This window comes from Carya illinoinensis, chromosome 9 (assembly GCF_018687715.1).
Source record: "Carya illinoinensis cultivar Pawnee chromosome 9, C.illinoinensisPawnee_v1, whole genome shotgun sequence".
Taxonomy (NCBI): domain Eukaryota; kingdom Viridiplantae; phylum Streptophyta; class Magnoliopsida; order Fagales; family Juglandaceae; genus Carya; species Carya illinoinensis.
Genome location: NC_056760.1, coordinates 990193 through 1061325, shown reverse-complemented (window position 1 = coordinate 1061325; position 71133 = coordinate 990193). Strand labels below are relative to the sequence as shown.

The window sequence follows — 71133 nt, the reverse complement described above, 5'->3', positions numbered from 1 at the left end:
TCGTTTTGAAATGCGTCCTTGATTTCTATTTAGTTTGGGCCTTAACAAAATCGGCTGAAAATTAAAGTGGGTTGAAAACCAAATCTGGGCTGGCCCAACTTAGATTTCAAAAATATGAGCTAATATGACTATCCGTGGGCTGGCTATAGAAGCCTGGTCCTAATAAGTTAAGGGCATTATGCTTTACTTTTGTGCTTAATTGAGGTTAATATATATAAATACCCCTAATCTCTTGAAATCTTTATTAAAAACATGCATGAGTACTACTCTTAAGGTCATAATTATAAACCTTGCTACCAAGCACATCCGAGTAGCTAGCTAGCTAGGCGCAAACAAAAGCTAGAAACTCGAGGCTATGGAAGACAACTGCCTAGATTTGATGGGATTTAACGATTCAAACAAGGGAACTTTAGCAAAGAAAAAGAGATTCTTCTTTAATTAGTACTGAAATCAAATCCTGATCTAACTTTCTTATGTTTAATGATTAAGCTTTATTGGGGTGACAACTCACTCCCACATACCGATAAGACAACTTTTAATCTCCATGAGTACTACTCAACCAAAAAAGGGATATTGGCTTGGTTGGCAATCGCAGCTCTTGCCGGATGTTTTCCGGCCAGCAATCGAGTCCTTGTTTGACTAATCTTTCTGATCCCACTCGATCCTCCTAGTGCCACCAAATTATATAAGGCCTTTGATCTCTGAAAACCCTACCTAGCTCTTCCATCTCATCACACAAATCCTTCTTTCATGCTGTAATTATTGAGCAATCCCTATCGTTAGGTTTCATGATAATCTGCATGGGGTCCAAAGCCATCATGCGACATCCATCGGACCCACAATAATGGATCTCAATGAATCGGAATTTCTTAGCACTTCCACATGTATGGTGACAACCATTTATCAGCTGCAATTTTGAATATAGATCATGCCAATTACTTTCATTGGATGCATCAACTTTATTTTACTAAGCTAATATTCTCTTTTGTGGGACCCTTCGTATGACCTTTGCAGAAATCAATTAAATGCAGGGCGGTATTAACACCTTTCTGGCATGCCACTTTTGCTGAGATAATGTTCTATATATATTTTTTGTTTCTTATTATATATATCATGACCATCAATATTAGATGTAACCTGCAGCCCGGTAAGTACTGATCACCATCGATCGACTGCGGGATTCAAAAAAATCCAAGCTAGTTAATATTTAACAAAAGAAAATTAGGGTTTTCCTATTAATTGGTTTATAACTAGCACAAATGAAATTATATTAATCTTAATTAACTAAAACCAAATTTTTATTTCTTTTTGCAAAAGTGCTATGATATGATATGATCATACACATATATGATCTTGTGGTCTGTTTGCTGGTTTGCAAGTAATCATAATAATTGGTAAGTGCAGAACTCATTGGCAATGACGGAGCCCAATTTTAAGTGAGTGGAGGCAATTGCTCCTAGCCATTTAAATTTTATAAACTTGCGATGATTGGTTAAGATTTTTGTCAAGTTGTTAAGCTGTCCCCATTAGATCAGATTATTCCCACTGAAGCTTTATGAAAAGGTAGTACTGGACATTGTTTACAGAAAGTTCAAACTTTCGTAGAGTAGTAGTGATGCTCGATCGCTAAAGGAGTGATCGATGTTTTCTTTTCTTTTTGAGCTAGTTAATTATGGAGTAGGGTTTCAAAATGAAATGTTGAAAACAGATGCAATCAGTACTAGTACTCACAATACCTTTAAAAAGTTAGGTCGATCGATTCAAAATATTCTTGAGAAATTATGCATGTAATGTCCAGATTCAAAAATGGAAACAACGAATGACGTACTCCATAAAATTAAGCAACGAATCATTACTTTAAATACCTTAATTGATGAGCAGGCCAGGGAATGAGTACAAGATTATTATGCCCTCTTTCGATCAAAAGGATATTATATATATAGTTTATTCACAAACTTTAAATCAATGAGAAGAAATGAACTTATATTAGTCATGATTTATGTCTTAGAAAGTACTACAATGTTGTTAACTTACAGAACCCGACGGACGCTTCTTTGTAACATCTGCCAATGGATTGCATGACTTAAAAAGATTCTCCAAATTACTATGATCCAACGGATCAAAAGGAGTAGTGGAAATCCAAGGCTCATTTGCTTCTTATCTAGTTTTAAAAAATGACACTGCATCCTTCTTGTCGCCGTTAAAGTTGTCGCATCAAATGATAATCTTGACGATCAAGAATTTCAAAACGTCTTATATAATATTCCTTGGGCGGGTCAGCATGAGTTAGAGAGAAAAAAACTTTGACAGGATGCGCGCGATTCAGACTGCCAGACAAACAAGACAGGTCTACAAAAAAATATATCATGAACGCGTAGTCCTCGACACCCCATTGATCGAAAGCCATAATTGAGTATACTTAAAATAGATATACATTCTGCCGACGAAATTTTATAAGGCTCTCAACTTCGATCATGTTATCGTAAGAAACAGTAGTTTGACTTTCGCATACAGCAGCTATGTGATCTAGTTCAGAATCCCCCAAGGATCACTCCTAAATCTATGGATCTCAAAAAAGGTTTCCAATGGATCCTACACCTGCTAATAATTAAGCAAAGAAAAAACAGCGTTAATCCATGGTCTTATCAAACTCTCAAGACATTAGGCTCAGAAATTGAAAAACAGTACTATATATTCTCGTAAGAACACGGACTGCCCTTATTTGTTATCCAAGCTGCTAGGCGCTTGCTACATTAACCATCCTCAACCGACGGAGTGGAAAATATCACAACTTATAGCGAACATACATTTAATATTTATATTACTTCTGCAGTTCAAATTATGGCTCGCACAAAAAGTACTGCAACGAATGGCAATAGTAGTACAGTACTCGGCCAATTGACTACTACTAATGCACTTATCTTACCCTTTTTATATACTTCCTCCTCAATCGATCCCTAAGACGTACATGACTGAGGAGAACATATATATATATATATATGTATTACATACATTTAGGTTGCCAAGGAAAAACAACTACCAATTATGGAACGTGCCTTAGAGTTGATCCACCATGTAAAGCTGAGGAGAACAACACAACGCCACAAAACAGTAAAAACTGTTAGCATTGCGTTAATTAAGAAAACAATATAATCAATTAACCTTATCCCTGAACTACCCAGTAAATTATCGATTAGTGGATCTTTTAAAGTCGTTATAAAGCGTAGGAACTTCTCACTTTTAGATTATATTGTGGAATCTCAATCATCTCACTCATGTACTCATGAATCAAGGTATTACGCCGGCCTTGGTCTAAAATCCAACTTCATTTGCACATATTCAAGAAAAAAAACATGACTATTCTAAAAATATATAATAGTTACACTCATCTAGAATTAAATAACCAAATCTATGGAATGTTAAAGAGAAAAAAGATAGCACAATTACAATGTCTTTATAGTTAATTTATACTTTTAGGGCTCGACTCCTTTCCCATTTAGCACTATCAAGCTGAATGATCCACACTTCAAAAAGAGAAGGGAAAGTGTCCTCTCTCTCTCTCCCCTCCCCCCCGCGAAAAGTCATCATCTATTCATCCATCACCGATCTTATTCGTTCATCGTATTACCCAAAGGAGTCGATGGGTGGCACAGCTAAAAGAGGTCGGACCCACATGCCCATATTTTGTCAAGACAAGGGCCCCATATATGCAGCTTTCTCCGTCCATCCAAAACCCCGCATGAGACTTTCATTTTCACCTCTCGAGAATTCTTGATGTTGCCATGTCAAGAACCTGCCTGCCCTGACTGACAAGGTCTTAGCATAAGGCTTTTACAGCCTGCAGTACCTGATCAGCGTGGTCTATGCATGGGCCACTCGTGCACCCTTTTTCCCCTTGTTAGCTGCAATGCGTTTGCATGGATGGAACGTTCTGCTACTAATTCAAAAGCAAGCTATCAGATCTGAGCTAGGCTCCAATGCTTCTGAATCTGCGTAAGTCAGAGACTCGGAGACGGACTGAGATTCTACTGTAGACCCTGCCTAGCTAGCGTCCTTTTCCTTAATAATTTCAACTTTTCTAATTTAATCGGCCCATAAAATATCGTAGCTAGGAGTACTACTTATGGTGAATGCGTATCGCCCTCCCCCGATTTACCCGTATTTTCCCATTTTGACTGCAAAACTCATATAGATATACATCGATCTCATGCAAACAAGGATCATGCATATAAAATGAAGTTTTAGTAGTAAGCTTATCATTAAGAGAGGAAAACCGTTTCCACTTCTCAGTACACAAGGAAACCTCCACACAGCTAGCGCCCCCTGGCCTTGATCAGGTGATGGGCATTGAGCCAAGAAATTATGCAGATGATAAAATGGACACCCTTTATATGGATCTTATAAATCTGCTAAGTTGTTGTAGACTTGACTCAGGCCACTCATTTTGAGAATTAAGCAGATATTCTCCTAATGGAAGACCTGAGCCCTGACGCTTCTATAGACAAATAGAAAATAGGCACAGGCCAGGCCAAGCACTGGATTGTCCGTCCCCGCAACATGCAGAAGAATAAAACCAATGCATAAATAACTTGAGGTATATATAAGTGCATATTGAAGAAGCCCGTATATATACATAATGAAGGAAGATTAAAAGCCCAAGCGAGAGGACAGTAAATTGACAGAAAATAAACTGACAAGCGATTTTCTTTTCCCATTTCTCCTTCCTGGCCTTTCTTTGTCCAAACGTTTTCTTTTTCCTGTTGGCATTGAAAGTTTTACAACCATAAAAAGTCGCTCCCAAATATTGAACCATAAACGCCCTCCATAAAAATAGATAAGATTATGAGATATTACTTGATTTTTAAGACAAACCAAAGAGATCTTTATGACTGGACATGATATGTTTGTTACTTTCATGTCGATATGAAGCATTTGATTTATGCTCTCGTGAGAAAGTTTGAACAAGAAAAGCATCCTTTGCAATCATGTAATTTTCTTTCCTAGTCGAAACTGATCAGATGAGTGATAATGTAATTTATAGACCCGGGACGACAAGTTGGCAATGTCTGGAAAGAATGACGCGTAGAAAAGCAAAATAAACTTTTTGCATTTTTGGGCTTCGCAGATCTTATATACAGTTCAAAAAAGGAAATTACGTTAGAAAAGTTCAAGCAGCATTTTAAAGCTTTAACCTTCTTAATTATATAATTACTACGATCGAACTCGATCTCGCAAGCTGGAAATGATCGAATAATTGAAAACGGCGTGAAAGCCATTGCAGTCGTAAATAATGGCAAATGGCCGGGGTATGTAGTACATGCATTAAATGGCGGTGGTGTTGTTCAACATGCATCACCATCAGCTGCTTGAAATCACATGGGGCTTCGTATTCACGTTGAAATTGCAACTAATGGACCCGAAATCAGAGGGGTCCACCTTCACAGATCAGGAGGTACCAATCAATTACAAACCTATATATATAATAGATAAAAAAATATAGTTGTAAGTATAATTATGTATTAATTTGTGTATCAATATAATGTGATTGGTCAAAAAGTAAATTTGATTGAAAATAATATTAATTTAAATTTTAAGTATGAATAAATCAATATTGATACATAAATTAGTGCACGACTGTACTTATATATAGCAAAACTCTTTATAAATACCTATTTCAATAGAAAAACTAAGTTTCAAATAAAATATATAAAAGTAATTTTATAAATTAATGTATTTTTTTTTATGTAATTCATAAATTATAAAATTATTTTTATTATAAAATAAATTTAATAAATCAGATAAAATCATAATTTTTTTTACTTTATTATTATTTTTTAGTATAGATGGCAGTACTCCGCTTTGCATGCATCTACTTTAATTTTTTGGCAGTGTCCCGGTAGTCTCCTAGCTCTAGTGCAGGTATGTGTCGGAGTCCAAGGCCAATTATTGGAGAATAATTAAGGTTCGATATGATAAGTGACAATTTTAAAGTAAAAATTTTGAGTTTTAAAATATTATATTTTAATATTATTATTATGTGATTAAAAAAAATTTTAAAAATTAAATTATTTATTATATTTTATATAAAAATTTAAAAAAATTATAATAATGAGATTAAATTTTAATGACTAAACCGAACCTAAGTAACATTCTTAAAATTTTTATTTTCAATCTATTATAAAAAGAGGGATCCCACTACAAAAGAAGGGCAATATCTTAGCAACTCTGTAAATAAAGACTCTCTACAACTCTCGTGGGGCTCTCTCTCTGTCTAGAAAGAAAACATCATCTTCCATCTCTCTCCAACCATATTTCCTTCATTAAATTGAAAGCTACAAGAGGTTATAAAATATTGTAAAACCATTAAATACATAAATTTCACTCTCAAACGATCCATAGATGTAGAACCATATAATTAAATTTTTGTGTCTCTCTCTTTATATATAGTTTATGTTTTATTTACTAATTAATCATTTAATGGATGAACATTTGAACACCATATCAACGCCCAAATCATCATGGTAGGTCATTCAATATTACTGTTGGACTCCAATCTCATTGGAAAAATGCATCAACAAACATGATGCTCTTATTCTATCAAGAGATATACATCATGTTTAAATTAATTTGTATTAATGATGTATTATTTGTGGTAAGATGAAACTAGCTAATAATTTCTTTAGACATTAAGCCTGACCCATCAATGATATATAACATAGAACTAATAAGACAGCGGTAGCTTTAACCCAAATACGATTTAAGCTCGTTCGGGCTACTCGGGTAGCTAAAGGATTTTGGTCCAATTCGAGGCTTCAACCCAAGTACGGCCTCCCATGTAGAAGTTATGTAGCTTTTGGAATTACAAGGACTAGGTTAATTCCTTGAGAACCGCTTCTAAGCGGTCTGTCTGCTTTTCTCCAAATAACAGCCCTCCACTCACATTTTGCCACATCAGAAATTACACCAAATTCAATCTACACTCGTTCACATGGAATAGATAATGGCAACAATAGGAAAGCTGAAGAGTGGAAACCCGCTGCACGAATTTCTCCATTTTTATGCTTTCAGTTTCACGCCGAGCATCCACCTCCACCGCCAACATCCACCAGTCCACCACCACTAGCCCGACCCTAATTTCGCCCAACTAGTCCATTGATTTTGCCCAGGCCGTTGAGTTCTATAGCCTACAACTGCAACTCCATGATTTAGCTCTGTGCCACATTTTCTTGTAAAAATCCCTGCAATCATGCATAACAAAATTAAGAGAGAAAACACAGTTAGTTCTTTCTTGAACTTGTAGCCACATTGGAGTTTATTTTGGGTTCATTAACATGGATTTGGTGGAAAAAAGAGTTTTTTTTTTTTCTTGGCATTACCGTCTCTAATGGGTATTTTTAGTTTATTGTATTATTTTAATATTTGGATTTTTTGTTGTTTGGATGAAGGCGTTACTTTGTACTGGCCCAAAGATGAAGTGATTGGAGGAATGTTAGTGTAAGTTGGGACTCAAGGTACTTGATGAATAATTTGAAGCAAAATTTAGTACCGAATGAGAGTTGAAGAAGAAATAGTTTTTGGGTATTTTCTTGTTCATCAAATTATTGTGTTTCCTGAAAAGATTTTCAAATCTCGAATAGAGAGTAGGGGAAAGGGTGGGGAAGCCGAAGAGAAAAGGGGGAGATGAAGGGGATGGCTACGGATACGGGTTGATTTGAAGCTACTGAGTAATGCATCCTCATCATTATCAGGCATATTCTCATGCCCATTAATTGAAACTGCTAGAGAATTTTCCTGCAAGATGACAGGCCTCAAGTATTAATCAACAAAATTTGATTTTAGTTTGAGGGCAACAAAAAATACAAACCTTATTAGGGAAAACCAAGGTAGGTGTGAAACGGCAAAGGGGAGGTTCCGTGCAGTGCATCCACAACATTGTTGTGGTAGACAGCCTACGTGTCAGTACATTATTGATGGGCTGTTATTTGGGTATCACAAGCCCGACCGGTTTGCAGGATTTCTCTAATTCCTTTCAATTAGAGCCAGTTGTTTGATAGAATATTTTTAGGTTAGGATGATTGAGTATTGATGTTGGAGTCCGTATTTTTTGTTATCAGACGGTGACTATCGGCCAAGAACACCTAGATTTATATATTAAAATAATCAGTTAATTTTTCGATCACTGCCCAGCTTGGAAATGATTATCCGTCGCAAAAATTTTAACGATTACTATTTATAAATTATATTTAAAATGTTCACATTGGAATCCCTTGAAGTGATTATAAACTGCAAGATTTTCTTAGACATGATATATATCTCATTCATAACTTCACATACCGTAAAGTACCCCACACATTAAAAATGGGTATTTATAATCAATTTTTTGTAATTAATAATTATTTCGTTAGAAATAATTGATTGTAAATAAATATTTTTCTTGTAGTGACATTACTCTTTAATATATATATTTATATAAGGGACGGTACGTACCTCCAATTTTAATAATAACTCTCTTTTATGGCAAAAGAATATCTTTTATACTTGTTGTATAGAAGAGCTTTGGGGGTTACTCTTTAATATATATCATGATCATGTGTATATATAATTGATATATGATATATGTATATATTTATATAAATGGTTATTACGTTAAACAATATAAATTAAATATTATTTACGTAAACCATAAACGTTGGGTGTTAGCATTGTTAATAACGTGTTTCGTATGCATTTGAGCCGGACTACTCGAGAGCTCGGGTCTTCACATACCTACACACAAAATCACTCTCAACTCCAGCAGCCTGGTGGGTCGCCGGATGGAGCCTCCAATCCTTAAGTTAATCTCATTTAGAGGAAAACTCTTAGAAGATGGGGAGTATCATCCAGTTTACCTTCAAGGGGGATACTTATATTTGTCTCAGGGCAGCTCCATATCTTGCCTTCTCAAGTGGCCTCTGTCAGAGTCACATAAATGCAACTTAGCTTAAGGGGGGTTAGATCGTGTTGTCCCATCAAGGTGACGTGCTGCTTCTTCCCTAACGATAAGGGTGTTGAGCGCTTTTTGGGTCCCGGCCCGTCGACTTAATCCGCATTCTCTTGAACTCTACATGCATTTATGTGACTTGAAGTTTGATAGATTTGAGTCTGACCTTGGACCAGATGGCATCCCTACCTGGGCGGGGCCGAACTCTTGGAGGGAAATTTTCCCCTAACAAGCATTGTTTGTCATGTTTGAGAATTAGCTAGGCTGTTGTGTTAAATTTTTTATATAAGCGGTAATTTTATATATAAGGTATTATATATAATAGAAATTTTGAATTCGAAAGTATCTTGCATTCCGCTTCAATTAAAAAGTTTTAAGTAATAGTAGACTCACATGTTAAGGATAAGTCTGATCTGCGTGTGAGAGAATTTGCATGTTAAGATATATATATACACACATATTATAATAATCTTTTCATTAATTTAAATTTTTAGACTGAAACAAGTAATTATGATTTCACGTATAGAAAGTATATACTACTGGGTTGAAATTAATATGTAATTCTTGGCTAGCATGCACAAAATCTTGGCCATTTTCAGTCTTTTATTTTTATTTTTTAATTATAAGTTAACCTGGTATTCCAATCACGGTCATATGAACAGTATTTCGTGGAGATTTTGCGTTAGGTACAATATCTCGAATAGTTAAATCTCTTCTTTGGATTTAAATTTTCAAAAAGGTTGCAGGAAAAAATTTGTCTTACATCCCATGTAGATTTGGACCGAAGGATTTAACAAAAAATAAAAGAACTCAAGCTGGCCTGGCGATGGGAGATTTCCACCGCACAGCCCCACCTAGCGCATGGGGACCGGAGTATCTCCCGACATTTAATTTTTTTTTTTTTTCTTGGAGGGAATAAAAGCAATTTCAAGTGTTTTTTAAGTAATGTTGTCTATGTTTTTAAATAATAAAATTAAGAAATAAAAGGGTTGTTTTTGACATAAAAAATTAAATTGGTATCTCAAAAATCTGAAAATTCAAAATGACCGATTGCGTTTCTAACAATATTATTTTTTAATATTATTATTATTTTAAAATTTAAAAAATTTAAATTATTTATTATATTTTACGTTAAAATTTAAAAAAATTATAATGATTAGGTTAAATGAATTAATATTGATTAAGGAACCAAACTTAATTTTTACCTTTTTCAAGAGATCATAATGGCTGATATTATTAACGTGACACATTTACTTTAATTGATTTTTGCATCACAAATGTATATTATATCAACAAAATGTTAAAATTAAGAACTGCATTTATTATTTCCTGAAAGCCATAATTCGGTAGCAGATCGATTCGGCCGGTACTGTAAGAACAACAGCGTCGAAGAATTGGCAATCAATTGTTGGTTCTCTTTGTAGGCACGGAGGAGTCTCTCTACGAGTGTCACAGACACACTGACAGAGAGAGAGAGGGAGAGAGAGACGACGGTCAAAAGACCGGATCCCGGGAACTATACACGCGCTAGAAAGCGCAGATGGCTGTACTCTGTACCCATTCGTCGTCTCGCCTGTGACCACGTGTCTCTCATTCATTAGCTCTGATTACAATTACTATTACTACTACGTGTTTGTTCACTTTCCTTCGCTCGTAATCCGACTTGTCCAAACACACCCAGACCCAACCTCTACGTGCACAGAAGGAGGAGACCCGTTTCAAATGAATGACAGACAGAGTTTACAAATTACACACATTTTGACACGGACATGGGACCATTGTTCTGTACATAAATCGAGCTTTTTCGTGGACGACACGATCCGAGTCTGCCGCTCATCTCTCTCTCTCTCTCAACACCTTTTTATCTTTCTGCTCGGCCTTCTTTCTATTTCCCTTTTTCATATTTCAAATCCTATGGAAATGGAGGATCAGTATGGCATGCCCGATCTCAGGCAACTCATGAACGGCAGGTCGTCCCATTTCCCGTCCATCCCACAGCCACAAGAGCTCTTCTCTAGCCACCATCGAAACCTCTCCCCCAGCAACCACTACGACATGATTATGGTGGGTCGTCAAGTAGGGGCAGAAATGTTGCCCCGTGGCCTTCACGAGTTTCGCTCTGATTCTCATGCTTCTACTGCACCTGCCACTACCCCCACCGTTACTGTCACCACTTCTACTTCTACTCCTTCGCTTAGCGGGTTTGAAGCCGAGACTGCAGGTTGCTTAGGTGGCGATGGCGGCACTGGAAGATGGCCCAGACAAGAGACTCTCACTCTTCTTGAGATCAGATCTCGCCTTGATCCAAAGTTCAAAGAGGCTAATCAGAAGGGACCCTTGTGGGATGAAGTTTCCAGGTATATTACATATGAGCCCTAATCCTCCTTTTATTTTTCTGTTTTCTTCGTTAATCATTAAAACTTCCTCTCTCTCTCTCTCTCTCTCTCTCTCTCTCTCTCTCTCTCTCTCTCTCTCTCTCTCTCTCTCTCTCTCTCTCTCTCTGTGTGGCAACAATTTTAAATTTTCTATTGTTGATGATGATGATGAAGGATGCATGGAATGGTTTGCCCATGTCACTAGGAAATATTAATGGAGAAGAATGATTGCTATTAGTATTTTTGGCGGTTGCATTTGAGTACTTTGGAAGTGATATATGGCTTTGTTAACGGGTTTTGAGTTGGAAAATGACTGACTAGGAGGTTCAGTTCGAGACCCCGGCAGTTATAATTTTCATCTTAGTTTATTAAAAAAAAATTAGAGGCTGATCGTCTGTGTGGTTCTTCAACCGACTCGTTATTTGTTTGAAAATGTGTAACCTTCTTAAGTGAAAGTTTTGCTGGTTTTTGTGAAAATGGTGGCCGACGCCTGGGACACTAAACCACCCAATACTAAAATTGCATCCTTATATCTCTTTTTTTTTTAATCTTTCTACACATCATTGTTTAGATATTTGAATAATCATGTGTTTAATTAATGGATTATTTGTAATTATTCAGCAAGGAAAGCATATGAGATTGCGTAGCACCATCACTTAACATCGTTTGCACAGGAACTTTTACGAGATGTTCTTTTTAAAAAAATATATATATGTAATCTAGGGTTCCTCCCTATCGTTGTGTAAAACCTTCAGCCTTCATATCCATGCAGTTCTATGTTTTTTTTTTTTTTTTTTTTTCTCCTTTAAACTCTTCTCTTGGCAGGATTATGTCCGAGGAGCATGGGTACCAAAGAAGTGGGAAGAAATGCAGGGAGAAGTTTGAGAATTTGTACAAATATTACAAAAAAACAAAGGAAGGCAAGGCAGGAAGACAAGATGGAAAGCACTACAGGTTCTTTCGCCAACTCGAAGCTCTCTATGGAGAAACTAACAATACGACTTCGGTCCCAGAACCTCATTTTGCTGGACACGGCCTTCGGTTCCAAACCACAAGCCAGACCGCAGCTCAAGCAAATCAAGAGGCTTTTCAATCTCAAAAGCATTGTGATAGCCTTAGCCTCTCTAATTCCTCTGAGTACGATACTTCTTCCTCCAATGACAATGATCTCAGCACCGCAGGTCTGGGGGAGAACGAATCGGTGGAGAAAAGGAGGAAGAGAAAAGGTGGAAGAAGCTGGAAGGCGAAGATAAAAGACTTCATCGACTCGCAGATGAGGAAGTTGATGGAGAGACAAGAGGCATGGTTAGAGAAGCTGACGAATACCCTTGAACTGAAGGAACAGGAGAGGATGTTAAGACAGGAAGAATGGAGGAAACAAGAGGCATCCAGGATAGATAGGGAGCACAAGTTTTGGGCTAAAGAGCGGGCTTGGATTGAAGCTAGGGATGCCGCTTTAATGGAGACCCTGCAGAAACTAACAGGATGCGAAGTAAAGGCTTCATCTTCTGAGGGTCTACTGGCCCCTGAAATTCAAAACCACGGTGAAAACCAGAATGAGGATGGTAGTGAGATACTAAATAATGGTGGGAAAGGTGAAAGCTGGCCTGATTCTGAGATTACGAGGTTAATACAACTGAGAAATGCCACTGAGTTAAGAATTCGCCCAAGTGGGTGTTCAGAAGAGGTTCTGTGGGAGGAAATAGCTGGAAAGATGGCTTGCTTGGGATATGAAAGAAATGCTTTAATGTACAAAGACAAATGGGAGAGCATCAATAATTATCCTAGAAAAACCAAGGAAGGAAACAAGAAGCGCAAGGAGAATTCAAGAGGCTGTGGATACTTTCAGACTAGCGAGACGTCCCTATACAATCATGGAGGAGCTTACTGCGAAATCAGCGAACAAGAACCAGAGACTGTGAGACTGCACGGGAATGATGGTTCTTCCCCTTCCAATTCCAATGCCGGAAATTCTGTGCACGAGAGCTGCTTTCCTTTCTTGATGGGCGATGGGGATCAAAACTTGTGGGAAAACTATGCTTTGAAAGTCAACAAAGGCGATTAGAACCAGTAAGGTAAAAGAACGTGGACGTACGTACAGAGGGAGAGGAACTTTGAAGGGCGAGAAAGATGGTTGACTTGTCAAGAGGAAAGAGATTTAATTGAAAATGCCAATGGTAAAGCGGACATACAAAGTGTAAGGAAAGAACTGACTGGGACTTAATTATGTATAGGGATTGATCTTTAGGACCAAAATAAAGGGTTTGTGTTTTATCTCCCGTTGGGGAAGGGAGGTACGTACATGATGCGATGTTCTCGATCCAAGCGTTGAGTTATCATCCCAACGTTTGTGTAAGTTTTTCTATTTTGTACTAAATTTCCCTTTAGTGCATGCAATTGATATGTTAATTCATGTAGTTCATTACACAATCGGCCTACGTTTCCTGTTCTTCGATTGGTAACTTTTCAAACCCTAGCAAAACATATAATAATTAACTGCGGATGTGTTTGCATTGGGAGCAAATATATATATACACAATCAACAGAAAACACGTACCATTAATAGCTACGTCGATCGCCTCGTTTGCAAATTTGTAATTTATATTTCTTAAACGTCTCCTCGATCCATTCTTTTGTGCATGCAATATATAATGCATTAATCTAATTATAAGGCCGGATTTGTTGCCTTACGTTATGATATTAAAACAATAATATATCGTGTAAGTTTAAACAAGCTAATAACAGTTTTTTAAGGTTTGCAAATTAATATGCTTTTGCTTTCATCAATGGTGCGGATCGAACAGATCAATGAGAATTTCGACGACCAAAGCATGTAGCTAAACATATATATTCTCTCCGAACGTCACTCCAATATTATTATATATATATATATACACACCCGTTGGAAAACTGAGCTTTAGTTGTCAGAAACAAAATTTTCAACATAAATAATATTGTTGTTTGGAAAGAATATTCGTGCCGACAAAAAATTAATTTTTTTAATAATAAATAATTTTTTATAAAAAAAAAATACACAACTTACACAAATTAGTTATAATTGTATTTAACATTATTAATAAATTATTTGATATGACTTATATATGAGCGTAGCGTCCGACATTTCAAGGTTATATAGACTGTACGTGCGAGTCTTCATGAATAGTCACTATCAAAAGAAGCGGCATTTGACGCTAAAAGCCGTAGTTTCGAAGCCAATGTGGAAACTAATTAATGGCCTGCACTTGGATATATTTCTACATTAATTGTTGCATGCACTTACCGTACATACGGTGAATCGGTGTTTGGATTTAACTGATCAGAAGAAGTAAGGGTTTTGGAATTTGTAATAGTGGGAAGGGGATTTTCATGTAAATTGTATCTTGCATATATTACTTATATTATTACAAGAAAAATAATAATTTGTGATATATTATATGTGATGAGAATGATTATTTGCAATCAAAATAGACTCATTTTGATAGAAAATAAATATTTTCGTAAAATATAACTGACCACAACTTAGCAGTTTTCTTGTAATGTATTAAGAAAGCTTATACTTTTAAATAAAAGTTCTACTATCACAAGAAGATCTTATAAAAATAAACTTACAAATTGAATAATTTCATAAGATAAGTTAGATCTATTTTATAATAAAAATAGTATTGCAGTCTAACGTACCTTATCAAATCATATTAGTTTATAGACTTACTTATATGAAATCTCTTTATAACTAAAACACTTTGCATTTTTAAGTACTATTTCCTTTGGCCTATCATGAATGGGAAGCAACTCTTTAGATAAGTTGGAATATTATTGCTAACACTTTTCCTATTTACTCTATAAGAGTAGCTATATATATATATGTATAATATATAGCTACTCTATCTAGTTAATTATATATATATACACATAATAGTAGCTATACATATAATATAATTAAGAATTGGCATACTTTGAATTTCGGAAATTGAGTAGAATGAGGTATTTTTGGCGCTATAAGCTAGACAGTTCAGAAAGCTGGACAATAGATGGGATGGGAGGTTTGCTGAAACCTTACTCTTTCTTGCATATAGAATAATATTATACAAGCGGTGATGGTACCAGAAATGCATAGTCTATTTTCATGGTCCACAGAAGCTGTGTCCATAAGTTAAACTAGTAGACAGGGACTGCCCGTATTTAGGAAGGAGTAAAGAAGCTTCCCACCAGGGGCAGGGGGAACTGAACAAGCTGGGAGAGACGTTACAGTCATTATCACTGTGTCAAGTACCTGAGCTTTCTTTTGGCCCCCTCCAGCTTTTATCTGTTCTTCCTCTTCTCTCTCTCTCTCTCTCTTGTCCTGAATCTTTCACCCAGAGAGGCGCTGCTTCCCTTGTCCCATGGACGAGAGACAGCTTTTAGTCATTAGCAATAACAATCGAAGGAAACGAAATTACACATCAATTATGGAAAAATCAGACTCCAAAGGATCGGCTTTTTTTGTGATTCCATTGATTGGACTTGACCAGTAACCTAGATCATATTTAAAAAGTGACCTGCCGTTCTTTGAACGTGCCCCAAATTATTAAACAAAAGGGCCACTGTTTAAATATTTTTTAGCCCTAAAAGGCGACAATCAATACATCATCTTTCACCCTGACTAGCAATATCAATTCTCTGTGATCACACATCTATTTTTCCTTAAATACTTCAGTAGCTTGCGTGCTTCTATGATCGAGGCATGCATTCAGGCAGGAGGAAGCTGGAGGGTCTTAAACCTTGTACATTTTTCTCCTTTTTTTTTTAATAACTTATTTGCACCCAAACCATAAAAATAAAACTATAGATTAATTAGCAAAACATAAACTTAAATGCTAAAACGAGATGATGCAAACTTCACATTTCTGTACTGTTCAAAGCCCATATGCATTTCTCTTTCTCTCTCGCACTCTTGGAATGGGAGAGAACTATTTTTCTTGACAGATATAATTCTTTTAGGCGTACGGAGAGAAAATTATTGAGGTACTGATTCTCCTTATATGATGTTTTCGTGGGCTTACGATTTCTGTGTGATTGCGACTGGAGCAGAGAGTATTATACATATGGAGAATAGGCCACGATACATACACCCAACCTATCAAAGTCATGATTGTCTCATTCGGCCTCGATCGTATTAAATAAACGAGGTTGCAATCTAAGAAAGGGCCCAAATTCCAATGACCCAAATCAAAACGATCGACGATTCGAAGGTTTCCAAAAGCAACCTAAACTTTGCTTATTATATTTTTGCATGATAATAATAATGAGGATGATGATGTCTGGTTTCCGGCCATTTCCCCTTCAATCTTCATGGCCTACTTGGACAGCATCGTTAATCGTAGTACTTTACTTTCAGAATTCTTTTTTGGGGTTTTGAGAACGAGTAAAAAGTTGTGCTTCAGCCTTCAGGGCCCGATAGGTAACATCGTTATCCTTCTGCGAGAATGAGTCCCAAAGGACTAAGGACCACTGGCGAGCATCACAGCGCAGCAGCACTACTGTCCATTATTTTCAATTCATCCAGCTCTGATATCTTAATGTGCGCTACCTACATTATCACGTATTTCTAACTCTACCCTCTGTGTTTGTGTATTCGGTACTGCCATCCGTCAGTCCAAATTATGACTAACGAATTCAATTCGTCTTCTGTGCATCACAAATTTCTTCTGATTTCTAGCTACCTGGCGATGGGAGGGAAAAAAATAGAGAAAAAAAGCTTGAGAGCTTGAGAGGGAGAGTTTCCAAGCTTAAATGAGTTCGGATCTAATAATATTTAACATCCCATTTGTATCGGTAATTGTTGAATATACCGCACACCAATATATAATTTATCATTTTTAACCTTGATCTATTGACATAGAATGATGTATAAATATAAATGTATTTAAATAAAATAATAAAAATGATAAATTATATATCGATGTGTTTTACTGTTGAAGCCGAAGACGCATCCCCATTTTCTTTTTACTTGGAGCTCCTAGTAGCGTTTTGGATATACATGATCATCCCTTCTCCAACCTTCTCCGATTTACCGAATCAACCATATTGAGGTGGTGGAGAATTCAAGAACGTTTTTCTTAGGCCACATCTTGCGGCCCACAAAACTGCTTTGGTTTGGGCTAGTATTTGGGCTTGGTCCAGATATGGATTCGATCTCTAGTTAGTAGGTGTACACACGTAACACAGTATTGCTATGAATATTATCTTAACAAGAACGTACTGTAAAAATATGTGTGTATTTATTGTTTCATCAAAGAAAAATCTTAAAAATAATACTCGTATTCTTGTGATTGTTTTAATAATTGGGATATTCCTTAGCGATTCACTGCGGAAAGAACAGGGCAAAAAGCTATAAAAGTAGGTGGGTAAATGTAATGATGTCAACGGTGGGAGAGGTGGGGGTGGGGAGGAGGGTAGAAGCAAGGGCATGAAATTAGCACAAAATACGTAAGCATTGACTGTTCGAGAAAAGGGAAAGGTGGAGGTGATAGTGCGAAAATAAAGGAGGAAGAGATCTGGAAATTATTTGCTCTTGAACTGCCATGAAGCGTACGTGAGTAACTTGTTCTTTATTAATTAATGATGTGGATGTGGCTTAGTGCCGTTTAATTAACATGGGTGCTCTACAATTGCAACGGAGCTTTTTTAGAACTCGAACTTGCATTGCATTACATGTTACATGCTGGAGGATAGAATAAACCGTCTAGGGGAGGGCAGTGACAGGTTTTAGTGCCTGCCTGCAGTCTGCAGATGTAGTCATTGTAACCAAACCCACATAAATATTGCATCATTTGGGTGATTTTATTTATTTTCCTTCTTCCATTTCTCGGCTCATTTGACACCGAAGATCTTAACTAGCTAAGGACTTTCCATTTTCAACGTATACGAATCTGGACAACGATAATTTGTCACTTTTCCTGCCCCATGGATTTTAATTCCGTTGAATACAGAAACAGGACAAAGATTAAAAATAAAAATCTAGTTTGCGCCAATAAACGAAAATAAATGAAGCTTGAAAAGTGAAAAAAATCATTCCAGATTTCTTGGGGGTATACTTTGATCAATCAGAATTTTTTACTGCTTCGGCAAACCTATCACCTTTTAGCAATTGGCAGTAGCCCCATTATTTCAACTTGAATCTTTGTAAAGCAGCATCAAGGAATAAATTTCACTTCGCAGGGGAACCTCAACAAAACCCAATTATCGTGCCTCACTGAAGAAGCCCTTTACACTAACACCAGTCTTCTAGAGCCAGCAGCCTTCCATCAAAGAAAAGGACTGCCACAACTGCCTATTCTTCGGCTGAAAGAGACGTCCGCCCCAGCTAACGAACGAAACATCCTACATCAGAGAGCATGTTGCCATGGATCCACGTAAAAATGGACTACGTATTCAACCGCAACACGAAACGGAGAGTGGATAGAAACCAAAGCGAAGTTACATTTCTGTACTTGTAGAATGAAACGACAGTCATTTGACTCATAATACTTTGTTTAGAAAGCAAATAGAAACATAAGATATAAGAAGTTCTTGGCTGAAAAACCCAAGCTCAACAAGCGAATGCTCCTCGAGCTTTATTATTCCACCACCATCCTATAAGGACTGAGATAACAAAAAGCATTGAAAAAGTGCCCTAACCCTATGCCTGAGAATAGAACAAGCCCAAAACATACCGCATCAACTCTCCAAAAGAAATCGCCAACAGCCAGAAGCTTGACTTCATCAGTACTTATAGTCCTTCACATGAAGGCTCTCCGAGGCACCCTCACTGAGTTTTGCATCGCCCTTGTAAATTCCCAGAGTTGCCTCTGAGTTTGCCTTGGCCCTGGAAAGGAAGGCAGCCTGAGCCTTCTCAAAATTTTCCCGCTTTCCAGCCCAAGTCTTGAGAGTGCTCTGCTGAAGAGCCCGCCCAAAGGAGAAGGAAAGACTCCATGGCTTCTTTCCCTTGTATTTGTTCATTGCATTGAGGTTGAGGGTTGCCTGCTCCTCACTCTGACCACCAGACAAGAAAACAACTGCGGGAACTGCAGGAGGCATAGTTCGCTGTAGTGCCGTAACAGTGTACTTAGCAATCACCTCTGGTGCAACCTTTGGTGCCTCAGATCCTGGGGTCACCATGTTGGGCTTCAACAAAGTTCCCTCAAGCAGGACATGGTGATCATTTAGAGCTTTGTAAACAGCAGCAAGCACACGTTCAGTCACATCAGCACACTTCTCAATATCATGGGGTCCATCAACCAGAATCTCTGGCTCAACTATGGGAACCAAGCCGTTTTCCTGGCAGATGATAGCATATCGGGCCAAACCATTGGCATTATCATTGATGGCCAGCTGCGATGGCTCGGTTGCGCCAATCTTGAGCACAGCACGCCATTTGGCAAATCGAGCACCAGCTTCATAGTACTTCTGGCAACGCTGAGCAAGGCCATCAAGACCCTGGGTGGTGGTCTCACCATTGGTACCAGGAAGCTCAACAGTGCCCTTGTCGACCTTGATACCAGGGAGAACTCCACCTTCCTTCAAAAGCTCAACAAAGGGCTTACCTGCAAGGTATAATATAAAAAATTTACATTATCAGGGGAAAGTGATGGTAAAGTGAACACTTGTAACAAGATGTCTTTCAAAATATGGTGCTCAATCATCAAAATCGAACCAGAACACCCAACTTTGACCATATGCAATTGTATGAAATCCATGTCAAATTTTATTTATACCACAACAAAGTTAAAGTGTGCTTAAAACTAATTCATAACATTAGATACAAGAATTGGTCAAAATACCAGAAGCTGTCTTCTGATAGAGGGTCTCCTCAAAAAGAATTACTCCACTGAGGTATTGGAGGGCACCAGGAGTGGTGAACAGAAGCTCTCGGAGAGCACGCCTGTTCTCCTCAACATTCTCGACATTAATGCTGGAAAGACGCTTGCCAATGGTACCAGTTGACTCATCAGCGGCAAGGATACCCTTCCCAGGGGTGCCAATGTATGCAGCATTAGCAATAAGCTCGTCTGAAAAAAATAAGCGGAAACAAGCCATTGATGAGACAAATAAGCAATATTCAACCATTTTGTTGCCAGTTAACATGAATAAAATAAACTAAAATCAGCACTAGAGTCTTAGTACAGACAAAGTATTAAACAAAAGCCAGAGCTATACAAATATGTTCAAGGGTCAACACAAAAGGCAGAGGATATCCGCTACTTATCACAAACTTTTAAATCTTGCTAAGAACAACTTTCAAGAAAAACATAAACCCTAGTGATATACAAGTGACATTAAAATTGTTGGCAGCTAAATTTATTGGGCCTAATAACCCAAACGAAAGAATCTGTACTTCTACGATGTAATAAGTAGGCATTATATATTTCAACAAGCGTTATCTGATGCATGAGTAACTCAAAACATTTACTCCAATAACCCAATAGAGATAGGCAAACCGGGATATAATATGAACCAAAATTATTCAGACTCGTTGGATATCTACATAAGTGATTCCTCATACATCCATAAAAACAAACTCTTATACAGAAAAACAAACAAACAAACTCAAGTAACCAAATAATTTTGGATCTCCACAAAACCCAACAGCTCGTTCTTTCATTATTCTTAATTGGCAGAATGCTATGGTCCAGAAGAGCCACTAACTTCAAAATCTACAAAAATTGCCGATGATCGCCGTCAGAAGGCTAAAAGTACCAAGTCCCTACAGATGATTCAGACAAAGTGATAATTGAAAAATCATCTCAAAAGCCATCCTATAACCAGATCTGATGTTTATGTGAAACAACAAATACTCACCCAGACCCATAATTTTCATTCCCGATTCATTCTTCTGTATGGCGTACTTAGTATTCGATTTATCACTAACCAACCAGAAGCTGTACCATATAGAAGAATTGGTTAAAAAGTTTCACAGTTTAAAAAGCGGATCTGAGACTACTAGGTGCCTAGATTGGGTTTCGTTGCAAGAAAAAGGGCAACGATTCAGTTAGAATCCCCCCGATCCGAAAGATCCATAATTTTTTTAGTAACAATAAAGAGGATTTTTAACCAAAAGTCCTTATTCAAAGATCCGCTCAAAATATCATAGACAATCTACGACGACAATAGTTGAATAAACAATACTACATCAAACAAAGCAGTATTCATCCCATTAGAATTTCCAGATCTAATCGAGGGGGTTCGAGAAACGAAGAATATAGGGAACAAAAAGCAAAAACAGAGAAGGAACTTAAGGAGTGAATTACCCTGGTATTTGCTCTTGAAAGCCGACATTTTCTGTACTTGTCAATAAAAGGGAACTGAGAGAAGTTTTGTTCTGAGGGAAAGGGAGAGCGTTTGGAGACAAAGAATGAAAAAGAGGGGGGTTTATATTTAGGTGAGGGAGACAGGGAAGTGGGAGCTGACTCAGCTGAGAAGGCTTTGGTTGGTATCGATATCGTCGCTTCTCTGTTTCGGCTTTTTCTGCAAGCAACGGTGTAGATTGGGAAGTCGCTCGGTTTACATTTTTAGCCTTGGGCCGGCCCAACTGAGCTCGTCAATTGTCCTAGGCTTGCGGGTGACCGCTCAGGGTTCGTCACGCCACATGCGAGTGAGAGGAATATATTATTTTACGTCCTTGCCCGTTCAATGCGGTTCTCAAAACATATATAAATTAAATAACATTTTCCAACTTATGGGTTTGATGGTGATTTCCATTTTGTCAAGCTTCTCGAGAACTCCATTTTATTTTTATTTTCGTTTATAGTTGTTGTTCTGCGTGTGTGTGGGGGGCAAGGTGGGGGGGATTTTGGAGGCTCAGGGGAGAGGTACAATAAAGAAAGGGTATAATGGGGCAATCAACAAAAAACAAAAGGGAGAAATGGCCCACTTGCTAGTTTCTAAAAGTAAAAGGGCAAGTGGTGTTGTTTCTAAGCTAAAAATTGATCTAAAACCGCTGCGGGATTAGGTGGGAGGAGCAGGAATAGGATGGGTCAAATTCTGTGGGAGCTGAGAGTGAACTCTTCAGGGTTTGGTTGCTGAATGCTGAACACGCAAAAACCGAGAGCGACGCCTGTATCCTTTGGGTCTAGGTTTACTATTTCTTTACAACAACTAAAAGATAAGTGATGGGTTAGTTTGATTTCATCCTCATCTCAATTAATTATTATAATATTTTTAATTTTTAATATAAAATATAATAAATAATTAATCTTTTTAAAATTTTAAAATAATAATAATATTATTTAATTTTTAACTTTCATCTCAACTCAACTCAATTTGACTCAATATTCAAACTCAACTTATTTCACCCAATAAGAATTTTACTTCTACGATTTTATTTTATATTTTATTTTTTTGTAAATTTAACATTCTCTTACTAAAAATCATCGGGTCTGTATTTTAAACCGTCCTTTTTTATTTTTTTAAAAAAGATAAGTATTACATAATTTTTTAATATTATGCCGTTTATGCGTAAAAAATAATTTTGGATGGATAGAGCATATCAAAACAGTGAGAGATATTACTTTGATAAGATGAAGTACATAACAAAACCTTCATTGACTATACCATCTGCCCTTTTATCTTTCTTTATTTTTAGAATTCTGTTTACCTCATCTCTATCTTTTGGACGAGAAATCACATCAAAATCATTATCTATTGGCGAATAAATGAGTACGTAGGCAGTATAAAATTTAAAATTTCTATACAAAATATAATAAATAATTTAATTTTTTAAAATTTTAAAATAATAATAATATTAAAATATAATATTTTAATATTATTTTATTTAACTTTTAATTTTTATCTAAAATTATTTAATTTTATCTCATTATCCAAACTACACCTAAAATAATATTTTACTAATATAGTGAGCGTTGAGAAAAAAATAAATTATTATTTCGATTTTTCCAGACACAATGAATATGAAATTTATTTATTGCATTATTTGTATGCGTATCCAAGTCGATCAAGAGCTGGATGGCGTCATTTTGTATTTTTTTAAGCGGACCTGCAGCTAGAGCCTAGAGTATTATGTCTAACTAATGATATGCATGAGTCATTCTGCACGCACCATGTCTCTCCTCTGTCATCCACCGACCTCTCTCACTTGTATACTCACATGTCAAACAATAATAATCTGCGCGTTACACATTTCATACAACACAAACTTAGGCAATATATATAGCTAGAGGCATTAATTTATTTATGTTATATGGCTAGCTCATTTAAGCAAAAGCACCATTTTGAACATCACTCCCAATTAATACTCTCTATACTTATATTTATATGTCTATTATATGCTTTTATTTTACCTTCATCTCGTAATCTTTTTGTATGGGTACCAAATACCTTTAAATATAATCAAAACCATTGCGTCAGGACGCAAGTGGACTCTAAATTATCACAGTGACCACCTATATATAATTAGTCTCTATCCAAAGTCAATATAAAAATTAAAAGGTTAATGATTAAAAATATTAATTCTAAATGATAATAATAAAATGATAATGGTGACAATAATAATCACCTCTCGACACTTGTAGGTCCATTAATATTTTGTATTTTTTTCCTTTATCTATTTATATATTTCGTTTGGTATCTTCTCTGTGTTTTAATGGTTATTATTGGAGCTTAGGTAAAAAAAAAAAAAAAAAAAGGTTATTATTGGAATAAAATATAAAAACTTAACCTGCATTAAAAAGGCTGTCTCTACCCAACCTCACGTCCTTTGTCTCCTTTGCTTTCATGTGAATGCGATCGCTCCGATAAGGTGTGCACGTACATGACTATATGAGAAGTGGCGCACTTAATTCATTCACACGTAAGGTCCGTTTGATTATATAGATGAGATAAAAAAAATTTAAAAATTAAATAAAATATTATTATAATATAATTTTTTTATTATTAATATTATTTTAAAATTTAAAAAAAATTGAATTGTTTATTATATTTTATATCAAAATTTGTGAAAATTATAATAATAAGATGTAATATTTTAAGTAGACAAATGAGATGAGATATTAGAGTATCTCAAACCTTTCTGTATTTTGCATATAAAAACAAACTAGCTAATGATATGTCAAAATAAGCTCTTTATCGATTATGTTGGGAATTTGGACCTCCAAATTCACCCCCCTAGGATCTACCCTTTGCAGGAATAACAAGAAAAATAGAGAAATAATAACAACACAAGAAATTTACGTGGAAACTCCAAAACAGGAGAAAAAACCACCAGACCCAGAGAAGAAAATTCACTATGTGAAAAATTGTTACAATCACACAATTTTTCTCCTCACCACACCCACAAAGCTACCCCACTAGTAAATCTTTAACTCTACACCTCTTCCCCTTTTACAAAAGGTTAATAGAGGAATTTAACTAAAGTCAAAAGTTACTAGATAAGCTTTCAACTGGTGCACTTAAACTAAGAGGCTAAGCCTCTTATTTATAACCTCAAAATTCTGCCTCTCACTTATTTCCCACTGGTGTGGGATTACATAAGTCACAAAATTCAACAATCTCCACCTTGTGACTTTGACTGGTCCCACAGCCAAACTTCACCTCAATGAAGATCTTCATAGCTTTCGCTATCATGCTTCACCATAAAAGCATATCCACTCAGAATAAACCAATTCCAAGTATTTCACTTCGGCCCATGTCGAAAATAACCTTGCTGAAAACTATGGTGTAACTTCCACGTTTGGCTCTCCTGGAAGTTCATCAGCCATCGACATGAATTTCCACCACACACCCTGCATCAATGCCAAACCAATGCCTGTGTGCAAACTTGTGGACCCGCTAATATTAACACATCCTCTATCATGGCAACTTTGGGAATTAGCGGCATGCCATGAGGATGTATATGTCTCTTTTTAAAGAGCAAAATCTTCCATGGAGAGAGACACAATATTAGCATCAATATCAGTATCTCCATTTACTGATTTGGAGCCACTTGCCGAACCTGCTCCAGCCCTTGGACAATTTTTCTTGACGTGCCCAGATTGTCCACACTCCCAGCAGACTACTTTCTTCTTCATGGAGTTCTTCATCTTCCCATTTCCAGCTGCTACCATCGCTAAGTTCTCAAGTGGAACATTACTTCCACTACTTAGTCTTCTCTCTTCAGAAAAGATTTTACTGGTAACTTCTGAAAAAATTATTTTCTCCTTCCCATGTATCAAAATAGGTTTCATGTGCTCATAGGAAGGTGGAAGAGACCAGATGAGTCTCAAGGCTTGATCCTCATCATCAATTTTAACTCCAATAGCTTCTAGCTCAGCGATAATGCCATTGAGAACGCTTAAATGATCTGAAATAGTTGTACCTTCACTCATCCGCAGTGTATGAAACTGCTCCTTCAGGTACACACGATTTGAGACGCCCTTCGTCTGATACAACTCTTCAAGTTTTTCCCAGAGTTCCTTTGCCGTAGATATTCCATGTACATTTGCAAGAACATTTTTGGCCAGGCACAAACGTATCGCACTTGCTGTTCTCAAATCCAGATCCTCCCAATCTTCGTCGCTCATTTTAGATATGCTCCTTTCACCAGTCACACTAGTACCAGTGCTGACTTCAGGTGTTGGTCTGCCCTTCAATGCCTTGTGTAATCCTGATTGAATCAAGACATCCTTGGCTTATACTTGCCACAAGCCAAAATTGATTCTCCTATCAAATTTCTCCACCTCCAATTTTACAAGATTTGAAGGCCTACTTCCTGACATTGCTTTGATGAATTTACTGTAGAAATGAATAGTACCTCACTAAGTCAGTTCCCAGGAAAGATTGGAGGGTCACAATGGACACACTTAAAATTTCCAATCTCCTAGACAGAACCTCCTTAGACTGTACGTATCCACACTACCACACCAAAGCTCCACCCCACAAAAAGAGCCTAGTGGCTCTGATACCAATTGTTGGGAATTTGGACCTCCAAATTCACCCCCCTAGGATCTACCCTTTGCAGGAATAATAAGAAAAATAGAGAAATAATAACAACACAAGAAATTTACGTGGAAACTCCAAATCAGGAGAAAAAACCACCAGACCCAGAGAAGAAAATTCACTATGTGAAAAATTGTTACAATCACACAATTTTTCTCCTCACCACACCCACAAAGCTACCTCACTAGTAAATCTTTAACTCTACACCTCTTCCCCTTTTACAAAAGGTTAATAGATGAATTTAACTAAAATCAAAAGTTACTAGATAAGTTTTCAACTGGTGCACTTAAACTAAGAGGCTAAGCCTCTTATTTATAACCTCAAAATTCTGCCTCTCACTTATTTCCCACTGGTGTGGGATTACATAAGTCACAAAATTCAACAGATTATACATGCAAGAAACATATTGCATATATAATGTATTGCATTAATGCACTACATGTGAATTTAAAACTTATTATTATTATTATTATTATTTTCTACGACGACATATAAAAGGAATAAATAATTGATATATAGTACATTACAAAATAATAAAGTAGTTTGTAGTTTATTGTTTTAGATGAGAACTCTGACTAGCCATTGAAAATGCTATAAAAGACGTGAATAATGCTATACGTGGGAGATAGGAGAGAGATAAATACGGAAGAAGAGAAAGGTTGGAGATCCCCAACAAACACTTCCACTGCATTTAACACTTATTTGCAATAAATATATATGTGTGTATATATATATAAATATATAATATGAGAAATGTTTTAGTTAATATTTTATTAAAATAAATTTATAAATTGATATAATTTAATATAATACGTTAGATTGTAAAGTTATTTTTATTATAAAATAATTGTAATGTATTATATAAAAATACATCAATTTGTATATTTATTTTTATGAAATCTCATTGTAATTGTTGTATTTATATATAAATATGGGTCTAGGTCTCGCTTATCGCGAAAAAATCTCACTTCTAGCACAATAGCTACATAATATATGCGAGTATGTGTGTGTATATGTTTTTTTTTTTTTAAATAAAATTGCTAATTATTTTGATATGTTCCCCGCGCGTACTGGTATAGAATTCTACACCACGGAGATTAATCGCATAGTTGCCTCTTTTATTGGGCTTTTCTTGACCAATCTGATAAATCAACAATCTTAAGCTGCCAACGGCCCAACAGAGTACTTTTCTTTCTTTCTTTTTTTCATTTTATTGGAGGTTAGATTAGATAATGAAAATATTTTATCTTATTTAATTTTTTTAAATTTTTATACAAAATATAATAAATAATTTCATCTTTTCAAACTAAAAATAATATTTTAATAATATTTTATTTAATTTGAAACTTTCATATAAAATTACCTGATCTTATTATCTAAACTGCACTTAAAAGAAACATCAAACACTGATGGACTAAGGAGGTTGTATTGAGGGAGGATTTTTGCCCCAAACATCAAGCACAAATAACACAAGGAGGTATTGGTGAAGGGGCACGATTCATGTGAAATCCAAGGAGATAGTCTATTTTATAGACTACGCTTGACATTATATTTTCATTATATTATAATAATGTGATATTGTTCATTAATCATTTAATACTTTTTTAACTATATATTATCAAAAGTTATAAGTAGTGTTGCATCTTTGCAACGGGACAAAAAAGAAAGAAAATGTTGTATGTAGCAATTTTGCTTTTAATAATACAATCAATAAATCAATCAATTATTTGGTCTTATCTTACCATGATATGACGAAAAGAGAGAATTTGAAATTGTGGAAGCCTACCCTAATGTTTGGGATGGTTTGCCCTTGGGTTGCACCTGCCTTCGTAATCCAAGCCCAACCCAATGTCATGAACTGGACCAAGCCTTTAAATTATGTATTTTGCTTGGGCTGGATTTGAACCAGCTGCTGGCCTTGCTTGTCCGTCCGCTTTGCAGCCGGCAGGGGGTGATTTTAGAGAGGATGGAAATGGGCAAAAAAAAAAAGCACCAACGGAGGGATTCGAACTTTCCTCTATGTTGGTATGGGGGAAAAAAATGCCAAAAAGTAAAGAGGGTGGAAAAAGCACTGACCAAGGAATGTTTTTCACTTGAGTTATCTTATATATAATTATTTTTGCATGCCACTCTATTGATATTATATGTTATAAATAATTATTTTTGCATGCCACTCTATTGATATTATTGATCAAATCATTTATTTTATATTAAAAAAATAATATAACTAATCATATTAATAAAATATATAAAAAGTATACAAAAATAACTGCACATAAAATTTTTATTTGCAACCGTCCTCATCCAAATTTTTCTGAATCATTTGAGAAAAAGATGAGAAGATTGATCAATTTGAGAAAGGAAATTAGTTAGGTGATATGATTAATTTTCACGATACAATGGTAATAAACCTACACCATTGATCTGTCGTTTCTTCCATTTTTGTTTCCTACCAAACAAGAGAAAGAGGCATACTTTGCGTCATTCCTTTTACCTCTTTCCCATTCCTTCCATCCGCCAGTACAAACGGAGCTTAAGCTCATAACCACAGGAAAAAGGAATCCTTTTTTAAGTTGCCAACAAAAACAAAAGGCCAAGAAATAAATGTTACCCAGGAATCCACGTGAAACCGCGCCCGATAGGTTAGTTAATCTAAACGAAGTGGGGCCAAGGCCAACCAAACAAAATACACGATACTAATCTCGTACGTAAGCTACCGTCAATCAACGGTTAGCACCAAATGTTCTTCTCTGCACAAATTCCAGTAACTTACGCATACTAGGAGCAAGAAAGAATGTTCTGCCTTGGGAGAGGTGGAGAAGAAAAGGGAGAATCCATCCAACAAGATGTTTCATGTGCCATTAGAATCTATATACAATTTTATCAATCTCTACTCACATTACAGTTTTCCCAAATCCACGCAAGGCATATTTCCCTAAACTAAAAGATTAACCTTCTATATATCTTCTTTCTGCTGTTAAAATCACTGAAACAGTTAATAAATCAGTCTGTGTTAATATAATTTTCTTGTTCAGCAGCAAGCAGATTAAAAAAAAAACAAAAACCAACAAAAATCAATCAGGTTTCTTTCTTACAAGCACAGATCAGCAACGTGAATCCAACCTTCTCTTGTTCCTTCAGTTCCAAATTCTTCTCCTCCAACCACAGCCTGCTGTCAAAGCCACTCCTAGTCCTAAACATGAAAACAGCAGACCCAGATGTTGGATTGAAGAACCAGTCATGAACATCCCACATCAAATCCACCAACAAACCATCTAGAAAGATAGCTTGGTTCCCTCTAAAATTCCACCTTAATCTATTCACTTGAAAAATATTCTTCTTGTCAATGAAAACAGATAATACAGGACTCTTTGATCCTATTTCTCCAACACATTTGATCAAGATGTCATGAGGTGTTCCTGTGTCGCAGAACTGTGCCTTCGTTGAATAAACAGCATTACCAGAGAAGTGCTCGCTCCTAGAAACCAATGAAAACTTTGCATGTGGGGTTTCTGTGTTGTATCTCTTGTCTTCTAAGTCTTCATCATTGTCTCCAAGGCGCAGGCTAAGCTCTGAGTCAACAAAAACCATGACATAAAACCCATCAAGCGGCTCCGGTCCAGAATCATAATTAGCTTTCGAAATATCCCAGAAGACTTCAATCTTTGAGTTGCAAGACTGGAATTCTTTGGTGCCTTTGCTCTTTTGCAGTCGTTGACAATTGGAATTAGACTTGGAGGGGGAGGATGTGCTGTCATCGATGTTAATGATGAAGCCTTGGCCCATAAGTTCATTGCACCAATTGAGCGTGATCAGGAGCCGCTTTTGGGTTGGGAGTTTGGCTTTGTATATACATCTCACTGCATGTGGGATCGAAGGAATCATCTTTATTGAGAGATTAGGCTGGTTTGAAGGGCCCGAGCAATACAAATCGGACACCTTAATGGCATGTTCGCTGTAACAAGATGCTATACTCCTCATCGTGGAGAAAGTCACAGAAAGGAAATGAATGGAAGGAAAAAATACGAGACTTGGAACGTATTTCTGGAGAGAAAGGGGGGTGAGAGGGAGAGGGGTACGTGACTCTTCCTTGTCTTAGTTGTCTATACCAGAAGAAGAAGAAAAGATTGAAGGTGACAAAAGATGGGTTGCTTCCACTGTGGCCTTTTCCATGTGTAGGTACCTTTCTTTGCTTCCCTATAATTGTAGGAGAAAAATCTGAATCGGCTAATAAAGGAAGAAAATGAAATCCGTTACACTCCCTTCCCCGTTTGTCGAAGCAAATGAAGGGATTAATGGAGATGACAAAAGATGGGATATTTCGCTCTGTGTTCTTTTCCAACTGTTGGTGGTACCTTTGTGTTTTTCCATTTAATTGTAGGAGCAAAAACAGACTAGTAAAGGAAGAAACTGAATGATGAATACTTCCCAAACCTTAAATATTCTTTTTCTCATAAAACTTGAAAGACGTGAACAACCCTCTTTCTTTTGTCACTGGAAAATAAATAGATGAATATCTTCAAAGAAAGTTTGACCTGATCTGATACGTGATTTTATTTTATTTTAATCAGTTTCTTTTAATTAATCATAGATCTGTTAACGCGAAAAGTGGGGAGTTGTTAAAGATTTAGTTCATAAACCTCAACGAACTTGAAGACATTTTGTTTGTGTTAAAGAAATAAATCAAGTAAATGAATGGATTTTATTTTCTTTTAAATAAGAGTAATAATATATACAAATTTTAAATATACAAGTTGACTTAAATTTTTTATAAAAATAAGATCACAAAAAAATATATATTTTCTCATCATAAAACTTACTTTATTATAAAAGATTTATTTAAAATTTGTGGATTTGAGATTAGCATTGCTCAAAAAGCAGTAGTCTGGATGGATGCGTGTTAAAAAAGTAAGCCGCAGATTTCTGCCCAAACATGTAATAGTTTTGAAGATAGATGATGACACGTGTTTTGTGGACGACTTGGAATGGGGTTGAGCTGATGGTGATGCGATGAATTGATGATAAGAATGGCTGGTCCCACGAATTAAAGACTGCCTTACAATTCACCTACTACGATTGAAAGGCAAATATGAACGCTATTCCATACAACCCCTCGTAAATAGCAGTTCAAATGATATAAAAATTTAAAAATAAATAAAATATTATTAAAATATAATTTTTTAATACAATTTTTTATCTTATAATTTTTAAAAATTAAATTATTTATTATATTTTATGTAAAAATTTAAAATAATTATAATAATTATATAAAATAACATCAAATAGTTAGATTTTGTTTAACACTTTCTACGACAGGAGACAACAAAACATGGTAGAAACTGCCAATTCTAATCTTTTTCATTTCAAACTTATTAACCCTTTTTAAATTGAAAAATACAGCAACAGCTCCCGAAGATCCGAACACATTATGAAAATAAAAGTTTTGGTCGAAGTTTTGAGTTGAGACAGAAGGATGAAACTCGTTTAACCACGCGCACTACCCAAGAAGATTTTAAAAGAATTTTACCACGAAATCACTTTAAAAATCCCGGTTAGAGGTAGGGCTGAAGTTGATTTGGTTGGTCACTAACCGAATCGACGGTTGTTTTCATGAGATATATGGATCCCGCAGCTAAAGACAAGAACACAAATTTCTAATCCGGAAAGGGAGCGCAATCTTAAAATGTGGACCTGACTCACCGATAAAAGTAATGAAAGGCAAAGAGATGGGACCAACCTTTCAAGTACAGTGGTGCGGCGAGAAGGTGGAAATTATTAGTGGAGAGAATTCAGAAGTTGCTTTTGCAGCTCTTAGGCATATTACATCTTCAGAACCCGGCCCTAGGATGCTAAACTTTTTGCGGGCCGGGGGGAAGTGGGGGTCCAAAACATAGTGATAGATAGTCTGGGCTCTTTAAAACAGCATGAAAATAGCGGCATCACCCACTATCACACTCGCACGGCTTACCAAAGGCCCTCTCTCATTCTCTCTCTCTCTCTCTCCCTTTTTTATAGAAAAATATCAGGATGTTTGGTGTTTATGTTATCAGGAGATTTGATATGCATATATTTCTAACAAGAAAATTAAAAAAGAAAAATAAACACTGAGACGTACGTGTGGAAGCCACCTAATTCACATGCAAAACGTGCCAAAAAGGTTGTGTAGTACTAGCTAGTAGTGGTAGGCCGTAATTAATTAAGATACTTTAATATAAATGGAACATATAATAATCAGTGATCCACACTTGATCTTAATTTGGCGAAGACTCACGTACAAGAACCTATGGTATCATTTCCCACACGCTCAATTTTCAATAATAGTATTCATCGGTTAAAATTAATATATGAAAAGAAGTGAAACTCACGCTTAAAATTCTATGAATATGATATTACTGAGCTCAGGATCATATATGAGAGAGAGAGAGAGAGAGAGAGAGAGAGAGAGAGAGAGAGAGAGAGAGGAGTCCAAGTTCTATGTACAAGATCAGATTAAGAAGTCCGCCTACCAGTTTAAAAGGGCTTATATATATCATAAATGGAGATATATATGCGCAAATTTCTTAGATCATAAGATCATCATATATGAGTCAATTGCCGATAAAAGGGGAAAAGAGACCAGGAGAGACGATGAGTTGATAGTGGCCTTACACATTGCAGCATGTTGTCCTCGATCGAGACACGTTTCTTCTAATTAATTCCCATATATATTCAGTCATCGAGATCCCTTAGTTACTTTCAGGACCCCAATTTTGATAGGGATCAGCACAATACCCTCAGCTAGCCCTTCGAAGGGTATTGCAAAAACCAGTATGTGAAGCACATGTTTGTACTACTTAAATTTAAAGACCAACCGCGCCAACAAGAATTACAAATGCCTGAGACGTCGTCGGACTGTTGCCTCGTCCATATATATGTAAATGCAATATATGCAACCACCATTAAATTCCAATTTTCATTCACCAACTCATATAAACTTCCTACATGACGCTCGGTCTCTATGGCTATATTTTACTAAATAGTATATTTCTGCTCCCTTTCTTTTTTTTACCTTGCAAAAGCAGAAAGCTCACAAAACCGGCACCCAGCTGCATACTAATTGCAGGAGGTGCATCCAAACATGGTTCAGACCTTCTGTCCACCAGAAGAGGATACTGGAAAGTAGTTCCAAATACACCATGACCGAAATAATGTTTTGGATCGACTAGGTTGTGAAACCATGCATGTTAAATCCTAAAACAGTCAATATATATAATGCCACAAGTTTTAGACCCTTCAGGAACAACATGACAACGGAGAAACGCCAACTCAGATGGATTGATGTATATATTAATATACAGTTGTGTTTGTAACTAAGTTGTCATTATCGCGCAAAACTAGAGTGCAATAAACTTAAATATATTTAGTGGACGGCGGAACGAGTGAAAGAACTCGATAAACCTTAACTGGAATTGAAAAGAAAAGGGGAAGATCCAATCTGTCTTAGGCCTATTGGCTAAGTGGGGATGCGGTAACTAAAAACACGATTAATACTGTTATGAAACCATGAAAATGTAGGCACGTGAGGCAACATCCTCTACAAGCTCAGTAGCTCACGCATTGTACAGACAACATCCTATTAATTACATCAGCAATATTACATACTATCTAAAATTATAAATATCGTACAATCATTTTAAAAAAAATAGAATCTATATTTAAAAAATTAATTTTTTTATATAAATTTTATATTAATTTATTTTTTTTAAAACGATTACACCTCATCTATACAACCACAATTACAAATATCATTTCTCTAATTAGCGCCCCCACACCCCAGCCATCAAGCAACGAAGTTAGTTGTAAACATGTGAACATCACTGTCAGTCAAACTTCCAAACTCCAAAAACCGCAGAAAATGTCATTCCTTGCGTCATCACCATCTATTGGACATCTCGATGGACTTGAAGCTCGCTGATCCCAGATTCTTATACGGGCCGGGTGAAACGTCACGTTCCTCTTCCCGGGTCCTCCTTTTCCAAATCCTGTGCGTCAAAAACCCTACCATTCCAATCAAAATCACCGCCGCCACACCCCCGGCTGCATACCTGACTCCAACACCCACGTTTCTTTTCTTCTTCCCTGCACCTTCCCGCACCTTAAAATACCCAATCTTACTCTTGTCCCCGGTGGTCACCAACGTTTGGATCGGATAGTCCACCATGTAACAAAACCCGGACCCGTTGTTATACACTGTCCCCCAACAACTACAGTTGTTCTCGCATAGGCCCTCGCACTCTTCCAGCGAAGATGTAGTTTCGTATTGCATTTGCTCCTTGAACGGCAGCTGGACGCCATTCCTCATCAGAACCCAGAAGTTGTCCTTGATTACCTTTTCGCTGCAGAAGTCGCCGGTCTCCTTGGGAAGACACTCCTCGCCGGAGCGATATTCCGTCCGGTTGTCCAAACAGGAGCAACCGTACTCGGGGCCGCACAAACCGTACGAACCGCATGGACTCGGTAGCTCGCAAGTATCCGAGATCGCCTCGTAGTTCAAGGCCCAACTGGACCCGTCCCAGTAATACCCTTTGAGGTTTCCGTCCGGTTCTAACCGGAGCCGGAGGAATCCCTCATTGATCGCTCTATGAAAACTATTGAATGGTTGTATGTCCACTGGTGTGCTTCCATTTTGGGACATACCCAGATACCCGTCCGAGTTGACTTGGGCGTAAATCGGTCCCTGTCCTTCGACCACCTTTGCTTTGGCCTCTAACGCCGTGTGTTTCCAGTATATCTGATCCGAGTTATCTCCAAACTTTGCGTGTAAGCCCCAAAAGTCGTACCCTAAGCGCATAGAGTAAAGTCCATTTGATGAATTCAAAGACATGTTGGACGTTAAATTTTGGTTCTCGACAAGGGTATCTGTGGGGAAGTCAAAACTTTGCCAGACAACCGAGTGAGGGTCGCTGAGTTTTTGTACTTGGAGATTCGAGGAGTTGAGGAGCGTAACAACGTCGCCGTCTGTATGAGTTGACCAAAAAACCCTCGAGTGAGGATCTGAAACCACGAGACTGCCATTGAAGAAGAGTTGGGTTGTGTCAGACCAGCTAGCCAGCTCAGTCGGGTTAGCGAGCCAGAGTGGTTCGGAGGACTGCACGTGGAGAACGGCGAGAGCGAGCTGGTTCTCGTTCACTCGGAGGAAAGCGAGTGAGAAGTTGCCTGTGAAGTCGCTGAGGAGAGGTTGGAACGACGAGACCTTCGGGTCTGGGGTGGCTTCGAAGCCTTTTTTAAGCCCTTGGGCGGCGGCTCCAGTAATGATATACGTCCATGCAGTGGATGTGAAGAGAATATGGGTCGTAAAAAGGAGAAGCTGAGTTGCACGTAAACGCGTCACCGAGTTGGTGATTCCGTCCATTACTGGAGATAGAGATGTAATGCGCAGATTTGAGTGGAGTTCAATAACTTCAATTTTCCAAAGCAGCCATGAAAATTCCTGATCACGATCGATACAGTGACCTCCATAAATATATATATATATATATATATATTATATTTTCCAGCACGCATGGGTATTAATGAAAAAATGTAAAGATTAATATTCATTTTTTTACCATGATAGATAATTAACAAGTGAAATATAATAAATTATTTTTAATTACAATCTAATACTACATAATAATATTACAAAAAAATAATAAAAAAGAGTGGTTGAATAGGATTACTTACCCATGCACAATGGTTGTTAATAAAAAAAAACATGTTGTATAGCCAAAGGCAAATCCGGATAAGATATACACAAAAGCACCCGCGTTGACTGTCACAAGTTGCAACCACCTCACCGTAATGGTAGGCTGGTAGCTACAAAATATGTGAGCAGTGGGATGTAGCCCGAGGATAGAGAGGTCAAAAAAGTTTTTTTATTTGGTATTTTTAAATATATTTTTTTAAAAATAAAATTCACGACATCATTAAAAAATATTTTTTTAATCATAAAATATATAAAAAAAATAAAAAAAAAAATAAAAAATTACTATAAAAAAAAAAATGCTTGGGATCCATTACCGGGATCTCAGACATTTCTCAATGTGACAATTGGTTTACAGAATTTTTAACAACCCCGGCATTCACATGTCAATGTTTGGGAAATTGGAATCTAGATTTTTTTTTTCCCCAAAAAGAAAATAAGAAAAATGGTAGATATTGGATATATTATTTTATGGCGAATCTCGGGCACCACAACTCATTATTGTTGCACCACACCACACCTAGAAAAATGATGCTGCGAGGAAATAATTTTCATTTTGCCATGAGGCAGACATGGTTCTGTCGTGCTCAATAATATTGCATTTACAAATATGGTTGAAATTCTAGAAATATTGGTTGGGGTTAGGCAAGCTGCAAGCTAGCTAGCACCGTTGAATACTAATAACACCCAAGCAATCAATCACCCAAAACCCTCAAGCACAAGTCAAAGTATTTAATATGAACAGATAGAAAGAACAATTAATGCAATTTTTCTTGGAGGGATACCAATTTGCAATCTTGATTCAATTCAAACAGTAAATTTAGAAAATAAAAGAGAAACGAAGAATATTTAATATGAACAGATAGAAAGAACAATTCATGTAAATAATAAAATGCGTAGTTGAGTGGCTCTGCAAGCTAGCTAGCTAGCAAGGTTGAAGTTAGAGGAACAAACTCGATTGAAGGGTTGACTATGCACGGGGAAGGGAAGGTGGGACAATTTATTAAAGCGATCCTCTTATATATTATCATATTATTGCTCTTTATTCAAAGACAAAGCGCATTGCTTGCTGGCTGGCTGGCTGACATCAAGAAATTAAGCAACCAGCAAATATCAACCCAGCGCACCATGTAATCCGTACATGTTCTTGATCTCTTATATATATATGGAACCTGATGCCTTTAATTTGGACAAATCAAAGAAGATTGATATCTTGATCTTGACCATACGTTTCTCCAATATTTAACCTCTTCAAATGTTTCTCGATCTAGATTATCAAGATTCAAGACGGTTCAATGTTCCGAGTAGTCTTGTAGACCTCAATAACTTGTATAAACGTCTCTAAAGATCATCATGAGATAAATCTAACTTGCTGATATTGAAGATAATCAGTAAATTACACCAATGGCTACAAAGTCATACATGGAAATTAAGCCAACTTAGCCTCGGTCTTACAAAGACCCAAGACAGTAGATCACCCCAATGGCTACAAAGCCATACTTGGAAAAAAGACTCAACTGCTACAATATCAATATGGAATTTCTTTTTGCTTTTCCGATTGTTCTTTAATTGTAACGTTAGACTACAAATTTTAATTTCCTTACACACATTTGTACATTGACTATATATATTAAACGGCTCTCTAATATGCTCTCACACTTTGTGAGACATTATATCAAATGGTTTATGTTCAATTGTCTTTAGCTAAAGCAAGCTGGAGGCACGCCAAAAAAGATAAAACGTGATAATGAGATCGTGAGAATTTGTATATTTTCTCCTGCAACTTTCTAGCTTCTAGATGTAGAAAATATTATGATAATATAAATAATCTTGTCTTTCTATATCTAATTCCTAAAAGAACCCATATTCAGATTAATGTTGTACGTTCTCCTAAATTAAGTACCCGTGAAATTAAAGTCTTTAATTATAATAATCAGCACGTAGTATATATATTCAGTTAATTAATCTAGCAACTTGCTCTAATTACAGATCCTACTTGCATGCCTACGTTCACACTTTCATGACTTTATTATTATTTGTTGTTCCATCAGCATGAGCATATCACGCTGCAATTGTATGTATAATATATAATTCTTTAAATATTAGAAAGATCACATACCAAATCGCGTCTTCCTGATAAGTTTGTCTTTTAAAAACAAAAAGCATCAATCGAAAGCAGTTTGTCATACTAACCAATAATATTAGAGGAGAAATGCATGGTTCCAACTAATATGGTCAAATGATCCTAGCTTCACAGGAATATTAGGGTTCATTTTATTTTATTTTTTATTGCCGGAGATGATCATCCTTATAGGCTTCACAGCTCCAGCTCCAACCAATCCAAATTATGCCCATTAATGTTGGGGACAAGCTCATAAATTACTTGAATAACAACCCGGGAAGACTCGAGTCAGATGATCAAGAACCTTAAGATTGGTTACAAAAGCGACCCGTTAATAAAAGGGAACATATTAATTAAGCGAGTTAGTGATCTTAGCTCGCTTTGGGCTGTGCGTTTTCATATAAAAAATTGTCCAGGAAGCGCAGCACGGGCCTTGGCAGCCTAGTCTTTTTTGTCAATTCCAGCCCGTTGAAAGCTTTTTACGTAAAGTCCGGTCCCTTGGTCTATCAAATGTCGAAGTTGGGGAGAGCCTAGGAAAATGAATTGGCAGAAGTAGAACATGCTGAACATCTTACAGCCACAGGAATCAGGATTGAAAACAAACATGTGAACAGAAGGTTAAAAAACAAGAAGAAGGTGAAAACCAACATTGACAAGATTGATCGTAGCATACATTTCTACACCTAAAACTCTTGGAGGATTGCCCATGTCATATCACTTTGATACTTCACAATCTGACATATCGGGCCCAAAGATTCTTTACTGTTGAAGCTTTTCTTGGCCTCTAGCTCCATGTCCCAATAATTATCGCGGCTATTGTCTTCCCATTATGCCGTGTTCCCAGCTCTCAAAATTTTGAGTCTAATACTGCGTGTTTTTTTTTTTTCTTTTCCGGTCGTACTGTCTCAAATAACATACCGCATAAAGCTGAAGGATTGAGAAATATAAAATAAAAATTGCCATCTGTTGAGAGTGGGATTTGAACCCACGCCCTTTCGGACCAGAACCTTAATCTGGCGCCTTAGACCAACTCGGCCATCTCAACTTTGTTGAGGCTGTCTTTCAGTAAATTAACTTAAATTTATAATACAAAAAAACTCCCAACGACCTTAAACGCAAATAATGCAATGCATCTTGTCCGTAGCTTTCGACTGTCCCACCTCAAAAAGAAAGAAAACATGCCACATTCGAGTCTACCAAGGTCAAATATCAGCCATTGGTTGAATGTCACGGTGTCACCCACCCAAATCGTCCTGCCGATTTGTGAGATCATGAAAACGACTGTTGAAGTCTGCTTTTACTTTATTAACCCCAGCACATTTTAAAAGTGCACTGCCTATGGTCGCAGCAACCTAGTTGGTAAGTGTCCCGAATCACTCGCTCGAGGGATCTGGACCGCAACTCCTCTCAAATTCTATTGCTTGAATTGCCTGTCATTCAAACAAGGAATTGTAAAGAATTTAGGTCCTCAATTTCCAAAACGAGCTAATGTCTGCAAATGTTATAGGTTAATAGACATTACAAGAAAATTACTTATTTGTGACTAGTTAATTTTAATAAAATAATTATTTTCAATTAAAATTAATTATAAATAATCTTTTAGTTATAATAAATTGATCATAAAAATTTATTTTTCTTACAGTGAGATAATGGGTGGAGATGATCTCATTAGTTAATAAGCACTTACGCAATAAAAACTTACTGTAATGAGATCGTGATTTTAATTGTTAATCAAGACATATAACATTTAATATTGTCAAACCCATCTTTTCTTCGTGGACTTGAACATAGCTAACAAGATAAGAATGAAATGAGTGAGAACATTTGTGAGGAGGTGGAAGGATTAGTGAGAACACGTCCATTTCAATGATAAAGTTACTTTGAAATGAATTACCCATGAGATCTGTCCACTTTTCCTCTGACTCCGAGGACAACTAAACTACATAAATTAAAGCAATTTGAAGCGATTATCTGACCCCATGGGCAGGGAAAGGCAACTTTAGCTAGAGATGGTGCTTTTTGATAAGGCTGATGATCCAGAATTGAGGCAATCAATCGCGAATGGACGTTCTTTTTACAGGTAGTTTTGTTTCTCCAGCACTGCTCTAGGATTTAACTGTAAGTCTGGGACGATGGAATGGAGAATTTGTTTACTGGGCATGAAATAAATCATCAGCAAAATTTGCCATTTTAATCCATTATTTTCAATCTCAGAAACTGAACTTTCATCACGTGAAATGAAAAAGTATGCGAGCTGGGTCATATGTGGGCACAAAATTCTTTTGTGAAAATATATTCAAAGTTTAGGTGCGAGATACCAAGCATGTTAATCGTAAAAACATTGTCTATTCAAAAAAGGAGGGCAGGGGACATAGAAACTTGGCACAAAATTATATGAACATGCACAGATGAAAAGACATAAAGCAAATGAGAATGTAAAGTGGATTATACGTTCTAAATAATTGATTCGCTGCTGTATTCACCACGCTTAAGTATCAATCCAATCCTCATTATAGAGAACAAGCTAAACAGCAAAATCCCAAAAATTTGGAATGATAAAACTCGGCAAGATTAAGAACTGAAGTACATATAGGAACCAGCTGGAACTGTGGCTTTTTAATTATTATCAATAGCAGCTAGCAGAGATGTTTACTAACCGCCAGAGCTTAGCAGCTCGAGTCTCCTCAAGCAGTTATCATTTATCAATTATAATTATTTGAGATTATAACCTTAATGTTCGCCTCCTATTTCTGATCTCTTAGTAATATGATGATAACTTTATTAGTATATCATCCATTATTCGAGGAAAATGTGAACTCGCGAGTGGATTAGTCATTGTCACGCCTGTGCTGTCTCTGCAGAGTGTGGAAATTATTCCAGCACTTGCCTTGTCATCTGTCATTTCTTGTTTCTTTCAGTCAAAGAAATTGAAACCCTAGGGTTTTTAGGTTCCTTGTCATAGGCTTGCGTGTGCAATGAGTAAAGATGCAAGTATGTAGGAGAATCACAAGTGGGACTGGGAGATCATAAAACTGTACGTCTTAGAACTTAATTTACATAGATAAAGTTCATGTTCATGTATGCTTGGAGTAACCTCAAAAGTAATACATAACATGTTTAACAAATTTTTAATACTGTCTTGATATCTTCTCTTGTTAGACCAAATATTTCTATGAACCATCTAATCGAATGAGTCTGATCAAATACTCTCCTATTTGTGGAGACATTTCTATACCCAAATTAATTACTCTATGTGAAATGCCGAAAGCTATAAAGAAAAGGTTGTAACGCGTGTAAATCGTGGAACTATGAAACAAAATAAAATATGGAATGGGACGCATAGCTGTCGGCCATGGCAGTCCATAGGTTGACTTGTTGACGTGTTGTAAACTTACATCCACTATTTCTCTTTCGCTTTCTTAGCAGAAAATGGTGAGCAAAACAAGAAGGAAAAAAGAGGATGCGTGAGGATTCTTTCTTAATTCTCAGTCCACACTCTTTTTTTGTTTTGTTTTTTTTAACTCCGTTGGTCCGCCCTGACAATGACACAGATACACACGCACAGTGTCTCTCCGTTGATCCCTCTTGGATTTGTAAACAATGGTATGAAAGTGAGATGATGAAGGTGCTTTATGGCATAAGATAGGATGGTACAAGAGTAGCAGCAGAGTTATACATCGAAATGGTAGGACCCATTAACTATTGTGAAATTCTAAAGAGAAACCTACACTTTTTCATACCATTTAAAAATATTATTTTACCCTTTTACCCTTTAGGTGTGAGGCTGCTGTAGATGTTTCCATGTGACTTTGGTCAGAATCCTAGGGGCTCTAGCATTTTTCATATTATTTATAGCTCTACGCCCCTCTTCCTTCCTCGCTTATGTAGTTTTGATCTAAAAAAAATGAAGCCACAAAACTTCCCTTCAAATGTCATCTTTATTTTCCTTGTTTTTCTTCTTTGCTCCTATCTAACATCTGCCCGTATCCTGGCAACAGAAGAGGGTACTAGGCCAAAGCTTCTTGTTACGTTTTCCTCTTTATCAGTTCTAAACATTTCATCAGAAATGATAAGTTTAGAACTTGTTTACAGGTGAAAACGGAGTGAAGATTAATGGGAATATTACTCCTGATGCTGGATCATTTACAGACTTGGAAGATCTTTCGAATGTAAAAACTCTCTCTCTCTCTCTCTCTCTCTCTCTCTCTCTCTCTCTCTCTCTCTCTCTCTCTCCTGGTTAAAATACGATATCAATTTGACTGGTTGATTATTTTGTCAACAGCTGATGGGGTTAGAGGAGTGTGATGACAAAGATGAAGAATGTTTGAACCGAAGGATGATTGCGGAGGCTCACTTGGATTACATATACACCCAGAAGCACAAGCCTTAGATTTAGTACACCTTAACCCATAACTATTATATAAAGTCCTTCACCCGCAAGCAAGGAGGTTTGAGTACTTTAGATAAAGAAATACGTACCACGTATGTAACTATTTACGTCAAAGTACTTGTACGTGTGATGTACATGATCAAGTTTGTATTCTACTGCATGCTGCTTTCTTTCTAAACATTAATATTATATTTGCACTAAGGGAATTGTACTTGTGTTTAACCAGTTATTATTCTCCAATATTCAAATATATATGCTCCCTATAGAATACCACGAGAGAGAGACAGAGAGAGAGCGAGGCAGCGACTCTTGCTGGAGGAAAAGAAAAAGGTGCCTGCACTATTTATGTGCTGGAATATGATAATCTTCAAACAAAACGTGTCATTCTGTAGAAAAACTTGTCATGATGTCATGAAGACCAAAGTACCACAATCTCAAATTGACAAATACTTTCTTCCATCCTATCTAATGCTTTGATAGATTTCATTTCGAGAATATTGCACACAATTAATATCCGCTGGCTATAAATAATTGCACACAAGTAATATTATTGGTAAAGTTTATTGGGCATACGAAGTAAGTAGGAGCTAGCAATAGAAAGTTGGAAGAAACCATACAGAAATTGAGCTATTGCAAGAGATCGAGTACTACTGAGATCAATTTCAACTTGCAGTTTTCCTTTTCAAATTATCGTATCACTGTTTATTAACTTTGCCCATCAACCTGATCAAATATTTGTTGTCCCAAAGCATAAATGATTACGCACTCTCAGTCTAGTATATATATATATATATATATGAGGAAACTGATATTCCATCGTTGATGGGGGCAAGAGAGGGTAAAGAGCATTAATTGAATAGCTTTGCGTCCAAAAATAAAATACCATATTTCGACGACAGGAAAATACGTAAACTTTGTTGATGTCAAGACGTTAATTGCAATTCTAAACATGATATATATACTTCGGTACTTCCGGTCGGATATATATATATATTTTTAGTAATGTTACATACAATCATATCATATGAATATTTTTAATGGATTAGCCAAAATTAAAATTAAAGACACTTTTAATTAATAAGAGATGAATTTGATTTTGACTATTCTAATATTCACATTAAGTTTTCACATTAGAATAACTATTTTTCATTATATAACAATAAATAATATGAGATGAATTTAGTTTTGACTATGTCAATCACATCAAATATTCACATTAGATTATCTATTTATTCATTATATAACAAAATAATATTAATTTAAAAAATATTTAATTTTTTAATTATTAATTTATTTAATTTTGTCATATTTAATTTTATCCAAAAGCACGAAGCCGTACATTATTAAAAACTTAGAAATATAGCATCTTATATATTCATGACTTATGGTTATCGTTGCAAGCCAATGCCACCATGGCAGTAAATAAAAAGGACATCATAAAAGGAAAGGAAAGCATTCATGCACAAAGTCTCTCATAAAAAACACTTGCTTGAAGGCAGCGGTGATGAGAAGAAAAAAGAGAAACAATAATAAAATATAAATTTGATTTATGTAAACTAGGTAATTATCAAATTTGGAGTTTATTTTAAAAATTATTGTAGCTAAAGTCTAATTTTTTTGACTTTAGCTAATCCATTGTCAGATTTTATTGTCTAATAGCTAAATATATATGATGGATTTAGTTTTTAACTAATTCATTAAAGATGCTGTTATGTAAGAGTAGTACTCATTTTAAAAAAGAATAGACTTAAAAAAATTATTATTTTTCATGCAAATTTTATATTTATTTATTTATTTTTAAAGAAAAATACCCAACACCTGACTGCAAATATCATTTTTTTTAAATAATTTTATTCATTCAAGTTGACCAAAGCACCAAAGTGGCTACGAAAATGAGAAAATTAAGGATAGCCAGCAGTATTGTTCGGTTTCGTTGTGGGCTTTGATGGGCTAGCTGGGTTGGATTGTGGATTAATGTGGGTTGATTAGGTTGTTTAAGCATGGTGGGCTTACAAGTGTTCTGTTTCAGATAAATAATTCTGTAGTGCGCCAGTGTTAGAATAATTATTTTAAAAAAGAATAAACTTTATTATTAAAAAAATTAATTTTTTTTATTTAAATTTTATATTTATTATTTTTTTAAAAATAATTTTACAATACTTACATATTTCCGAACTGCAAATTGTCAAACATCATTTCACAATTCATATACTCAGGACCTTGTGCAGCGATACCTTAGAGAGAGAGAGCGGGGGGGACTGTGTTATCTAATAGACCAATCCTATGCGTTAAAAGTTTTCCCGTTATCAAAGTCACTCACTCCATGAAAGGCCCCAGGCCCTTTTGTCACAAGTGCAAGCCCATGGCCCAGTTTGTTCCACTCAACAGCTGCTAAACCCCCGAGTCAAGAGTCCCACATCATCGGCAAGTACCACTGAGAAACCCTAGCCTCCCCATAACTGCTACCTAGCAAAGCTCTCTGCTAGTCGTCTCTCTCTCGATCTCTCTTTCCCTAGAAGTTAGTCATGTTACAAGTTAAAACTCCGAAGAAAGGAAGGGTTAGAAGGGCGCTCGAGAAACGCGCCCCCAAACTTGTGAGCTCCGCAAACTCTGTCGAAACCTACCAAAATCAGCCATTTTTAATGTTCAGTTGAAATTTAAAGTTCTGATTTTTATGTTTTTTCCTTCCAGGTTGAAACCGGGAAGAAGACACTGATACTTCACGGTACGAAGACGAGTGGCGTTCTGAACTCCGTCTTGACTGAAATCTACAACATAAAGAAGGGTAGCGCCGTCAAGTTCAGCCGTAAGAACGAGAATATCAAGCCTTTTGAGAGCGGGGGCGAGACCTCTTTGGAGTTTTTTTCTCAAAGAACCGACTGCAGCATTTTCGTGGTAAGCATTACTTGTTCTTTTCTTGTTTCATTTTTTTGTCGTGGGAATTTTTTTAAGACCAAGTTATTGAGTAATGAATCTTGTGTTTTCTTATATGCCTTCTTCTTAACGGTAAATTTTTGTATTTTTTTTTTCTCAAATTAAGGGTTGATTGACTCAGAGCACTAGAAGAACGATGGACAGCCTTTAGATTTAACTATTCAATAGTAATTTTTGTGCTGTATGGTCCATTACTATTTTCTTCAGTTGACTGTAACTAATGCGTGCATTGGACCCGATTTGAGATTCTAAAGCATCTATGTGCTAATTTCTTGGCTGTTGGACATATTGTTTGCCATTTATCAGGCCTCGAGTAATTTTGAATGAAATCCTATTTTAATTTACCTTTTGTATTATTTAAGATCACGTGTGTTAAGTTTTAAGCTGTTAATCCCAATAACCCGGTGTTTAAACATACTCCTTTACATATAAAAGAAGTTTTAAACTCCAGTATTTCAGTTATAAATGACACAATTCGGCTGCACTTTGTACTCTCCTCTTAAAAATCTGTCAGGTGCTCCTTCAAAAACAAGAAGTCCAAAGTGGAAATGCTGTAATTATTGTTTCCTCTACTGATGATTAATTGCTTGCATTGTTCCTACAGTAACTTATTTTTGTCTTTAATTGGTGTAACTTGCAGTATGGTTCTCACTCAAAGAAGCGACCTGATAATCTTGTTATTGGGAGAACTTATGACCACCACATCTATGATCTTGTGGAGGTTGGGGTTGAAAATTTCAAACCGATGGAGTCATTTGCATATGATAAGAAATTGGCTCCACGAATTGGGTCTAAACCTATGATTGCTTTTGTTGGAGAAGGATTTGAGAATGTAGAGGAACTGAAACATTTGAAGGAAGTTTTGCTTGATCTGCTGCGAGGAGAGGTACATTTCTGCAGCCCTTTGCAGTTGGCATATCTCTATTCTATAGATAAGTATGCTAAAAGGAGCATGGTTTGATGCATGCAGGTTGTGGAGAATTTAAATATTGCTGGTTTAGACCGCGTATATGTATGTACATCTATATCTTCAAACAGGGTATTTCTCTCTCACTGTGGACTGCGGCTAAAAAAGTCTGGCACAGCAGTACCAAGGATGGAACTTGTAGAAGTTGGCCCTTCCATGGACTTGATAGTTCGCCGGAATCATCTTCCAAGTGACAGCCTCAGGAAAGAAGCCATGAGAACAGCTAGAGAGCAACCTAAGAAGAAGGTTGACTAAACTCCCTTAAACCTTTGTCATCTATCGTCTATGTCATCTATCGTCTATGAAGAAAGAAGTAACATGTTTGAATCATGCTCTCTTTTTGCAGTTGAAAAATGTTAGCGGGGACGCAATACAAGGCAAGATCGGGAAGATATACGTTCCAGATCAGAAGGTAAGGAGAATATTTATTCATGTAGCTGCTACATAGTTAACCAATTCAGCTTGGAAATATGAGTCTGACTACTGAGAGATCATCCGTAGCCTAGAAAAGTACATGGCACTCCACAGGCACACACTTGTTTTCTTTCCTTTCTTTTCTCACACAGAATGATTTGATTAATTAGCGGGGGACATGGCTATGTTCCACCCCTGTCCACTTGAGCAACAATGTTATTTTCTGAAGCATATCAGAAACAGTTACACTTGCAGTTGTGCTTTGGTTTTTCTTCATTTAGGATTTCCTCTGCAATTTGGTGACTGTTTGTTGTACCTTTCGTGTGGTTCCTCTTTTCATTTTGTCATTCAGATTGGGGAAATGGCGCTGCCTAACAAAGCAAAAGGTATAAAGAGGGAGCGCCGTGAAGCTAAGTTGAAAGATCAAGATAACGGGCATGTATCAAAAAAGCAGAAAGAAAATAAAGCGTAACTCTCCTCCTACAGCTGTTGCTTTTAGTTTTGGGCCAGTGTTCTATTTCATTGAAAAGATCCATTGGTGAAATAGACACAAGCAGAGCATGAGATATCTTTTCCTCCCACAGTTTCTGAGATGATTTTCCTTGTGATGTATTTTTTTTGGTAATTACTGTAGGATGCGTTATATTGTTCATTTGTCTTTTGTTTTCCTGCCAACTCTACATTATATAATGAATTGAGCCAGTTCAACCCGATTAGGTGGGGGATAGTCCTGTATGATGGGGGAAGCATAAGCACAATTCAAGTAAACAGGTTTTGCTGGTTCTATTATCCATTTGGTGGCCCCAGCTGCTGGAGAAGCTTCAATTCAAGCGTTTGTCGGCGGAAAATGCTGGCTTCTCCCAATATGCAGTTCGCATTTCGTTTTTCTTTGTCATGATAACTGACGCTTGGTCTTTTTCGTTTTCTAAACAGCCGGTTTATCTAACCTTTTGAACTAAGCATAAGTACGTGCACATGTTAGAGTCCGACTAAATATTCTGTAGACAACCGGTGATATTGAATGTGTGATTCCACGGATGAACATTCAATTGCCAAAATCACGAGCTTATGCTCTCCGATCAATCTTCACATGGATTGGTAAAAATCTTCCAGAGTCGAAAGGCGGTGGAGTTTGGCTTCGTTTTCTTTGTGTCTAAATCCGACAGTTATGGTTGTTATTGGTCATAACGGGCCATTGGGTCCGATACAAGTCGAGCGCGCGAGAGGGCACCGACCTTCTGACGGGTGGGAGGATTTCCTGGCAGCCTGCGCTCCCACTGCGTGTGGTCCGGTAGGAGACAGTTGGAGCACAGTCCTCCCAGAATTTTCTTTTACTGAATTCTGTATTTTAAATCTTTTGGTCTGGCTGGCTGTCAAATATTAGTAGTTAAGGATTTTTAAATTGAAATTTCTGATATTTTGGAATGCAGATAAAACAAATGATAGTTTTATTTGCAAGTGAAAAGTAAAATTTCTTCTATAGTAAGCAATTATATAACAACAATTGAAATCCCGAAATGAGATTTAGGGTTCCAAAAATTAATCACGTGACTTTATTTAATCTACGCTATCAATTCATACTTAACACGTCTTTTCCAAGGGTTACAAACTTACAAATTTGTGCACTGCAATGGCCACTTAAACCTTTTATTGCATGCAAGTATCCACGTGATCAAAAATCAATCTCCGCGGCCAAATGCATAAAAAATACTACTTAAAAATAAAGGATTGTTCCTAATCACACCTTTATATGAATGTATGCAATTACTTAAAAATTCTATATGGTGCAGTGCATGCGGTACAACATGGACCTTCTAAACAATTGACTACATCAAACAAATTGGTAACAATTCAATACATGTAAAAGATGCTTGTCTGGTGTACAATGCCCGCAAAGTTTCTTTCCATTAACTACACTAACACTTTACATGGAAGATTTGGAAAGAAATTTTACAATTTTCCATCATGTCACATTTAGTTACAAAATGACCTTGGAAACAATATCATGTAGAAGGCAAGTTCCTTGCTTCGCGTAAAAAATCAGGGGTCTCCATTACCAATTAGAAAGAGACATGTACAACATTGATTCTGCGAACAATCATACCAATTCCATCATTAGGAGTTTATAACTCAGCTCCAGACTCTATTAATTCATATATACAAAATCGAAAAGATACACGAAATATGGACAAAAAAAACCCAAATGCAATCATATTCTTGCTACCATTTACCACCATTATTATCATGAAACAATAGTGACATTAGCTCCCCTACCATGCAGCCATGCATCCCCTATCCCAATTTCATTGGGTATTACATCCACCAACAGGTGGCTGCTATATATGCATTACTAGGAGAAGAGGCCTAAGTTCAGGCTGTTCCTCGTAACATAAAATTCCACTTCACTCTAATTCTCAAGATCTTTATAGGTAAAAGGAAATGCAGACCTGGAATGTCACAGCAAGTCGAAATTGTTGGCTGCTTAATATTCCAAGGCCTTCCTCTTTTCACCTGATGATGTCTCTGGCTCAAGGAGCTCTAGGGTACCCGCAACACTGAATATTGGTAAACTAGAATATGAGATTTTAGGCGCAACTTAGACCATACAAAGAGCTTGTTTTACCTGGCAGACATCAAAAAACAAGAGTGCTGTATTATGTTCATTAATAAAACCACTCCCATCTTCCACCCCATCAGGTAACTAATGCCATGTCTGCACGATCTGGTTGAGGCAAGGGAGGTTTAATCAATGGCCTCAAAGATTCCATGATGCTGGAAAAGGAAGGACGTTTCCAGGGTTCACTGCAAAACCATTTATTAATGAAAAATATACACAAGGAAACTTGTTGCACAATGCATGAATTAATATCTTAGACTCACTTGGCACAGCAAGCCTCAATTATTGAAGCCACTTGAGGATTCAAATCGTGTGGAATTTCGAGTCGTTTTCCCTTAAAGCCAACAGCTGCCACAACCTACAAAAGAGTATACATTCTTTTTTTCATAAGAAATAGCCAGTATGGATTTTATAAGCCATGAATCACTAAACTAGCACGCATAGGCGATGCTTTTGTATATGTCCCACATACTTGGGCTCTTGCCTATTCTTATGATCAATAAAGTTTTGTTTACTTAAAAAAAAGCCATGAATAATCAAGCAAACGAGCTCAGGCAAACATCTTGCAATTAAGTGCAGATTAAAACATTTAAATGGAAAAATGCAAGAGGTAACACAAGTTATATTATATGATCAGTAGACCCATTCTGTTCTTTTATTCGATAACAAATTTATTCTTTGTTAAGAAGTTATTCATGCATTGTGATAATAAATCTCAACCCAGGGAAGAGTATCACAGCCAACCTAAATAATATATAGTCTACAGACAAGTGATCAATTGTATAGGCACGTCTGACTTGGAAGTGCAGAGACCAGACCTTAATATAAGTGCAGTGTTAAAATACTCAACATGGAAGTATCTTTAATAAAGAAGTTTTCGATCTCAGGTTCTGAGTCCTCTAGATTGTCCTTGTTACTGTTTCTAAGATAATCATTGTTGTTTCCACATACTGTTCATTAAATGCTCCAACAAATCAGCATTCCTCTATCGCAACTGCCTAGCAACAAGTTGTGCTCTCTGGCTCAACATCTTCACAATCATCAGCTCCTAAAGGATTTTCCCCCATGCCCTTTTCAAGTTAGAGAAGCACAATGCCAACAGAATCAACATTCACTTTCCACGATCATACTTGACTACTTGTCAAATACAGCTACATATTACAGACCTGTACTGGATTTAAATTACTCCATGGCCTTTGCAACGTTGCAAGCTCCCACAAGATTATACCAAAGCTGTAAACATCTGATTTTTCATTTGATGGCTCGTCACAAAGAGCTTCTGGTGCCATCCACTCAGGCTAGTGACACAGGACAGCCATAGTTGAATGTCATATATTATATGGGTCATGCAACTTAAAATAATAATCAGTTAAAGTATGGTTGTCAAGTTCAATAGAACTTACAGTACCAGCGGCTGATTTTGATGACAGAAATGTGTTTGCCTTTAGTCGGGAAAGACCAAAATCACAAACCTATCCAAACAAATCATACAATGTGAGGCAAAAGTAAAAGCAATCAACAAATATAAAAATAAAAAAACTTCTCTACAAACTTGGGTTTCATTCCTACCTTTACAGTGTACTTTTTGTCAACTAGAAGATTGGGAGATTTTAAATCCTGATGAACAATTGGAGGATGGCGTTTATGAAGATAATTCATTCCCTTTGCCTGTATTAAACAATGGCATATCATTTAGCTTGGATATTTCAGGACATCATTTAGATGTGACAACAACCTGATGGCGATCATGACCTTAATGAGAAAACAGAAGAATAAACAAAATTCAGAACAGCAAATGCGAACCTTTGAATCCATACCACATCATAAGCCGTGTTCAACCTACGCCTCTCATCCAACATCTCTCTAGCATCAGGCTTATGCAAAAGTCTATACAAGCTACCTCTGCACTTTAAAGCCAATATTTTAGTTCATTGAATGATCCATACCTTTTAACCAAACTTTCAGTTGCCTATTTTGTTTCCTCTTTTCTCTGTTTTTCCTATTTTTCTGGCAGGGTGGGGTGCGGGTAGGATTCTAGGAAGAGTGCTTAAGAAAACAAAACCTTGATAAATATTCTATGACTATGGATAAGTTTGGGGGCCGAGTGACTGCACCCATGAAAAGAACAATATTTGGATGCCGTAGGTGTTTCATTATTGTGACCTAACAAACAAAAGAAGCAAATCCATATCTCAAATCAAATTTAATGAATCCACAAAGTACGATTAGCTTATTCAATATTAGAGAAAGAAAAATGTTTTAGCCACAAAAAGATCCTATAAAGGTAAATATACATACTGACATGGTTTGATATAGTGCATTAGATTGTAAAACTATTTTTATTGTAAAGTAAATCTAACGTATCATACGAAACCATGTTAGTTTGTGGATTTACTTTTATGGGATATCTTTGTGGCTATAGGACTTCTCCTAGAGCAACCCTATTCAAATTCTTCGCCAGTACATACCTCCCTCAAAAATTCTTTGTAGTGTTCAGCATGAAAGTCTTGTTCCGTGAGGATCTTCACAGCAACATCCTGGATAGAATTTGATGTAACATATAAAACATAATTGGATAATAACTAACAATCTAATATCGCATCCTATTAAACAATCTCTTTTGATAGATGCTATCACAACCTATTTAACAAGTTTAACAAAGATATACAGAGAACACAAAACACAAAATGGATAAAATTTCAAATATAAGCTGAAAATGGAACTTCAACAAAACATGCTGAAAGCAGAGTCCGTGTAAAAATTAAAACCACAAGCATTAACAAACTGAAAAGGATGTTCAAGATGCAAAAGAAGACATAATATTCACCATCAAAACAAATTAGAAGCATACACAGCATCAGGACAACCAATATATATGGTGAAGTACTATTAACAGCTCAAGAAGTTAGTAACTTATGGCAGACTATATGCCTTAATGGAATAACTATGCATCTAAACATGACAGTTCTTTTTCTTTTTCCTTTTTTTTGATAAGTACATCTGAAGATGGTATAGTGCAGATCGTTATCAGCCTAATGAAGATATAGCTAGTGACGGAATTTGCACAGCAAAGTAGACATCATGTTCTTCACCTCAATTATTATCTCCATTAATAACATACAAATCGTAGAACTTTCATGATCCTTTTGGCTTTATTGAATGGCTATAAACATCCTGAAGCTTTCGCCTCTATATACACATAAATGATCCCCCCATCAAAAAAAGGAATTGCGATCCTCAACCTAACCACTAAACCCCAAAAGTTAACGCAAACACATTGAGATTCTGGGAAACAAATATTAATTTACATAATCTAAACCACAGTTTTCACATCTCTTGATTTTATATAATGTTATAATTAAAAAATAAGTTGCTTACCGATCCATGCCAATCAGCACGATGGACAGTTCCAAACGAACCTGAAAACCAAGTTGATCTAAACACTTTCTAGTGAAAAATAATAAGAATGAAATCCATAGCACGAGTGAGGGCTTTATGGCATCTCTATGTGCTAGAGAATTAACATGTTCATACTTGACATAGTCTAAACATGATGGCAGAAAAAAGTACCTGCTCCAATTCTCTCTTTTAGAACAAGATCACTCCATTGTATGTCAAAATACTCTATATCAAGAGAAGGCCCAACACGTGATTTACCAGGAACCAGCTGACCTCCCTCACTGAACCTTGAATCCTTCACAGCATCTACTCTTGGATTAGACAAAACAAAAAGTGGTTGAACATCTTTATGTCCAATAGGAAGAATAGAGTTAAGAGGCGTTGTATCTTTGACCATGGTAGTCAAGTTTGTAATATTCTGAGCAGGATTACAAGATTTGAACAATTCAGAATCTCGATCATGGGCACTTAGCTGAGCAGAGTGCAGAGCTAAGCAAGAAGTTTCATCATCATCACTCGGTATTAGCATACTGTGGTTTTTGTCTCTGCACTTAATATCATGCTGCTGCTTAGGCCCAGGATCTTCATCAACAATAGTTAGGCAATGGGTTGTCAATTGAAATCATTATACAAGACCAAAACCAAAAGACAAGAACAATCATGTATCAAAGTTATACGAGAAAGCATAACCAAGAAATAAAACTTGACAAATAAGCTTTAACGTGCAACTAGATAATGAACAGTCCTCTTTCCACAGTTGAAAAAGTTGGAAAGTGTAGATTCATCAAAACATGTTACTGAACCACATCTAGACATGCATCTTTTCTATTGTCCTACGGTAAAGAGGATAAGATATAAGTTCAGATATTTTCTTGTTGACATTCATCTAGGACTTCATAAGTTAAATTTCAACAAGATGGTACACCAAGCAGTTCAGTAAGTTATTAATATCAATAAAAAATAAAGAGAGAATCAACTAATAATCTGGAATCGCATAACGACTAAAAAATGAAAAGTGGAGAATTGTTCAATTGAGCATAATGGGTTATTACAACGATACTTCAACCTATTTTCCCTCAGATCTATATCGATATATATGGGACATGTCACCCAAATCTGGTATAGTCTAAGTGTAATTATTTACAAGAAATTAAGAATCACCTTAGATAGTAGATTGTTCCATTGCAACCTTTAGTGCCTCTAACGCACACATGTTCTGAATCATAGTAAAAGGTTGAGCAGAAGATATGGATCACAAATTTAAAAATACAGCCTAATTTTTTTTTATAAGTAAAAATACAGCCTAATTGCTACCATGAAAGCTACCCATCATTCATTCTTAATACTACATTAGCATAAATATGCCCATTAGAGAATTGATTAGCTTACTACAGATCAATCGCTACGCAGAGAGACAATAAAGCGGATATGAATTGATATAACGTTGTTATATCAGCAGATCATTATCGGCAGAAGAAATGTGTGTGTGGTGTTATATCATTGACTTCGTACTTAGAGAAACAAAAATTCACCTGTAGATGCATCATGAAATGTGATATTAAGTAATTGGCAGTAAGAGAAATACTGCTTGGCCAGTGACCTGAAATCAATGGTAGGTTCAACTGCTTTAAGTCGTGAAAAGCGCAATGGGGAAGAAATTGAGATGGAAGAAGGACCATTCAGCAAGGAATCAGGCTCGCATAAGTAACCTGGCTTCCCAATCAACTCAAGCAGATATTCCCTGAAATGCCCAAGATATACCCCATGAGGTCTCTGCCAATAAGATGATACTTAGTATTAAACAGAGACTTATACATGTGTGTGGGTCTAATAAATATCTACATAATATATTCCTTTTTTTATCGACAAGTAAGAATTTTATTGATAGCATTAGGCATAGTCCATGTACACCATATGTACTTATCATCTTTTTATTTTATTTTATTGGTACTGGGTATCCGGGAAGAAAGCCCAAACTAATCTCAGAAGTGCACCAGCCCTCAGTAAGGAGTTTATATACACTTTTATATATTTAAAGAACAATGTCTCTATTTAGAGAACATTGTCTCTATTGCACGGGTTAGAAACTTAAAAATGAAAACTTTGATGAGAATATTGACATACACAAAATGTAATATACCATAAATACATGGTACTACATGATTCAATCAAGATTAAAAAATACAGAAGATAAACCAGGGTAGATGTCTGTGTTTTTCTCCTTTTTTTTAAAGAGGGGGGTGACGATGACAGGGAGATGTTTTTCTCCACAAGGCAAGAGTGAATTGAATTGAAGCATGACAAAAAAAGAGTCCGAGCACAACAGCACCTGCAAATAATTTCAAAAACTAAATCAAGGGTGTTTGCAGCAGATATTACCAATACAGACTTCATAACTGAAAAGGCAACACTAAATCGAATAAATGCTATAACAAGTTATTGTTCAACCACATATCACTAAACTAGCGCAGAGAGGTGATGCTCTTGTATATGTCCCATATACTCGGGCTCCTGCCAATTCTTATTAATGAGTTCTGACAAAGCAAACCTGTAGAGCCCAAACCGGACAAGACAAGAGGGAGCATCATCCCTCGTGCAATATTTACAGCCCTTGGCTATTCGACATGGTAGATCAATTGTGTCATTGTGTCAGCCAGCACCTGCAAATAGGTTTTGTTAACAAATCCCATGATTATAATGAAAATAAAACTAAGAGGCCCATAAGTCCCCTGAAGAGTTGCACACTTTAATCGGAGGGAAATTTGATTTACACTGAAATGAAGATACGTAGCAAAGTGAATAAAAGATATATATTGAGGTCTTACTTTAAACAATATAGCATGATGTCTACAGAGGCCGACAGATAGGCTACCTATTGGAACCACAACGGATCCTAAGCTGTCTTTCAGGTCATCACTGCACTCTTTCCAGATGGGAACAAAGTCATTTTCTCCCATGGAAGCTGAACCCCTTGTAATAGCAACAACAACAAAAAAAAAAAAAATGGTTACAAAAGTATGATAAGAACAAATTCTTTCTGGGAATTTGTGGATAGAAAGTGTGATCTAGCCAACTCACCCCATGAGGTTGCAGACAAGCTTTGCAAGCTGATTGACAACCTCTTTTGTGGTTATGCAGCTACTAGAAATGCTGAGGACCCTATCTTGGAGTTCCTTTAGGCTTGTATCAGTACGCTGATCAATCAAAACCACTTCAATTGATGAATCAGAGGCTGAGCGAACAGACCTTACAGATTCAATTGATGGAATACGGCCACTCTCTTGAAGATCAGGGCAAATGGCCCATGCATATGGATCCATCCCGTGAATCAGATAAAACCCATCAGGGACTTTGTCAAAGTATGACAGGCAGCCATTCACCTGATGCATGGTTAGATTAATAAAGCAATCTATTGAGTATCATATATAAACATGTCATGCGTTTGCTAAACATATTATAAACAACGTGTCTCCTAAACATAGCATTTTTCTTGATGACGTAGAACATCACTAAAGTACAAACCTTTTGGATCCAACCTAAGGAGTAAACCCCATATACACGACCCCACCCACCAACCATGTATGAAGTAATCCAAAGGAACTCCTAGTGCAGAATCAAACCCAGGATGTATAAGTGTACATCTCATCCTAGACCTGCCCTCTAACCACTAGGTTGCAACCTAATGGGTAGGGATAATCATTTCTATTTCCTGTAGGCCTCTTGACATTCTTATCTTGCCTTTCTTATTGATGGTGATTGCTTTTCACTCTGACAACCGCATTTCTATTTTTCATGAGTGATAATAAAGTTGTATTGATAGCAGGAATGGCTAATAGAATAGAAAGGATATTCCGTGATTTCTTGTGGGGTGGATTGGAGGATGAGAAGAAATTTCACTTGCTCAAGTGGGATAAGATTTGCTCTCCGTTATATTTGGGAGGTTTGGGGATTAGAAAGCTGAAAACTTTCAATAAGGCGCTTTTAGGGAAATGGTCGTGGCGGTATCATCAAGAAGGGGATGCTATTTGGAGGATTGTTATTGATGCCAAATATGAGAGTATTTGGGAAGCTTGGTGCTTTAATGAGGTTAGATGGGCATATGGAGTGGCAGTGTGGAAATTCATTCACAATGAATGGGGGGAGTTCTTTAGAAATTTCAGATTTGAAGAGGGTAGGGGAAATCGGATCAGTTTTTGGTATGATTTACAGTGTGGAGACATGGCCTTGAATATTGTTTTCCCTTCCCTCTTTAGAATTGCTTTGGATAAAGGCGCCTCTGTAGCTGACTGCATGAGCAACAGTGCTGGTCTTATTCAATGGTCAGTAAGTTTTATTAGAGATGCCCAAGATTGGGAAGTGGGGGTTATCACTGATTTTTACAGTTTGCTCTATGAATTAAATTTAAAATCTGGAGGGGAGGATAGATTAATCTGGAATCAGCTTGGTAATAAGAAATTTTTGGTTAGATATTTGTACAAAGTCTTGGTGCCACATTCTTCTAGTGATTTTTTCCCTTGGAAAAATATTTGGAGATGCAAAGTGCCTCTCAAGGTCCGATTCTTCAGGTGGTTGGCTGCTCATGGGAAAATATTTACTATTGATAAGATGAGAAAGCGTGGAATTATTGTAATGGATTGGGGCTTTATGTGCAAAAGGTGTGGAGAATCAGTGGATCACCCTCTTCTTCATTGTGATATGTCGAGGGTTTGTGGGATGAGGTCTTTGTCAAGTCTGGCATTTCTTGGGTGATGCCTAAGACTGTAGGGAATCTTTTCGCCTGTTGGAGAGGGATTTAAGGAAATCGTCAAATAGCGGCTGTTTGGAAGATGATTCCTCTTTTGTCTTATGTGGTGTATTTGGAATGAGAGCAATGGACGCTGTTTTGATAATAGAGAACACTCGGTGGATGGGATTGGGGCTTTCTTTTTTCATACTTTGTTGCTTTGGGCTTCGGTTATTGTAATGGATGGATTTAGTTCCAATTACATTCGTGCTGTTTTTCAGCTTTAGTTTGTAATTATGTGTTTTCTCTTGTATACTCTTGTGTACTTGAGTTATGCCTAATTACGTGGTTTTGAATAAATTTCTTACTTATAAAAAAAAAAAATTGTATTGATGGGAAGGGAGAAATTGTTGTTTGTTCAAGCTACCACTAATGTGAACATGTGAATAAACATATGAACATGTTACACGTGTATATACAAAAGGCTCACCTAAAGAATGCATGCAAGATTACTTATAAAAACAATAAAAAAATAAAAAGAATGCATGCAAGATTCAGCCAGCCTATAAATAAGCATAAAATCAAAGAAAGCTGCATCTAGTCATATAATGGTCGAAAGAATAAAGAATTAAGTGGAAGCATAGAAAGTTCAACATTGGTAAGTTACTATCATTCCTTTTCCTCCGTCAAAATTGCTTTCTTTCCTGTAAGAAGACTTAAATCCCCAATGCTTGATATTCAATTCAATAAAAGGTCTCATTTCCATTCAAATTGTAAATTGTCACTATGAATATATTCTGCACATATACTTATGTGTGTGTGTATATATATATATATATATATATTCTGCACATTCAATGCTCCTTGTCTCATGCGTGCTATCAACATTTGTCATTCCACATAACCAGAACATTACTAATGGCCTCGTCCCATCTTGCTATTAATTTCGATATTTCAACTTAATTTCTTTCCCATTATGGTTGTCTCACAAACAAGCCTATATTATGATGCCCCCATAACTTCTTTATTTCTCAATATAAATCTCTCACCAACGAGTATATATGATGATGCCTCGCACCATCAGTTATCCAAATAGTAGAAAATTAATAACACGGACAAAAATTAGTCGTAAAATCCCTGTACGGGATTTAGAGGGACCATTTGAAGGTAAGATCGTGATTTCGGAACCACTGATGACAAACCATAAAAATATCAGAGAAAAATAAATAAATAAAGCAGTGCACCCACTCTCAAAACTTAAACGTCACCCTGGCAATTCCACCAAAAATTGCATACTCCTCAACATGTCTACAGACTGCGCTAAGCATGCAGTTCAGTAACCCTATGAACCAGAACGCTAACTCTTGAAACGAGAGCGAAGACGGACAAAAGCAGATTATAGCTGAGAGATATTACAGCTGAGAAAACAAAAGGCTAGAGCCAAGAAAAAGAAAATCGCAGTAAACCATACCCAGAATCGATGAGACATCACCTCGGCCGAACTTGTCCTTGGGGCGGATTCGTCCGGCACAAGATCCAAGAAATTAGGATCCTCAACACAAGTCGCTTCCGATGGAAGCCTCAGTGCCAGATGTCACGGACTTAGAATTTCTTCACTCGACCCGTGCGGCCTTAGGAGGCTTTCTCTTCCACAAAGCTCCTAAGTAAGCCTTATAAAGGACTCAAGACAATAGAGAACAAACTAGAGAGAGAAGATAGAGAGAGATGCTCTAGAGAACTTGTTTCTCTTATTGCTTGGTGATTTACACAAATGAGAGCCCCTCTATTTATAGGGAACTCTTGGTACAAAAAATGGTTAGGATTGGGACACTTGTCATCAATCCAAGGGTAAAGAACTTTCTAGATTCCTACTCTAGAATTGTCTATAACACCCTTACTACTCTAAATTGTCTATATCGCCCCTTCTAGATGACTCTACACAATTCCACAAGATTACAAAAGATTTGGAGGCTTCTAGAAGGTTAGGAAATTCTCTAAAAAAAACCCTAGGTGGTGACATTCTCCCCCACCAAGCTTCGCGACGTCCTCGACGCGGTGTCTTCGTGGAACCTTCGGATGTGATCTTCAAACTGCCACAATGACTCCTTTGGTTCCCAAGTTGTCTCACTTTCGGGCAATCCCTTCCACTTGATCAAGTATTCTTGGCGTGGCATATGACTCTTTTGCCTGATGACACGATCCGCCAAGATTTCTTCTACTTCTTTATCAAAAGTGGTAGTTATGCCCAAGGGTGCACGCTTAGACTCTCCTCGTGATGGCTCCTCTTCATTACCATGGTAAGGCTTCAAGCAGCTGACATAGAAGACTGGATGAAGCTTGAACTTGGAGGGTAAGTCTAGCTTGTAGGAGACCTTCCCTACTTTCTTGATGATTGGGAATGGTCCCTCGTAACGTCGTACAAACCCCTTGTGTAGCTTTCTTGTGAACTTGTGTTGGCTCGACAAGATCTTTACTAACACCAAGTCGCCTATACGATATTCCGCGTGCCTCCTCTTCTGATCAGCCCACTTCTTCATCTTCTTGGTTGCTTTGTCTAAGTAGGAACGGGTCACATCCAATTGCTCGTTCCAAGACTTAGCAACCTTGAAGGCTGTCGGACAATTCCCCGCGTAGCTTGTCTCCAATGACTGGGGAGTAAGTGGCTGCTGTCCCATTACAATCTCAAATGGGCTCTTGTTCGTGGACTCGCTCCTTTGTAAATTGTAGGAGAATTGAGCGACATCCAATAACTTGGCCCAATCGGATTGGTTGGCACTTACAAAGTGCCTCAAGTATAACTCTAACAAGGCATTCACCCTTTCAGTTTGCCCATCTGTCTGAGGGTGAAAGCTGGTAGAGAAGTGTAGGGCAGACCCCATAAGCTTGAATAGTCCTGACCAGAACTTTCCTGTGAAGCGAGGGTCTCGATCACTAATGATGCTCCGTGGTAAGCCCCAATACTTCACCACATGCTTGAAGAATAACTTTGCAGTTTCTTCAGCTGAGCAATCCTTAGGAGCTGCGATGAAGGTGGCATACTTGGAGAATCGATCTACCACCACAATGAGGGTACCGCAACCCTCGGATTTAGGTAGAGCCACTATGAAATCCATGCTCACACTCTCCCATGGATGTGAAGGAATGGGTAGTGGTTCTAGCAATCCTGCAGGACTCTGATTCTCCACCTTATCTTGTTGACACACAAGACAAGTCTTCACGAAGAGTTCCACCTCGTCTCTCATTTGAGGCCAATAGTAGGAAGCTTCCAGCAAAGCTCGAGTACGTAGTTGGCCCGGGTGTCCAGCCCACAAGGAATCATGGCATTCCTTGATAAGGTTCCTACGTAGGTTTCCCCACTTTGGAACATAGATTCTCCGCCTGAGGGTGTAGAGAAGACCGTCCTCTACCCAGAATCTCTTGGTTTTCCCTTCCTTAGCCATGTTCACCAAGTTCTTGGCTAAGGGATCATGCTCCATGCCTTCACGGATTACCCCAAGTAGCTCCCCTTGAGCTTGAGTCATAGCAGAAAGTTCACATTTTCTGCTTAGTGCATCCGCAACGAGGTTGGCCTTGCCTGGTTTGTACTCCAAGACAAAGTCAAATTCTGCCAAGAAGTCTTGCCACCTAGCTTGCTTTGGGCTTAGTTTCTTCTGACTCTGGAAGTAACTAGTGGCAATGTTGTCTGTCTTGACCACAAAATGGGAGCCAAGCAGATAGTGTCGCCAAACTCTGAGGCAGTGAATGATAGCTGTCATTTCCTTCTCCTGCACGGTGTATCGCCTCTCAGTCTCATTGAGTTTGCGACTCTCATATGCAATAGGATGTCCGTCTTGCATGAGAACTCCCCCTATGGCAAAATCTGATGCATCGGATTGTACCTCAAAAGGCTTGGTACAATCTGGTAAGGCCATGACCGGTTTCTCCGTGATGGCTGTCTTCAGATCGTTGAAGGCTTCTTGACACCTTGATGACCACTCCCAGGCCCTGTTCTTCCTGAGCAAGTCGGTGAGGGGGGATGCTCTTGTGGAGTATCCCTTTATAAACCTCCTATAATAGTTGACAAGCCCAAGAAATGATCGGAGCTCGGTAACCTTAGTGGGAGGCTCCCACTTCTTGATTGCCTCAATTTTTCCCTCCTCCATGCTGAGTTTTCCCCCTTGGATTTTGTGGCCAAGGAAATGGACTTCGTTTAGAGCGAATGAGCACTTCTCCTTCTTGACATAGAGTTGGTTTTCCCTTAAGACACGGAAAACAACCCTTAGATGCTCCACATGCTCTTCAAGGGTAGAACTATAGATGACAATATCATCTAGATAGACTACCACAAACTGATCAAGATAGGGATGAAAGATCTTGTTCATGAGCGTGCAGAAGGTAGCTGGAGCATTTGTGAGGCCGAAGGGCATCACTAGGAACTCGTATGCCCCATAGCGAGTTACACAAGTTGTTTTGGCTTCATCTCCTTCCGCAATTCTTACTTGATAATATCCCGATCTTAGATCAAGCTTGGAGAAGTACTTTGCATGGCCTAGTTGATCAAATAAATCAGCAATCAAAGGAATAGGGTACTTGTTTTTTATGGTTACCTTGTTTAGAGCTCGGTAGTCGATGCACAGCCGCAACGACCCATCATGTTTTCTTTGGAACAACACAGGTGCCCCATATGGTGCCTTGGAGGGTTGGATGAATCCGGCATCAAGTAGCTCCTTTAGTTGCCTCCTTAGTTCTTCAAGCTCTGGAGGCGACATGCGATAAGGGGCTTTGGCTGGTGGTTTAGCGCCGGGTTCCATCTCGATCTGATGATCCACCTCTCTCCTAGGTGGTAGTTGCTTGGGCAACTCTGGCGGCATGACATCCTCATAGTCCCTGAGGACCTTTTGGATCTCCTTGGGTGGAGGGGAGGAAATCTTCACTTCATCCTCCTCCATGGAAGCCAAATAAGACACCTCGCCCTTCTTCCATCCTTTCTTGAATTGCATGGCGGATAGAAGTTGGGTGGTGTTTGGTTTGGACACGGTGGGTATCATGCATGGACCCCCTTCCAAGATGCACACCGAGTTATAGTGGGCAAGAGACACTACATTGAACTGTCTCAAGAATTCCATCCCCAACACGATGTCAAAATCATCCATAGGAGCGACCGAGAAATCCACCGTTCCTTTCCATGTGCCAAGTTGTAGCTCCACCCCGTGAGCTACGCCATCAAGGGGTTTGGCTTCAGAATTCACAGTCTTCAGCCATCCTTGACCCTTCTTAAGAGGAATCCCTAGCCGTGTGGCCTCTTCCTTTTTAATGAAGTTATGAGAAGCTCCTGAGTCGACCATGGCGTGACTCTTCTTCCCATTGACGAACACTTCTACAAACATCAAAGACCCATCCTTGGTGGTTGGCTTTGTGCTTGCCTTTAGGGAGTTGAGAAGTTGTAAACACCCCAGGTGTGACTTCTCTTGAACTTCCTTCTCCTCCAACATAGCGTTGAGGGCCTTCCTCTTGGGACAATCTCTAGCCCAGTGTGGGCCGTTACAAAGGAAACAAGCATCATTTGGCTTCTTGTCTTTAGAGTAGTCCTTCTTGCCCTCCTTTGATGTTGAAGGCTTGTCACCTCGGTCTTTATACTGTGGAGGCTTGAACCCCTTCGCTCCCCCACCCTTAGTGTGATTATCCTTCGAAGACTTGGGCTTTGAAGAGTTGTCACTCTTATGGTACTCAAATTCTTCTAAGGTCTCTGCCACGGTCAGGGCGGTGGAGATGTCGTTGACTCCACGACGCTTGAGTTCTTGAGCCACCCAAGATTTGAGACCGTCGATGAAGTTGAAGAGGAGATCTTCTTCACTCATGTTTGTAATTTGAAGCATGAGGGCAGAAAATTCCTCAACATAGTTGCGGATGGAAGAAGTGTGCTTCAACTCCTTCATTCTCTTCCGCGCGTGGATAGCCACATTCTCGGGATAGAATTGCCGCTTGAGTTCACGCTTGAACTCTTCCCAAGAATCAATGGAGCAAGTACCTTTCTCTATCTCACTATGCTTACGACGCCACCAAGTACCAGCAAGATTAGTAAGATAGAGGGAAGCAGTACGTACCTTGACACGCTCGTCTTGCATGTTCAAAGCTTCAAAGTAGCGCTCCATGTGCCACATGTAGTTGTCAAGTTCTTTGGCATCCCGCTTGCCATCGAACTCTTTTGGTTTGGGGGTATCCACCCTTGGTGTCGCCATCATTCCAGCTCCGACGACGCCCCCATTGGCCACTGCACGCTTGCATATAGCCCAATCCACCTTGGTCTCCTCCAGACCGACGCGGTATTCCTCCATTTGTCCTTGGAGTTTTGTTAGCTCCCCCAAGACCCGGTCTTGGAAGGCAACGTTCTCAACACGTTGTGCTTCGATGGTAGGGTGGATGGTGCTTAGAATGGACTCCTTGAGCGATTCGGATTGTCCCTCCAATCCTAGCTCCTCCATACCTTGCTCCACGATGTCAAGTCGGCCCCTGACATCCGCTACCGCCACCTCCATTCTGGTCACCGTGTTGTCGAGGGTGCTCACCTCCCTGTGAGACTGATCCCATTCTTCGATCTTGGCCAATATCTTGGCCATGGCCCTCTCGATCCCATCGAGACGAGACTCCATAGATGAGCTTGAGTCCTTCGACCTCTTGCTCTTTCTTGTCTCCTAGACCTCCATGGTGATCTCACTTGGATCCGCCATCCTAACTTGGTTGGCTCTGATACCAACTGTCACAGACTTAGAATTTCTTCACTCGACCCGTGCGGCCTTAGGAGGCTTTCTCTCCCACAAAGCTCCTAAGTAAGCCTTCTAAATGACTCAAGACAATAGAGAACAAACTAGAGAGAGAAGATAGAGAGAGATGCTCTAGAGAACTTGTTTCTCTTATTGCTTGGTGATTTACACAAATGAGAGCCCCTCTATTTATAGGGAACTCTTGGTACAAAGAATGGTTAGGATTGGGACACTTGTCATCAATCCAAGGGTAAAGAACTTTCTAGATTCCTACTCTAGAATTGTCTATAACACCCTTACTACTCTAAATTGTCTATATCGCCCCTTCTAGATGACTCTACACAATTCCACAAGATTACAAAAGACTTGGAGGCTTCTAGAAGGTTAGGAAATTCTCTAAAAAAAACCCTAGGTGGTGACACAGAGCTAGCTGCAATTGGTAACTCTCCTCCGTCTGCAGCGCCCAGCTCTTCCCGGAGGACGACTCCCCTCCCGTGTTCCCCGACGCCTTCGCTATCAACTTCCCTGCGCCGCCCACCCTGAACAACACGACGTCGTGTAAGTTACCGACGCCGTCGATATTGTTCACCGCCTCCGTAGACGGCGTAGGCGCGAAGTACTCCCCGGAGAGCGAGCTCTCCCCAAAGCTGCTGCCGCTCGACTGCCTCTGCGGCCCGATCGACGACGAGGAGTGGACGTTCCCGATCCGATTTCTCCTGTGATCACCAACAGCATCCCAATCAAACCCCCTGTCCACCTTCCCCTTGTTGATGTTGTTGTCCTCTCCGGAAAACGACTCGTACAACGATGTCGTCTGAGCTCCGGTCACGGGGTCGCATTGGTCGTCGGGGACCTGGCTCAGGAGCGTGTAGTTAGACCTTTTAGCGAGCATATCCATTGGCATATTGCGGATTCCGGTGCTCACAAAACCCTTAAAACCCTGGAACCCGCCATTGTTGAATAGGAGGGAAAGGATTATTGTTTCTCTCACTAGAACTCGATTGTTGGGGAGAGAGAATGAAAGTGGTGCGCTTTTATATGGCGGCGCAATTGTAAATATTCTTAGGCCCTTTTTTCCCAAGTATTACACAATTTTCGGTGCGGAGTTGAGAGTAGGGAGCGTATCACTTCATTTCTTTTTCAATTTATTTTTCTCGCAGTCTCGCACTCTCAATCTGCTCGGAAAATAGAGATGAAACAATATGTGAAGAAGATTGTGGTGTCATTAATCAAGATACACCGTTGTTTTTAACATGTTGGCAATAAAAGGATTTGATGAGCACTAGAAACACGACAAACACACTCCTAAACTCCCCACCAACTAGGTGGTGCAGGATCTCGTGCGCATCTTACTCTTGCATGCTTTATAATTCAATCTGTACCAGTGTAAATCGAAGTTTTTTGGTCCTCTCTTTCTCTCTACTATGGGCACGGAGAAGAACGGCATTTGGCGGAGCAGCTACTTGCTCTGTTTTAATACTGCAAGTAGGAAGTAGAAAAGCTCGTGAAATTATTTTGTCCTCAAATATTTCGGAAAGATCGTGGCTCCGAGAGCTGGCAGCCTGGCTTATAGAATATCCACCGTCTTCTTAAGCAGGGAATAACGAAACTGGAAGGCGGAGAGAGAGAGAGCGAGTGAGAGAGAGAGAGAGAGAGAGAGAGAGAGAGAGTGTGTGTGTGTGTGTGTGTGTTTTTTATGCGCACCGTGGTTTGGCTTAGAATGGACGGAAAAATCTCCACGAATGGGAGCTGCATTACTGCAGCTTTGACCGACGCATACGAAATAATAAATACCACGTGTTTCCCAACTGAAGCCTACCATTCAAAAATCCACTGGATTTCATTGGAGCAATTTAGAAGCATTATTGAGGAGGTCGATGTCTCATAGAGAATAATCTGTGTACTATATATATAAATGATCCCGAGTGGGATTAGAGTTTGTTTTAGACCGAAGTTGAGAAATGCTGCTAGTCATTTTCATATTATACACTTGTTATTTTATTTAAATATATATTTACATATAAATATATATGTGTTTAAATAAAATGATAAAAATAATAAATTAAATATTTATATAGTGCAGAGAATAATAAGTAAAAATTTTCAATTGGTTTAGCTATGGCCGGTGGGTTTTGTACATGCTACGTGCCCTGGATTGTATGACTTGGGCTTGTTTCCATGGGTCCAATGCACTCGAAGCTTTAAAACATGATCCGGATTATTATGGATTGGACCGTCTCCAATCGGTTCACTAGAAATTTGACTTTCTTGCTTGCTCTATTTATTTTAGTGAGTTTTCTTAGTTCAATTAGTACTTTTTCATCTTTTAACGAAGGATTTTAGATCGAAGAGATGGAATAGGGATTAATAGAAGAGAGGGAAATAAAAGTTATACCCATTTCATAGACCATGTAACTACTTCGAAATATCTCGACTTAATTTACAAAAATGAATCAACTTCAAAGATCGTCATAGTCATGATCTTTTAGTCCCACCCAGTGGCAGAGCCCACCAAATTTAAAAAACTATATATATATATATGTTAATTTTTTTAATTTAATAACATATTATTGATTTATCATGTATCAGTCCTTCTTCTAAAAATTATTTTGACCTCTTCATAAAATTTAATCTAATATAAAAATGAAATAAATAAAACACATATATAAAATAAAATATATATTTTTATTATAAATAAAATTTTTAAAAAATCTAACTATAACCGGTAGCATTTTTAACATCTTTCCATTTTCTAAAGCATTTTAATTTCCAAGTTATGGCTTACGGCCATCTGTAATATTGCCATTTATAGACTGCATTTACTTCACATCTCATTCTTCACATTTTTTCTCTATTTTTTAACATCAAAACACATATCGTCTTTCACATTTTTTTTTCTCCATTTTCAACATCAAAACGAAGAAAAAAAGAAGCATAAGCTTTACCTACTCGACTGTAACTCTGAGACACAACTACTGACAGCCCATTTCCAGTTTCCTGATCTCCAAAGGACCTTCTCATTTCCCACCTCCTCGCATAATCGCATCTCTCTCTCACAAGTTTGCAACCTCGCTCTCACTCTCACGCTCTCAATCTATTACATTTACATTTCCAGACTCAAAAGGTTGGGCCCCTTTTGATTTTTTAAGCTTCCAAATAGTCAAAGACTGAACAGGAACTTTGGCCCTTTTTGTATTGGCACTAGTTACTTTTTTCTAATCTTTTTTTTTTTCTCTAATCCCCAGCACTAGTTACTTATTTAGGCCTTAGGCCCTCACTCACAAAGTGACAAAATCACAATATTATTTATTTAATAGATTAATACTTTTAGTAGATTAATACTTTTATTTATTTAGTAGATTATAGGGTTGTTCACCCGACCCGGAATTCGAATATTCCAGTTCTGGTTTTCGGCCTGGATTTGATCCGGGCCGAAACCTCCACTTTTAAAACCGGCCCAATCCGAGCTGGTTATGGGTATTACATTCAGGTACCAGATTTAAATCCCGGTACCCGGTTTTTATATTAAAAAAAAAATCTTCTCTCATTTCTTATCTCTCTCTCTCTCTCGATTGACCGACCCAAAAAATAATGTAGATTTGCTATTTTTTGTTAAACATGGGGTGTTTTTTTTTTCTTGTTTTTTAGATCTGCTATTACGTTAGATCTGCATGTATCTTTTGTTTTTTTATGGGTTTTATAGGGTCAAATATGTGCTAGCCATTTCTGTTCAAGTTCGATCTGCAGTAGTTTTTTTTCCTTTGAGTACTTTGTTGATTTAGGTCTATTTTGTTTTGATCATTGGAGTCTGCTATGTCTTTCATTTCTGTTTTTTTTTATCTGTTTGGTTGCTGGGAAAATGAGGGGAAAGAAAATTTGGATAAGGGTTTCTCAGGCGGAATAGTGCTATTTCTGCTTTGGTTTCTGAAGAGAACGCAGTCGGGTCAAGTTCTTTTGGAACTGATATGTTCAAACTCACTTATTTAGAGGTGGGTTTTCGTTTTCTTTACTTGGATATTTCATAAAGTTGCTTAATTTAGAGGCTCTGTGCGCATATATTAGAAATTACCTTTTGTTTAGGGGAATAGTTGGTTGTGGGATGTTGGTGGATTGAAAATACTAGTTGATCCAATCTTGGTGGGTAATTTGGATTTTGGAATTCCCTGGCTTTATGATGCTGCCAAGAAGGTTTTGAAGACATTCCAGGTATTTCTTTGCCAGCTATTTCCTGGTTTGTACCTTTGTTTATGTATATGTAGTCCTTCCGTTGGTAAACTTCTACTGGGAATTGATGAACTTGTTCTGACTGGTTTGCAACTTAGTGCAGCAGCAATCTTTTTGAAATTGATTGCTTACTGATTACACAAAGCCTTGATGATCATTGCCATCTGAAGACCCTAAAGCCCCTCTCTGAAAAGTCCCCAAATCTTAGAGTCGTAGCAACTCCCAATGCTAGGCCACTGTTGGATCCCCTTTTTAGCAATGTATGTATATCTGCAATCTTGATCTTTTTTTTTTTTTTTCCCGACTAGATACTCGATGCTGATTTCGTCTTTAATCTTAATTGTATGTTGTTGATGTACGGAGGATCAAACATTCTCTGTAGACACCCAATGAGAAAATAGGATTGAACATTTATGATCTAGTGTTTGAGATTGTGAATTTATATGCTACACCAAAATTGTTTTTACATCATAGTCACTACCAATTTCAGGTCACGTACATAGAACCTGGTCAGAGCTCTGTTATTGAAGCAAGAAATGATTCTATAGTCAGAGTTCAGGCCACTCCAGGGCTAGATCTAGGTCCTCCATGGCAGTGCCCAGATAATGGGTAATGCCTATTTTGCTTTAATCCATGAAGCAAACATATTATGTATTGGTGGCTCTATGTAATCCACTTTTGATATGTAATTTCATATTTTGTAATTTGTATTTTGTAATGTATAAATACCAAATAATGAAATATGTAGTGATTGTATTATGTTTTTTTAGATGCATTTAGTTAAAAAGGCAATTAGTTTTATATATGAAATAATATGCTTTACAACATTTTTTCTTGAAAGAAACTAAATAATATAGGCTCTTAGATTTAAAAGAAAAATGCTTCTTGAAAGAAACTAAATAATATGGGTTTTTGTTTTTGTTTTTGTTTTTAAAAAAAAAAAAAAAACTAACACGGGTATAGTCCAGAACCCGGATTTCGGGTTTCAAAAAATCCGGATTCACCTGGGTTCCGGCCCAAGTTGCAACCTACCTATACTGGGCTAGAAATCGGCCCGGATTTGAAATCCGGGTTTCGGGCCGGATATATCCAGATACCCGGTCCAAAACCCGGATGAACAGTCCTAGTAGATTAATGATTTTTTTTTCTATATAGTAAACTAACATTTTATTTTTTAGTTAATTAACAGACGTATAAAATACTACAAAATCTCTAAATAAAAACTACCAATTTTCATAAATCTTTAATGAGTAATCCACTATGCTTAAAATTTAACTAATCATCTCACCCATGCTCCATAATTTTGATCCTTAGCTGAATTATTCCAAAATCATCTGAAAAATGTTATGGAGATAAGGGGTGAGTTATCAACAACTCAGTAAGTAGAGAACATATACTAGTGTGTAAATATGAGCATTTACAGAATTCAGAATGTAGAATGAAAACACTTTTATTTTCAGAATGCATAATCAAAATATGTTATAAAAAATATTAGAGCGAAAGTTCAAAAATTCTTATTCAAAATCATTTTGGCATAGCATAACTGACCACCATCATACTCGAACATCATATCACATCAGAGGCTATGTTTAACCCCCATGGTAGGGTTGTGCAAACCCCAGTAGCTAGTTGAGTAGAAACAAAATGTGAATCTTCCCCTTATTATTTTCAGAGCCTCGAGTGTACACACAGAAAAGACCACAAGAAAACCACTTTGTTTCCAAAGTGGGTGCACCAGAAACACAATAGTTGGGACCAACTCAAACAGAAACCACTATTAGCACCCGTTGTAGGTCAAACAGATCACCATCCACAAACCACATCTCAATTCAGAATGTCATACTAAAAGTTTTCAAAAATCACATCATATTGTATCAAAGTTTAGAACATCTTCAAAACAGAACAGAATCAAATCACAAAAATATAATTTATGCACAAAATTTCATATTCGCTCTATTTGCATAGTTTAGAAACAAAATGCCAGAAAATAAGCTCATGTCTATACCAGTCATGACAAAAATACTTTCTTTTTCATTAGAGTTCATGAACGATGTCAAACAAATAACTGAAGTTGTTTTCATAATTCTTTTCATGACATAAAATGTAAATTTTTATAAATCAATTTTAGTTCATTTTATATTTATGCAAATCAAGTATAGGAACTCCGCTTACTTGGACTTCTTAGCCTTTCGAAACTTTCCTTAACACTCAGTAAGCTTCTTAGCCTTTCGAAACTTTCCTTAACACTCAGTAAGCTTCTTAGCCTTTCGAAACTTTCCTTAACACTACCGAGCAAATAATAATCGTTACCTATAAAATAGTCACATAATTCCTGTAAATTTACACCTGATCACATATTTCAATATTTAAGCCTAAGCTGCTAAAATAACCTATTTTAATTCCTCAATAACCTAAATTCTCAAATTTTCTAAAAGACCATCCTTTTCCAAATCCATCAATTGTCCACTTAATAATCACTTAACCCAATTCTCCCTTATTTGCCAGGTTTATTTAAAAAAAATTAAAACCCAACCCATTTTAAAAAAATGAAGAGTCGCTAAAATAAAAAATTATTACTCGA

General features: G+C 37.4%; 7 protein-coding genes and 1 non-coding gene across 9 annotated transcripts; 3 read left to right on the top strand and 5 right to left on the bottom strand.

Annotated features, from left to right (window-relative positions):
- Positions 1 to 10742: 10742 nt before the first annotated feature.
- On the top strand, positions 10743 to 13785 carry LOC122277694 (trihelix transcription factor PTL). Its single transcript, XM_043087785.1, has 2 exons — positions 10743 to 11337; positions 12181 to 13785. Exons 1-2 carry the CDS (start codon positions 10895 to 10897, stop codon positions 13418 to 13420), a joined length of 1683 nt encoding a protein of 560 aa, XP_042943719.1. The 5' UTR covers positions 10743 to 10894; the 3' UTR covers positions 13421 to 13785.
- Positions 13786 to 18824: 5039 nt separating this feature from the next.
- On the bottom strand, positions 18825 to 21905 carry LOC122275793 (fructose-bisphosphate aldolase 6, cytosolic-like). Of its 2 annotated transcripts, XM_043085032.1 has the most exons (4): positions 21621 to 21905; positions 21172 to 21251; positions 20154 to 20381; positions 18825 to 19916 (listed from the first exon to the last, which is right to left on the bottom strand). In XM_043085032.1, the coding sequence occupies exons 2-4, from the start codon at positions 21188 to 21190 to the stop codon at positions 19096 to 19098; spliced, it is 1068 nt and encodes a 355-aa protein (XP_042940966.1). In that variant the 5' UTR covers positions 21191 to 21251; positions 21621 to 21905; the 3' UTR covers positions 18825 to 19095. The 2 variants fall into 2 exon arrangements, with proteins under 2 accessions (XP_042940966.1, XP_042940965.1); XM_043085031.1 differs by lacking the exon at positions 21172 to 21251 and having other exon boundaries at positions 21621 to 21780.
- A 7212-nt stretch (positions 21906 to 29117) lies between these two features.
- On the bottom strand, positions 29118 to 30754 carry LOC122275380. Its single transcript, XM_043084409.1, has one exon. It carries the CDS (start codon positions 30280 to 30282, stop codon positions 29380 to 29382), a length of 903 nt encoding a protein of 300 aa, XP_042940343.1. The 5' UTR covers positions 30283 to 30754; the 3' UTR covers positions 29118 to 29379.
- A 3022-nt stretch (positions 30755 to 33776) lies between these two features.
- On the bottom strand, positions 33777 to 35821 carry LOC122275509 (PAN domain-containing protein At5g03700-like). Its single transcript, XM_043084606.1, has one exon. It carries the CDS (start codon positions 35690 to 35692, stop codon positions 34214 to 34216), a length of 1479 nt encoding a protein of 492 aa, XP_042940540.1. The 5' UTR covers positions 35693 to 35821; the 3' UTR covers positions 33777 to 34213.
- A 3287-nt stretch (positions 35822 to 39108) lies between these two features.
- TRNAL-AAG lies at positions 39109 to 39189 on the bottom strand. Its single transcript has one exon. It is a non-coding gene; the product is annotated as a tRNA-Leu (tRNA).
- Positions 39190 to 41985: 2796 nt separating this feature from the next.
- LOC122277609 (putative phytosulfokines 6) lies at positions 41986 to 42759 on the top strand. The gene is made up of 3 exons (XM_043087681.1): positions 41986 to 42148; positions 42237 to 42313; positions 42427 to 42759. The coding sequence occupies exons 1-3, from the start codon at positions 42049 to 42051 to the stop codon at positions 42532 to 42534; spliced, it is 285 nt and encodes a 94-aa protein (XP_042943615.1). The 5' UTR covers positions 41986 to 42048; the 3' UTR covers positions 42535 to 42759.
- A 2183-nt stretch (positions 42760 to 44942) lies between these two features.
- Positions 44943 to 47576, top strand: LOC122277607 (ribosome production factor 2 homolog). Its single transcript, XM_043087679.1, has 6 exons — positions 44943 to 45128; positions 45226 to 45429; positions 46109 to 46354; positions 46439 to 46681; positions 46782 to 46847; positions 47202 to 47576. Exons 1-6 carry the CDS (start codon positions 45060 to 45062, stop codon positions 47319 to 47321), a joined length of 948 nt encoding a protein of 315 aa, XP_042943613.1. The 5' UTR covers positions 44943 to 45059; the 3' UTR covers positions 47322 to 47576.
- A 1388-nt stretch (positions 47577 to 48964) lies between these two features.
- On the bottom strand, positions 48965 to 65232 carry LOC122277608 (serine/threonine-protein kinase CTR1-like). The gene is made up of 16 exons (XM_043087680.1): positions 64754 to 65232; positions 59060 to 59180; positions 55944 to 56245; positions 55683 to 55835; positions 55414 to 55509; positions 54398 to 54606; positions 53037 to 53447; positions 52845 to 52885; positions 51935 to 52003; positions 51529 to 51629; positions 51284 to 51368; positions 51036 to 51134; positions 50870 to 50938; positions 50633 to 50764; positions 49730 to 49824; positions 48965 to 49651 (listed from the first exon to the last, which is right to left on the bottom strand). The coding sequence occupies exons 1-16, from the start codon at positions 65230 to 65232 to the stop codon at positions 49543 to 49545; spliced, it is 2571 nt and encodes an 856-aa protein (XP_042943614.1). The 3' UTR covers positions 48965 to 49542.
- Positions 65233 to 71133: the final 5901 nt, after the last annotated feature.

What these genes read in the sequence shown, in the direction of transcription:
- LOC122277607 (XM_043087679.1), top strand. Translation starts at nt 45,060, where the DNA reads ATGTTACAAGTTAAAACTCCGAAGAAAGGAAGGGTTAGAAGGGCGCTC. An exon ending in CCGACTGCAGCATTTTCGTG is followed by an intron (nt 45,430 to 46,108) that starts GTAAGCATTACT and finishes TGTAACTTGCAG; the next exon opens with TATGGTTCTCACTCAAAGAA. An exon ending in TTGATCTGCTGCGAGGAGAG is followed by an intron (nt 46,355 to 46,438) that starts GTACATTTCTGC and finishes TGATGCATGCAG; the next exon opens with GTTGTGGAGAATTTAAATAT.
- LOC122277608 (XM_043087680.1), bottom strand. Translation starts at nt 65,232, where the DNA reads ATGCCAATGGATATGCTCGCTAAAAGGTCTAACTACACGCTCCTGAGC. An exon ending in ACAAAAAGTACACTGTAAAG is followed by an intron (nt 50,939 to 51,035) that starts GTAGGAATGAAA and finishes TTGTTTGGATAG; the next exon opens with GTTTGTGATTTTGGTCTTTC. An exon ending in ATTGAGGCTTGCTGTGCCAA is followed by an intron (nt 49,652 to 49,729) that starts GTGAGTCTAAGA and finishes ATGGTTTTGCAG; the next exon opens with TGAACCCTGGAAACGTCCTT.
- LOC122275509 (XM_043084606.1), bottom strand. Translation starts at nt 35,692, where the DNA reads ATGGACGGAATCACCAACTCGGTGACGCGTTTACGTGCAACTCAGCTT.
- LOC122277694 (XM_043087785.1), top strand. Translation starts at nt 10,895, where the DNA reads ATGGAAATGGAGGATCAGTATGGCATGCCCGATCTCAGGCAACTCATG. An exon ending in TTGTGGGATGAAGTTTCCAG is followed by an intron (nt 11,338 to 12,180) that starts GTATATTACATA and finishes TTCTCTTGGCAG; the next exon opens with GATTATGTCCGAGGAGCATG.
- LOC122277609 (XM_043087681.1), top strand. Translation starts at nt 42,049, where the DNA reads ATGAAGCCACAAAACTTCCCTTCAAATGTCATCTTTATTTTCCTTGTT. An exon ending in TATCCTGGCAACAGAAGAGG is followed by an intron (nt 42,149 to 42,236) that starts GTACTAGGCCAA and finishes ACTTGTTTACAG; the next exon opens with GTGAAAACGGAGTGAAGATT. An exon ending in ACTTGGAAGATCTTTCGAAT is followed by an intron (nt 42,314 to 42,426) that starts GTAAAAACTCTC and finishes TTTTGTCAACAG; the next exon opens with CTGATGGGGTTAGAGGAGTG.
- LOC122275793 (XM_043085031.1), bottom strand. Translation starts at nt 21,648, where the DNA reads ATGTCGGCTTTCAAGAGCAAATACCAGG. An exon ending in TTTCAAGAGCAAATACCAGG is followed by an intron (nt 20,382 to 21,620) that starts GTAATTCACTCC and finishes TATTTTTTTCAG; the next exon opens with ACGAGCTTATTGCTAATGCT. An exon ending in CTATCAGAAGACAGCTTCTG is followed by an intron (nt 19,917 to 20,153) that starts GTATTTTGACCA and finishes TATACCTTGCAG; the next exon opens with GTAAGCCCTTTGTTGAGCTT.
- LOC122275380 (XM_043084409.1), bottom strand. Translation starts at nt 30,282, where the DNA reads ATGAGGAGTATAGCATCTTGTTACAGCGAACATGCCATTAAGGTGTCC.